Raw genomic sequence first — 71,062 nt, 5'->3', positions numbered from 1 at the left:
TTTCAGACAAAATAATAATGCACCTATATGTTTTATGGCGGCATATTGGTTCAGTGAGGGGCCTGGCGATGTGGCGGGTTCAGCCAGTGCCTGCTGTGTGGTGGGTCTGGGGTTCGAGCCCTGCTTGGGGTGCCTTGCGACTGACTGGCGTCCCGCCCTGGGTGTCTCCTCTCCCCCCCCCCCAGCTCTGCACCCTGTGCTGCCAGGCTAGGCTCCAGCTCGCCGCCACCCCACTCGGGACAAGCGGTTGTTGACCATGGATGGATGGATGGATGGTTTAGCATTGGTGCCTCACAACCCCTGGGTTCTGGTTTTGGATCTAAGTTCAAATCATGCTCTGTTTCAGCAGAGTTTGTATGTTCTCTACGCATTCAGGTGGGATTCCTCCAACAGTCCAGAGATGTAAGGAAGAATGCAATTATAAGCCACTTTTGAACATTCATGTACCATGATAACCAGGTGAGTTGTTGCCGTGAAGTGACATAAACTCTGCAACACTTACGTTTTTATAATAAACCTTGTTTTCACCGATGGAACCGTGAAGGCCCAAAAATATGATAGGTTTTCATGAAAGAGGTTTTTTTCCTTTATTTTTGGGGAGACAACGGCACTAACAGTTATGGAAAATCCCACTGTAATAACAAACCATTAACATACAGCAAAGTGAATGAGAAATAACCATAGAAACTGTTTAGATGCTTATTATCAGTTGTCCTCCCTCCTGCTCAGCCTTGTTTCAGTTTGCATGTCAGTTACTGATGTTGCCATGGATTTCATATGCCTCGATTATATTTCTGCAAGTACTGCTTGATATGTAACATCTTACTTTTTTCTATCAAGACCCCTAACAACTGTGCAAGATACTGTATATTAGAATGTGTTGCAATCTGTTGCAGGGCAGAGTTTATGAGAAAATTTATTTTACTAAATCTAGATACTCACTCACTGAGTCACTTTAGTTAACCACTTATTGTTGTCAGGGACGTGGCAGTCCGGAGCCTATCTTGGAATCACTGGACAGTGGGCTTGGAGGGGGTAGACCTAAAAAAACCAACCCGTGGTCGAAGTTTAGATATTGGAAGAAGTAAATTATTTTGAAGTGTGACAGTGGATCAGTAGCAAGCACAAACAATTGGAGTAACTTTGAAGCTCAGTTTATGGAGAGGCTCAGTCACACTGTGCTGCAGTGTACAGTAGGATGTGTTTTCTGTAAACACTTGCAGACCTCACTAAGATGACCACTGCAATGTAATTAATCTTTCCACTGTCTCACTTCTAACTTCAGCACCTCTGCACAGAAGGGACGTGACCTATCCAATTAGATGGGCTCGAGCCCGTTTGCGCTATGCGACAGGCTCCAGACTGACGTAGGCCCTCATGTGCAGATAAAAGGACGAAAGTGACTCCATTATGGAAAGAAGGCTTAAAATAACCACATAATGGCTTTCTTATCGGCCGCTGGTCACCGCGGTTCTAAGTGGGTGACAGTTGCTGTTATACTCAGCGATGAGATGTTAACATCTTTGATTTTCCTGATACCTGTTATCAAAAAATTGCAATGTCTCCTCTTGCTGTGCATTAAGGGCACTCTTTCTGAAAAGAGCCTGATAAATGTCAGCCACTTGTGGTGTGTTTTCATACTCCCCAGTGATTCTGAGGTTTCAGCTGTGGAAGTGTTATTTTACTCTTAGCATTCAGAATTGGTCAGTCTACTGTAGGCCTACGAGATTCTGTACACCTGCATGCATGTACTGGGAATTTCTAGCTCAGTTTAAGGGGTAGAATGGAGTAAAGATCTACTATGTCATTCTATGGGGAATAGCAGCCAAGGCTCTCAATGGTTGTGAGAAACAGGGAAGTGCAGACGAATTAGTTTGGTGAAGGACCTAATAAGAACCTAATGACTATATTCTAGGGAGTAAAGATTTATTCAATTTATACATACACTCACTGAACACTTTACTAGGAACACTATACTAATACTTGGTTGGGCCTTCCTTTGCTCTCAAAATAACCTCAGTTTGTCATGACATTGATTCCACAAGATGTTGGAAACGTTCCTTTGATATTATGGTCCATGTTGACATGATTGCATCACACAATTTCTGCAGATTTGTCAGCTGCACATTCATGCTACGAATCTCTCGTTCTACAGCATCCCAAAGGTGTTCTACTGGAGACAGATCCGGTAATTGCGAAGGCCACTGAAGAGCACTGAACTCATTGTCATGTTCATGAAACCAGTATGGGGTGAATTTTTTGCTTTGTGTCATCATTATCATGTTGGAAGTAGCCATTAGAAGATGGGTGAATTGTGGCCATAAAGGGATGCACATGGTCAGCAACAATACTTAGTCTGTGGTATTCAAGCGATGACTGACTGGTACAGGCTAACGAGTCCAAAGTGTGCCAAGAAAAACATCCCAGACATCATTATACCACCAGTCTGGACTGTTGGCGCAAGGCAGGTTGGGTCTATGGATTCGGGTTGTTGATGTAAAATTCTGACCCGTGTTGCCACAGCAGAAGCTAAGATTCATCAGTCCAGGTTACCTTTTTCCAGTCTGTAAGTGTCCAGTTTTCATGAGCCTCTGCCCACTGCACCCTCTGCTTTCTATTCTTGGCTGACAGGAGTGGAACCCAACGTGGTCTTCTGCTGTTGTAGCCCATCCGCCTCAAGGTTCTACGTGTTGTGCATTCCGGTTTGCTTTTCTGCTCACCACAGTTGTAAAGAGTGGCTCTCTGAGTTACCGCAGCCTTTCTGTCAGTTCAAACCAGTCTGGCTATTCTCCTCTGACCCCTCTCATCAACAAGGCGTTTCTGTCTGCCAAACTGCTGCTCACTGGATGTTTTTTGCACCGGTCTGAATAAACTCTAGAGACTGTTGTGTGTGAAAATTGTAGGAGATCAGCAGTTACAGAAATACTGAAACCAGCTCGTCTGGCATCAGCAATCATGCCATGGTGAAAATCAGAGATCACATTTTTCCCCCATTCTGGTGTTTTACGGCAACATTAAGTGAAGCTCCTGACTTGTATCTGCATGAATGTATGCACTACGCTACTGCCACATGATTGGCTGATTAGATAATTGCATGAATAAGCAGGTGTACATGTGTTCCTAATAAAGTGCTCAGTGAGTATATGTACTGTATATATTTATAAATGTACTATATACTGTACAATCCTACATAATTCTACGAAAAGTAATACACACTAACACTGAAACATATGAGTACATGTCACTCAATATTTACCTGAAACAGTTTAGTTGTTGAATACAAGTTTTGTTTTACTATGACAGAATTTGTCCTTTTAATGTTCCCTTTTCTGAATTCTGAGATTGAGATACCGTACATTTTTGCTTTTGTGTAATATTTGTACTTCGTTCTCAGCATAGTCTAATTTTTTCTGTTTCATATTAATTGTGCACACATCATTAAGATTTTACAGCCTCAACGTATTTGTTGTTCCAGTTAATGTGAGAGAACTTAATAATGAGAGGCATGCTGAAGAACAGTAACCTAGAATAACCCTTTCTTATGCTGTTTGCAGCAGAGGGGAGGGAGAATTCTGGGTCTTCGTTGGGGAACTTGCAGCTTGGCTGCGACTGGAATGGAAAGTGCAGTTAATTAGCAGCCGTGAGGACAGGGGCTTCAGCAGAGCGCTCACAGCAGGGTTTCCTCTCTCACGGAAACCAGCCAATGGAACCATAAAAGTGGTCTAAAAAGCATCGGACCTGAACGCAACGTTCTGAACCATTTTTATCTTCCTTTATTATAAAAGGAGAACACCTTCTAATATGCTGACTCCTCCACTGTGGGTTAATGTATACATTGAAACTGAAATTAAAATCCCAACATCTGTAACAGAAATCAACTATGTTATATGAAATGAAAGCAGTGCTAAAATGGTGGTGTTACACTTATACCACATATCTTGGGATCACTAAAAAGAACTAATGACATCAACTAATGGAATGGTGTGTTTATTTCAGAGAAATCACATATTGTAATATTTCAAATAACACTGGAACAAAGGTGCTATAGGGAAACCCTGATAGAAACATATATGATTATCTTTTCAAAGGTCATTAACAGTCTTCCTTTGTAATTTGCTCATTTCACCGACACGCGCACAGGTGGAAACCACTTGTCCTAAACGGAGTTGTAGCAAACTGGAGCCTAACACAGGGGGCAAGGCTGGAGGGGGAGGGGACACACCCAGGATGGGACACCAGGCCGTCGCAAGGCACCCCCAGCGGGACTTGAACCCCAGACCTCCCAGAGAGAGGGACCCGGCCAAACCCACTGCACGACCACACCTCCCCTCGTTTCACCTAACAGCCTTAATAATTTTCCAGCATGAAATATGCAAAATCTATTGTAGCTAACACACTACATGAAGAAACATTTGGTGGCCTATGTCATCAAATATCTTATCCTAACCTGAACATGACTAAATTTAATGTCTTCTGTACCATCAAAAATAAAGTCGTTAAGATGGCAAAAACTGTAATGCTCCTCTGATGTTTTTCTTTCTCCTAATGTTGGTCTGTGCCAACAAAATTTTTTCCCCATTACCACTGCAATGTTAATTACACAAGGGGGGTGCAGTGGGTTGGACCGCAGTCCTGCTCTCTGGTAGGTCTGGGGTTCGAATCCTGTTTGGGGTGCCTTGCGATGGACTGGCGTCCCGTCCTTGGTGTGTCCCCTCCCCCTCCGGCCTTACACCCTGTGTTACCGGGTAGGCTCCGGTTCCCCACGACCCCATATGGGACAAGCGGTTCTGAAAACGTGTGTCTGTTAATTACACAATCATACAGCTTTCTTAGTTTTTTTTTGAAGATAGCAGTGCTACACCAAAACTGTGGATATATGTAGTAAAAACCTTAGATTGGCTTACACTGGAGCTTTTCTACTTACATATCAGTAAAACTGCACATGAAGCTTTATTGAAACATAAGGTTCAATAACCTGTGCAAGAATGGGAGGTAATTTTTTCATCTGGAAATTCTATGTCTGAGCAAATTTTCTTCTCTGACTTCTAGCAAACCCAATTATCATTGCTTGACTGAACACTTCTATTCTTATCATGGATTACTTCTCATGTTCAGAACCACTGACAGCCCTTGTCATTGTTATCAGATGTGGTTCACCAATGTACAACAATTTAAATTTATGTTAAAAATTGGCCTGTGACATACCCACTTGACCTCAACAAGTAAAAGAAAAATAGTTTACAAGATTAGAAGATTGATTGCATTGTCTGCGCTGTCTACAAATACCATAATGAGCCTTTCTCCACAGTCTGCCATTCTCTCAGATATATGCTGCACACCAAAGAGAATACATTTCTGTTAGGAAGGTAAAAGGACACAGAGTTTCTAAAATACAGTGTTAAAAAATAAATATTTAGAAGCTTCAACGTATCACAAAATTTAAGTGACGCAAAATGTTACAATACATTGAGTAAAAAATAACCTTCAGTTTACCTTTGTGAGGAGAACATCGACGAACTTCATTAAGTGTGAAATGTCATGAGTTTAGTACAATCATGTTGGATTGTCAATTTTTGATCAAAAGTGCTTTTTTTCATTACTGTATACATTGAACTTAGTTTCTTAACATTTACAAAAGATATTTTGCATATATTTACTTGTGCAGCACATTGTACGTACCTTTCATATTTACTGAGACATTGTTTAAATGAATGTGACAATAAGGCACACAATCTGTACGCTCCCACAAAATGCAGTCAAGTAAACACAATATTCAGTATTCTACAGCTTAGCAATGCACTCTAATTTTAATACGCCCATTATAGCTGCAAGGGCTCAGTTTATGTTATGCCTCAGTTGCACTGTACTGCACAGCACACTGGTGGAGAAATTCAATACTCTTGTAAAAAAATACTGCAGAATCTAAACCATAATGTAAAAGCAGTACATCTTTGAAAATACTGTACACTTTAGAAAAACTTAACAAATTATCCTTTTTCAATAGGGGTTTAGCCATTTTAGTCATTTCCTCAGAAACATAGACCAGAAGATCAACAAGGTGACCTCTGTTAAAGTCACAGAAGGAAGTTCATGTGAGAAGAGAGCTAATTCATCACTTGTGTCCTAATCTCAACCTTGAACCCTGACGCTTCATGCTGCAGCCCTAATGCAAGCAATTAACTAATGAGATGGCAAATTAAAGTAAGGCTCACAAAATGATTTGGCTGCATTTCATGGAGCAAGACCCTCGGCTCATGTGAAGCGCGTGATGAACGCATTGGCTCGTCCTGATGGGATTAATACATCAAGCCTGTCTTTCAGATCTCACCAAGTCTGTTTTATAATTAAACACACATGAAACCCCTCCATCAAAGTCTTGTGAGCAGCGAAAAGTTTGTACCAATACATGCGATGTGTTTTTAAAATGTACTGTATTCTTCAAATGGGATGATGTCACGAGACTCAAAGTGCCATTATTTGACGTCTTTTTTAAGAATAACATGAGCGCTGAAGCAGTCTGATTTCTTGGAATGCCTGTTGCATATTTTAACCAGTATCCTTGTGGGAAGATGGAGAGACCTTTTAAATATTATTGTAATTTAGCACACAACACTGGACAGCTCCTCTGATGCGAGGCCTCGGGATATGTTCTTTGCATAATGAAAATTGATTTTCTTTCTTAAGAGGCCAAATGCATATTTTTATCTTATGATCTATTTTTGCAAAACATAAAACAACAAATTATTCAACTGTTTGTCTGCCAGTGTGAAGGATCATGCAATCAAAGATTATTCAGATGAGGTTGTGATGGGCTATCTAGCCACTAGTTTTGGCAGGGGATTACCATAATTACACATCTCCTTGAACCATATGTGACTGCCAACTATGTAATAGACTTGCTGTGATCTTGACTGGCTCCACTGTTGCCTGGGGTGAGATGCATATGTAGGGTTCATTTATATAATCTTGTTTTTACGATTGCAGGGATCTGGTACCAAAGACACAAGTTCTCCCTTCTATGAAATCCTTTTATTTATCTTCCCTTGTACTAAAGAAGAAATAATTCCACTGTATCTGATATGGGGGGGTGTGGTGATGTGGTGGTTTGGTAGCTTGGCGGGTGCCCGCTGTGTGGCAGGTCTGGGGTTCGAGCCCTGCTTGGGGTGCCTTGCAGCACGACTGGTGTCCTGTCCTGGCTGTTGCCCCTCTCCTCCAGCCATGTGTTTCTGGGATATCTCTGACTTTCTGCAATCTTGCTTGGGACAAGCAGCTGTTGACGTTGGTTGGTTGTATCTCTTAGAAACGCAAAGAAATGTGCTAAATTAAACAGTACACTCACCTTCCACAACTACATTCAACAAAATTATTATATAAATAAATATTTTAAGATTGATTTCTTCTCTTTCACGGTGGTTGCACAATTATTGCTATTACACACACACACATTTTCAGAACCGCTTGTCCCATACAGGGTCACGGGGAACCGGAGCCTACCCGGCAACACAGGGCGTAAGGCCAGAGGGGGAGGGGACACACCCAGGACGGGACGCCAGTCCGTCGCAAGGCACCCCAAGCGGGACTCGAACCCCAGACTCACCGGAGAGCAGGACTGCGGTCCAACCCACTGCGCCACCGCACCCCCGCTATTGCTATTACGTTTTATCTAAATATAAGTCTTTATCCAAATCCAACAACTTTGGCTAAAATAACCAATGATTTAAAATGTTTCTGAATAAGTTTTACTTCTTGCGTATCATGTGACTTTTAACTTGAAGAGTTAAAATTTTGAAGTCACTTGACCTAATGCAACCTACACCCTGACAAGACAACAGTTGTAAGCACATCACTGTTGTAGGGCTATGTTGATATGTTGACATGCTCAATAAAAAGAGCTCTTACCCAGAAATATAGACAAGAAGATCAACAAGGTGACCTTTGATGAACTTATACATGATTTTAACACTCCTGACTGCAATATTTAGCATATCTTTCCGGGCTGATAAAAGCTCAGCTATTGTCTAGGAGGGAAAATATGTGAATGACAAAAAAACACAAGCACAGCTTATAGATACAGCTACGATAAGAAGTACAAACAACAGTCATAACATCAAACTAATATTAACATTTTTAAAAAGTCCTGATGCATGGCTGTGAGGAAGAACTATGGATTGGTCACGGAAGTCTTTGGGGTATATTGATTAGAAAACAGCTTCATTTTACCTCAATCCATAAAGCACCCATGTATTCCATGATATGACATTAAAGACTTGCTTTCGATTTTCCTGCTGAAATGAGGTGTCTAACGACAACATATGAGAACACGGGTACAGGGGTCAAGGGCAGTCATTGAGAGACCTGCAGTCATATGTGGAATCAGCTGAGGATGGCCCAGATGGTGTTTCCTGGGGGTGGCAGCTGCTGTGTGTCTGAGAACAGCACAAGCGCACAGAATGGACCTCGCTGCAGGGAACCATCCCTTCTTTAAGGGTTTGTGAGGGATGTCTCTGAGGAGTGCCTTGGGGTGCTCTGGATCTCCTGCACTCCCTCTGGGGAGAAAGAACTGATTGTGAATACTGGAGAAGGTGGTGTATCAGCGTCACCCTTCCTTTAACAAGAATAGAATAAGACACTGTCTTGTGAAACTGGCAAAATGCCATATTGTAACAGAATGGGAAGAATAACCGGTGGTAAAAAAAGACAACTGAAGAGATGGTAGTTATTGTCTCCTCATTGTCTCCAAATGCCTACACAGGTCATCAGCTTTTCCTGGAAAAGCTATCCTGATATTTATTTGCTTAACTTTCAAAATTATGTTTGTAAAGACTTCAGTACTGTAGCGTCCGGACGGGAGTCCGACACGGACGCGCGTTGCTATTACGTCCAAACACAGACGAAATATATAATGACTTCACGTGCAGTGTGAGGTTAGACGTGTACGGTGAGTATTGTAAGACGCTCGGTGGAAGTGAAACAAGAAACACGAGACCAGGAAACACACACGGTGTTGGAACTACGGTGAACAGTGAAACGCTAATCTGTGAGTCTGACCGCAACCCTGAGACGTGACGAAATACCGGACAGGAACGATGGACCAGGACTGAAGAACAAGAGGCAGGAACTGACGGGACGGGCACTAGGGACTGGAACATGCACACCTAGAAAACAAACTGAGGGAACAAGAGACTACCAATCGCCAACGAAGCACAAGAGAACTGCTGATTAAGAATCCGCGACTAGTTCTGCTCCGCTGGCTCCTTTTATACCTCCATGTCCTACGAGACTGTGAGGTGATAGGTGAGCGTTAGCTAGCGGCACTGAGTGGCGCCGCCTCTGACCAGGAGGGGCAGTGACCCCGTGGGATGTGACAGTACCCCCCCCTCCAGGGGCGGCTCCAGCCGCAGAACGCCGGCGGGTAGGCGGTCGCCCCCGCCGTCGCGGAGCAGGCCGATCTGGATGACACTCATGGAAGTCCTCAATAAGAGCTGGGTCCAAGATGTCCCGTGCTGGTACCCAAGACTGCTCCTCCGGCCCATAGCCCTCCCAGTCGACCAGATAGTACAGCGTACCCCGTCTCCGTTTGGAGTCCAGGAGGGCCCTGACGGAGTAGGCAGGAGAACCATCCACATCCAACGGTGGAGGTGGGGAAACTGCTGGGCTCTGCAGGGCGGAAACACAATGGGGCTTGAGGCGCGAAACATGAAACGTGGGACAGATACGATAATGCGAGGGCAACTGAAGACGGTAAGAAACCGGGTTGATCCTCTTCAGGATCTTGAAGGGGCCGATGAAACGGGGGGCAAGCTTCCTCGAGGGCAGATGCAGTTTGAGATCCTGGGTGGACAACCATACTCTCTGCCCTGGCTGGTACAACACAGTCCTACGCCTTTTATCGGCCTTCTCCTTTTGGTGGGATACCACCTCCTGGAGACGGACATGTGCGGATTCCCACACCGACTCACTCCTCTTGTACCAGTCGTCCACAGCTGGCAACCCACTGGTCTCCATCGTCCACGGGAACAGCGGAGGCTGGTAACCGAGCACACACTGGAAAGGAGTTAAGTTTGTGGACGAATGGACCAGGGAGTTCTGGGCGTACTCTGCCCAGGGGAGGTATCTGCTCCAATCCGCTTGATTCTGAGCACAGTAACTCCGCAGGTAACGTCCAACCTCCTGGTTGAGGCGTTCCACTTGCCCATTAGACTGTGGATGATAACCAGAGGAGAGGCTGACTGAGACTCCTAAGCGGGCAAAGAAGGCCTTCCAGACTCTTGAGGTGAACTGGGGTCCCCTGTCCGAGACGACATCCTCTGGCAGGCCATACAGCCGGAAGACATGTTGGAACAGCAGTTCCGCGGTCTCCAGGGCTGTAGGTAGACCTTTCAGAGGAATCAGTCGACAGGCCTTGGAAAAGCGATCTATGACGACCAATATGGTGGTGTTTCCATCAGAACACGGAAGATCAGTAAGGAAGTCCACCGCTATATGGGACCATGGACGGTTGGGAATCGGGAGTGGCTCTAAAAGCCCTGCTGGCAGCTGCCGTGGGACCTTGGCCTGGGCACATGTGGTGCAGGCAAGGACGAAGTCTCGTACGTCCTGTTTCATGGATGGCCACCAGAAGCGTTCAGCGAGAAGCTTCAAGGTTCGGTTGACCCCTGGGTGTCCTGTACTTGGACCATCATGGGCCCAGTGTAGGAGCTCGGACCGAACAGTGGACGGGACGTATTCTTTGTCTTGGGGCTGCTCGTTGGGACCGGGTTCTTGACGTTGGGCTGCTTGGATATCGTCCAATAAAGCCCAACGGATAGGAGCCACAAACTGCGTCGGGGACAAGATGGTGTCTGGTGGGGAGAGCTGAGGCGATACCTCGAACAAACGGGACAGGGCATCGGCCTTGCCGTTCTTGGAGCCAGGACGATAGGTCACCGTGAAACGGAACCTGGTGAAGAACATGGCCCACCGCGCCTGTCTGGAATTGAGCCTCTTTGCCTTCTGCAGATACTCCAGGTTCCGGTGATCAGTTAACACTAAGAATGGGTGCGTAGCCCCCTCTAACCAATGTCTCCACTCTTCTAAAGCCATCTTTATGGCTAAGAGCTCCCTGTTTCCTACATCATAATTCTGTTCAGTAGGCGACATCTTGTGTGAGAAATACGCACATGGATAGAGCTTCAGGGGACTTCCCTGGCGCTGTGAGAGCACTGCCCCTACCCCGGCCTCAGAAGCATCAACCTCCACAATAAAGGGCAGTTTGGGATCAGGGTGCTTCAGGATTGGGGCAGAAGTAAAACGCTTCTTTAGGTCTTCAAAGGCCTGACTCGCCTCAGGAGTCCAGGTCAGGCGCCTAGGGGCTCCTTTTAACAGAGCAGTCAACGGGGCCGCAACGGAACTGAAGTTCCTTATGAAGCGCCTATAGAAATTCGCAAAACCTAGGAACCGTTGCAGGTCCTTTACTGTCTTTGGCTGGGGCCATGACAGAACTGCCGAGACCTTCTGTGGATCCATCGTGACCCCGTTGGGTGTTAGGATGTACCCCAGGAAATCCACAGAGTGCACATGGAACTGGCACTTCTCCCCTTTCACGTACAGCTTATGTGCTGCCAGCTTTTGCAACACCTCCCTGACATGTCCGATATGCTCCTCACGGGACCGAGAAAAGATCAGGATATCATCCAGATACACTAATACTGAGCGATTAATTAGTTCTCTGAGTACTTCATTAACAAAAGCCTGGAATACGGAAGGTGCATTCGCCAGGCCAAAAGGCATGACCAGGTACTCATAATGGCCGAGGGCGGTGCTAAAAGCGGTCTTCCACTCATCCCCTTCCCTAACGCGAATCAGGTTATATGCGCTCCTAAGGTCCAGTTTAGTAAAGATGGTAGCACCGGAAACCTGTTCGAGGGCCGACGTGATAAGAGGCAAGGGGTGCGGGTACTTCACAGTAATGGCATTTAGCCCCCGATAATCAATACAGGGGCGCAAACCCCCGTCCTTTTTCTCAACAAAGAAAAAGCCAGCGGAAGCTGGAGAGGTAGACGGCCGGATGAATCCGGCTTCTAGTGCCTCCGTTATATAAGCCTCCATTGCCTGATGTTCAGGTTGCGAAAGAGGGTATACCCGCCCCCTAGGGGGTGTAGTGCCCGAAAAAAGATCTATAGCACAATCCCAAGGTCTATGAGGAGGCAGTTCTGCAGCCTTGTGTTTACTAAACACCGCCACTAGATCTGCATACTCCCTTGGAAGCTGCAGGGGAAGATCTGCATTAGGGCTCTCTATGGATGTGGAGTTACAAGACGTCTCCAGGTGTTTGGGACACTGCTGTCCCCAAGACAGCAGTTTCCCCTCACTCCAAGAGATAATAGGGTCATGGGTGCATAACCATGGATATCCCAAAATAACGGGGTTATCAGGGGACTTAATCAGATAGAACCATATCTGTTCCTTATGGAGTGGCCCTACCTGCATAGTAACGGGCTCTGTGCGCTGTTCTACACGCCCCGACCCGATTGGAGCGCCATCAATAGCTTTAATAGCCAGGGGTTTTGGGCATCGGGCACAGGGCAAGCCCCAGGACGCGGCCATATCATGATCCATGAAATTCCCTGCAGCGCCGCTGTCTACCATAGCTTCCGTCTGCTGCTGCTGGAAACCCCAGGATACTGTAACTGGTAATCTCAACAGGGAGGTATGGAGAGATACATCACTCACCAGTAAGTCGGTCCGTTGGGGTCCACGGGGTGGCCGCACTGGACAGGAAACCTGAACGTGATCCGCAGCTCCACAGTAAAAGCACAAGCGTTGCAGAAAACGGCGCCTCCTTTCCTCCTCTGTCAAACGCCCGTTACTGAGTCGTATTATTCCCTGTCTGACGCACTGTTCTTCGAGCCCTGCACAGCTGACAAGGTTGCGTGCTTGAGCCGGCTCACTGTCCACAGGGCTGTAGGGCACCTGCTGCCCTGGCGGCGTCGGGGTCCGGCTGGACCTGGAGTTGCTCCGGTAATCCGGCGAGAACTCCTGAGAGAGTGGTCTTGACAATCGGGGGCTGGATGTCTTCTCCACTGGAGACCTGGAACGCACCTGAAAACTCTTGGTGCTGGGGAAGAACTGTCTCTCTGTCTTTCTGTCTGGGCTAGGGGGTGACTCTGGAGAGTAGGGCCCTGGGAACAGAGAGGCTGGACTGGAGATTGAGTATTCTGTGTAATTCTGGTTCTCACCTCTACTACCTTGCAAAGCCTCCGGGAAGGGAACGGACAGCTGCTCAGTAGCGCTGATCCCATTGGTCTGCACAGGGCTCGTGGGCTCCGCGCGAGAACCCGAGGAAGCATAAAGACGATCAAAAAGACATGTCCGCCAATCATCATGCGTTTGCGAACTGGTCGGATCGGCGCCCCGCCCACCGTGACTGAGGAGTCGTGTCAACTGCTCCAACTGATCTGTGAGGCGGCTGGCGGTGTTTGCGCAAACCAGGAGCCGTTCTTGGTTCGCCTCTGTCAGATCCGCCAGCTCACGCCATTCCGCTGAAGTCATATTAGACGGCGGATTCTTCTGTAGCGTCCGGACGGGAGTCCGACACGGACGCGCGTTGCTATTACGTCCAAACACAGACGAAATATATAATGACTTCACGTGCAGTGTGAGGTTAGACGTGTACGGTGAGTATTGTAAGACGCTCGGTGGAAGTGAAACAAGAAACACGAGACCAGGAAACACACACGGTGTTGGAACTACGGTGAACAGTGAAACGCTAATCTGTGAGTCTGACCGCAACCCTGAGACGTGACGAAATACCGGACAGGAACGATGGACCAGGACTGAAGAACAAGAGGCAGGAACTGACGGGACGGGCACTAGGGACTGGAACATGCACACCTAGAAAACAAACTGAGGGAACAAGAGACTACCAATCGCCAACGAAGCACAAGAGAACTGCTGATTAAGAATCCGCGACTAGTTCTGCTCCGCTGGCTCCTTTTATACCTCCATGTCCTACGAGACTGTGAGGTGATAGGTGAGCGTTAGCTAGCGGCACTGAGTGGCGCCGCCTCTGACCAGGAGGGGCAGTGACCCCGTGGGATGTGACAAGTACATTCACAAAGGTGAAAAGTTTCACAGTTAAGTGGCATAACCTGAAATCATCGCCTCTTCAAGTCTGTCATTAAGGATCAGTTACCATGAAAAGAAGTGAACTGGTTGCTACTCTGTGTACTTATATTTGCAGGTGCAACAAAGAACAAAAAAGGAGGACATGACCAATGACCACAGATCGTTTTAATGTGCCACCTAACAGGGCATTGAACAAAATCTTGACACAAACAAGCGATAGACAGATTAAAATGGTAAGATATAGACAAAGGCTAGAGAAGTGACTTTTTATACTTTTCATCTTCGAGCTGTAGAAGAAGCACTTCGTTACATCTAAATAGTACAGTACAGTTCAGGTCAAAAGGCCGTGACATTACTTGCTGTGTATTATGAGATATGACCATGAAGTGGGCATTGGAGATAAAGCTACTGATGTGCACGAGGGGGGAGGGATTTTAGTGGATTTTTAAAACTGTCTCTCCTAATCATGCAATCCCCTTCTCCATCTTCCCAAGCTCTGAGCATTACATCAATAGGTAAGAGGTCTCCGAGTATTATTTAAATGAGAATAAAGTTTTTACAGAGCAAAAAGTTGCAAAAAAATCAGTAAGAATACCTTGCTCTACAATCAAATGTCAAATCCACGGAGAGCTGATTGTTAAACACGTTAAGGCGCTACTTGGACAAAAAACTCAGATGATGATGATGATTATGATTATTATTATTATGAAAAAACAACAAGAATAATAGTAATAGGCGCCTTTTTATACGTATTTTGTCGGTGAAACGTTTCTGTCAAAAAGAATTGCACCGAGAGGCTTTATATTAACTCATATTAAAGTGATTACGTTGAACTTACTCGTTTTGAATGACTGGAGCACTGAATACGTAACTGTGCACAACAACAGTACAATTATATAATGTTGCTCTGGAGGATATGCCAAAACTGCTCCAAATGGAGAGGGAAAAAAAAAAAAAAAAACCTGTATATCCGCCCACCCAGTCCTGTTTGAAAGTGCGGGAACAAAATCATGTCCCTCTTATTATAGGTTGCGCGCCTCTGCGCGTCTCCGCGGAAGGAGCGCGCAGCGCGCAGGAGCCGCGCAGAAACACAGCGAGGCGAAGACGGAGGAGCCTGCGGCAGCACTGCCTCACCTGAGTCCCGCATCGCAGCGAGCGCAGGACAGACGAGGACGGAAGGGCCGGGGGGACAAAGCAAGGGAAGAGACAAGAGACGAGCACCGGGGGGCTTCTCTCCTTCTCCTGGACCAAAGCGGGAACTTGGCCAGAGCCCGCACGGCAGATCATCATCATCCACCCCTTCCTTCCTTCCCCCCCACCCAGCCAGCCTAGGCTGTGACTTCACCCCGTGTCAGTCCACGTCCACGCTGCGCCAGCTCACACCTCACCCCCCGCGCCAGCAACAGCAGGAGGGAAGCCGAGGTTTCGGGGCTTCGCGCTCCCTCATGGCAGAGGCACGGAGCCGGTCGGTGGAACCCAGCAGCGCTGCAGCGATCCGCGGCTCCTCCGGCTCCGCCGCGGACGAATCCACGACGCGCTCGCAACTCTGAAGTCGAGCCGCGGGACCTGCGTGGCAGTGTGAGCGAGGCGACCTGCGTGGATCCAACTCGGGAAGAGCCGAGGAGTGAATAATAAGACACCGGCGGGGGGGGGAACTCGGACGGCGGAACATTCATTGTGATTGTCATTCATATTTCACAATAAAACAGCGCGCACATCCACATGAGACATCTTTTTAGTTTTTTTCCGTGCGTGGGTATTTCTCTCAGTGATTCCCACGGGAATTTCCCCGTAAAACTGTCCACAGCAGGAAGCACATAATAATTCCGTCGCTGCCGAACGAACGCGCTCGGATCTGTGGACTAAGTGTCGGCTAAATAAAGAATAACGTTAATAGTTGTGTTACTATACTATTGCAGGTACCTCGTGGTAAGAGAGCGACTTTGCACACTAGTCCGGGATCCCTGCTCCTTCCTTGTTCTGGAATATAACCCACTGAGTCACTAACCGGCGGCGTTATAAAACACGGGGAAACTGCAGCGGGCGAAAATTATTAAGTGCAGCAAAGCCTTAAGCCTTAAGCAGGTCGACAGACAGGGAGGGTGTGGGAGTCTTACTCCTCGGGATATTTCCTTCCTTCGCCTGCTGTCAGCATATTATGTCTGCACTTCGAAAGAAATTCGGGGACGATTACCAGGTAGTGACCACCGCGTCCAGCGGCTGCGGGTTCGAGCAGAGGAAGAAGAAGAGGCAGCGCTTCGTGGACAAGAACGGCCGGTGCAACGTGCAGCACGGCAACCTGGGCGGGGAGACGAGCAGGTACCTGTCGGACCTCTTCACCACCCTCGTGGACCTCAAATGGCGCTGGAACCTCTTCATCTTCATCCTCACCTACACGGTGGCGTGGCTCTTCATGGCCTCCATGTGGTGGCTCATCGCCTACATCAGGGGGGACCTCAACAGAGCCCACGACGACAAGTACACGCCGTGCGTGGCCAACGTGTACAACTTCCCATCGGCGTTCCTCTTCTTCATCGAGACCGAGGCCACCATCGGGTACGGGTACAGGTACATCACGGACAAGTGTCCCGAGGGCATCATCCTCTTCCTCTTCCAGTCCATCCTGGGATCTATCGTGGACGCCTTTCTCATCGGCTGCATGTTCATCAAGATGTCCCAGCCCAAGAAGAGGGCCGAGACGCTCATGTTCAGCGAGCACGCGGCCATCTCCATGCGGGACGGCAAGTTGACCCTCATGTTCAGGGTGGGCAACCTGCGCAACAGCCACATGGTGTCCGCGCAGATCCGCTGCAAGCTCCTCAAAGTGAGTGCGCCTCAATAATGACTCATTATTAAAAAAATAAAAAAAAATCATCATCATCATCATAATAGTGACCTTTCCAGCTCACTTTGCTCACAGCTTAGCACTTCGACATTCTTCTTCTTCTTCTTCTTCTTCTTATTATTATTAGTATTATTGTTATTGTTGTTGGCAACCGTGTTCTCTCTATAAATACTTATTATTACAGTTTGCTTAGATCCACTTAAAAGTTTTTACTGAAGTTACTGTTTTATTTCATAAGCCGCCTAAACCTCATGTTGCCGACTGAGAATGAAGTAGGTTTCCCTGTTCCAAGATTCCAAATTTATCCCTCTTTGCAGTTATTACTGTTTTCAAGTGTAAATGCACTTACAATAAATACCCCAGGCATTGAACTTAAAGATGGACAGTTTACAGTACTCCTGTAATTCACTTTTATGCTACTTTCAGCATTTGTGTCTGCAGGTTATTCGAACAACTGGCTTTAAGTTAATGATCCAAAGCAAAACATGGTAATAAAAATAAAACTCATAAATGTACATGTTCAAAACGTCGTTGAGTTTGACAGGTTTGTCTTATTTGATGAGCGAAAAATTTACACCAGGAGTTTGAGAGACTTTCCTTTATTATGTTAAATAAATCAGTAACGTGGCTGTGGAAAAAAACTGTGTGTAGGTGTCGGTATGGCTCAGAGTCATGCCCACACAATTTGTCTTTATGTCTCCTGTTTCCTCATGTCTCTTCCTGTCTCCTTATATCCCCTCCATGTCTCTTCATTGTCCCTGTGTCTCTTCATTCCTCTTCCTGTCTTGTCATCTCAATGTCCTCATGTCTCTTCAATGTCTATCTCTTCTTCTGTCTCCTCAATGTCTCTTCAATGCTCTCATGTCTCTTCATTTCTTCTCCTACTTCTTCACATCTTCTCAATGTCCTCATCATGTCTTCATGTTTCCTCATGACTCTTCACGTCTCCTCATGTCTCTTTAATGTCTCGTCATGCCTTCTAATATTTCCTCATATATGCTTAATGGTTCCTCGTATGTCATCGATGTCTCTTAACGTCACCTCATATCTTCTTCATATCTGTTCAATGCCCTGGCCATTTTCTGCTCAGTCTCGGCAGACGCCCGAAGGCGAGTTCCTCCCACTGGACCAACTGGAGCTGGACGTAGGCTTCAGCACGGGAGCTGACCAGCTCTTCCTCGTATCGCCGCTGACCATATGTCATGTGATTGACAGCAGAAGCCCGTTCTACGAACTCTCTCAGAGATCCATGCAGACTGAGCAGTTTGAAATTGTTGTCATCCTTGAGGGAATAGTGGAAACCACGGGTGAGTCCAGCCACATCATATTGGTGTTGTATCATGACCCAGTACTTGTCTATAAATGTGATATGAGGTATGAAGTAACCGGTACTGCCTGTCAATGCATAATTTAACACCTAAGTACTAAATACAGTTCAGCCACTGCAGTGTGTGTACACATATTTATACGGTGCAAGGAATTAAATGCAAGGTTCTTTTGAACAGACTTGTTACCACTGATTTACATAAATTAAAAAAAGCATTGTGCTTGAATTTCAGTCATCTTGCTGGCCATGTAGTGCATGGATCATTGTTAGAAGACTTGAGAAAATGGCTATTATCTGTCTTTACTCAGAAATTAAACATCTCTGCCACAACCACCATAATTAAACTCCTTGTTAAAGTGTTGTAGTCCAGTTGAAGTTAGGGGAGCCTTGACTTAGTTCAAATAGGAATTTTACTCTTATCGCAGGCTAATTGCAAGGAGTGATATTAAAATGCACTGGAACCATTACGTCAAACAAATAAAGGAGTGTAGAAGGCTTAGGGGGATCTTCTAATTGTAAAAGTTTTAGCTCCTCTCACCCCTTTAAGCTCGACTACTTTTATTATTTCTTCTTCATGTTTTTTTATCAATTTATTGTATTGTCCACTCTTGTCCAGGACAATTTGCATCATGATTGTAACATTTAGTGCAGTACTAATGTGAAACTATAAAACACCATCCGCAGTGTTGCTGTAAACTTCTTAAGTGGCTGAGCTAAGTGCAGACAGCTTTCCATGCATATGAGTATGGTGGGCAGGAAAAACAAGGTGAAAGATTTGAGAATACTGCTGTTATGTTTCTTGGTTGACACTTTTAGTGACTTAGAATTTCACCCATTTATGCAGCTATGATTTATTGAAGCAAATCATTTCAGGGATTTTGCTTAAGGGTGTAACCACAGGGCCTCTCTGTTTGCTTGATCCAGCAACCTCTTTCATCATTTTGACAGTACAATCTGTAGTGTTTTTAGTTGTGGGGAGCCTGCTACACTGTTCCTCCAGTGTGAAAAAGAGTCATAGCCAAAGACATGGGGACTGCCAAGCCCCTGTAGAAAACTGCTTCAAAGCATGTAACAGTAGCACAGAGGTTTGTAGAAAACATATACAGAGGTGAAGTAAGAGGAGTAAGTAAGTAAGTAAGTAAGTAAGTAAGTACGCCATACCTAGATGAACAAATGAAAACTGGATGTTGAAGACGACAAACCAGAATTTTTCTGATTGCTCCTGTTGCGGCTGGACAGGATGAGTTCTTGGTGAGTAGACCAGTGAAAGGTAAAAAACTCAAAAGCGAACCGTAAACTTTAAGCAGTGCCATGTATCATATGTTAAATAATCCAAAGAAAAGTGGTTTAACAGGAGCTTTTACTCTTGCGCTGAGCAATATAACAAACGCTGGCCTGTTCAGACACTGTTATGAGTGATGGTCTAAACCACTTTGGATCCTCAATTTATGAACAGTTTGGACCAGAGGTCTGCTAATAATTTGATTTACAATAAATTTAAAATCACTAAAAATAACAAATAACAATAGATAGTCTCCACAAGCTCCTTAATGACAAATTTATTCCATGAACATGAATAAATTCTGTGGGAGGAAGTTAAAATAAGCTGGTCCCAAATTCATCCTTTATTTCTGTGTGTTTTACTGCCTATAAACACCTAGGTGCAGAAATACAGGTTGCGTTTGCTCTGCAACAAAGAAAAAACAGTTAAATATATATAAACTGTGAAATGACTATCTTCAAAAATTCATACTATAAGAAACAAGTGTACTTATTTGGCAGACGGCTTTCTCCACTGAGATCAACAAAAATGTGCAGAAGACAAAAAGCAGGCTCTCAAGATGGAAAGTAATGTTCGACAGACATACACCATGAAAGTGTATCAGATCTCTACAAAGACCTCAAATAAGCATTTAATGTTAACAGGTAGAGTATCAGATGCAATCCCTGTTTAAGGAGCCTTTGTGAGCCAATGTGCTTTACAGGTGAAAATGAATAACATGTTTATATTTGAGGGTCTTTTGCGGCAATGTTTAGATTAGAGCCCTTCTATAAGCGCTGTTACATATAATGGCTCAGACTTGGACTTAAAGTTCAGTTGCCTGTGACTCAAACTTGACTTGCTCAGTGAACTAGAGGAAAAGTGACTTGTACTCAGTGTGGACTCGTAAGGAGTCGTCTACAACACTCGTGAGCTTGTTATGCAGCATTCAGGTGTGCAACAAGGCTGGAACAGCTGTATCCTTGATAAGGAGATAGAGATGTTAAGGGATCACTGGTGTTTAACTGGGTTACAGAGATGCCCTCGAGCGACTGAGCATAAGATGAAAGTGAAAAAATCCCTGCGGTGCTGCCAACGTTATACCTGCTTTCCCTAATGTGTCATTTTGAAAAATCAGGTGATCAATCGTTGTTCTCCACAGGCTATTGTATTACACCCACAATTATACATACCACAGAGTGTCTGCGGAATCATTCTCACAAATACATTAGACAAAACAAGATAGCAGTACTTGTGGTATTTTTGTAGGTTTTTCCAGTTATTTTAGGGAGACCACTAGAGACTGACTCTTTACATACAAGTCATAGAGAATCTTGGCTAATGCAACATCGAAACATGAATACACAGAATTATATTTATTAAACTGTGATTTTTGTCTTCTTGGTTTAGCCTGCTTTCATGTTTTCTGGTTGTAACCCTACTGCAATGACAAAGTCTTTGTATATTCAGTTAATAGCCCAGGATGCCTACACAGAAATATAGACTGGGCCTGTTTTCTTGGGCACAGAAATAAAATGGGACTAATGAAAGGAGTTAGGTGCAGCTTTCAGAGAACATCCCATAGGCCTTGTTAGCATAGAACACTTTAGTTATTTTTTATTTAAAATCATGAAAGCATTATTCATGCACGATAATGACTTGTGTTACTTTAGGGACGTTCTTTAATTATTTTTAAATATTTTTAAAATAAGCTTGTCATAATTTTAATGAGAAAAATGAATTGGAAGTATGTCATGAATGAAGAAAGGACATCAAAATATTATCTCTTTTTTCCACCACAATAAAGGGTAAATTATAGTGGCACAGATTTCTGTGCGAAAGCAGAAGATTGAGACATTTTCTGGAGGTGCTGAGCAAATGACGGAGGAATATTTTTCCGTTGAAAGAAAATAATTGTTTTGGCCATGAAGAGCTGCATGTGGCTAGGATGGTCACTGTCGTGGGAAGATGAAGAAATATTATTATGTAAGAAGTGTGAAATTAAAGTGAAGCATTTTGTAGTTCAGAGCAAAACTCTCAGCTTCATACTGTGAACTCTAGAGCGGAACACCACTCCATGCCTATCAGACCTCACCTCACAACCGCTCCATCAGCAACACCTCTGAAAATGGCCTCAGCAGCATTTCTTCCAAAATAGACTTGTTCTGAATACCTGATTTCATTATAACCAGCACTCCAGGCTACAATATGCTATTGGTGCAAAAAAACCTTTTAGGAACTCGGATGATTACTGTATGCATGAAGTTAAGGCATCATGTTAGAGATGTTATGCAAGGCGTTAGTTAAGATTTGCACTAATAAAATTTAAATGGCATGACATTTTCTCAACTCTGAGAAAGAAAATTCTGTCAAATGTTGTAAGCACAGACGTAGACCACAGAGCATCAAGGTGTAGGGGTGAACCCATCAGTAGTTGGAATTAAACCCTAGGTAGTTTTAGCTATTACCTAATTACCCATATATTTAGTGGTAATTATATGTACTTAATATTGCTTCAAGGATCACTTGCTGAGTGATCTTATTGTATACTATAGAAAAAAATTGCATTTGCAATACATGTAGCTTATTGTGTATAATCCAAGGTTATGGAAATTAGTGAATTTAAAAGTCTATAAGGAATTTTTGGTGTTCAGTACTAGCATTAGACTCAGTAATGGTTTTATTTCTTCTGGTTAAAAGGTCAACCAGATACATCCTGTATGAGACTGACCTTGAGCCAGTTCTGTGTTAAAAGTCTTCTACAATGTTGTAGTGACAGTGCTGTACTGTTGCTATGGACCTACTATCATTAAGCAGCATGTTTTAATTAGAATTTTCAATTTCAATAAAATCAGCACGTCATGACCACATTAAGAAGCAATTGTCCTTTCACTTTTCTGCATTGTATTCACACAACCTGTTCCACTATCAACAAGCAGATTGATCTTCTCATAAAGTCTTACAGTAGTTATAATTTTTCAAGCTGCCCAGATAGAATAAGCTCTACTTAGGACCAAGCTACTTAAGCAGATCAACTTACAGTGCACTACACTACTTTGATCGTAGACACAACAATTAGCCTGTTACTGGAAGGTTGCAGAATCCCAACGATTATTATTAAAACATTTGCTTCATTCAATATTTGCTTGCATGGCTTATAGGTTCTGATTTTTGCCATTTTGTAGATTAATATTTACACTAAGTGAAGTTTTAAGAGTACAGTAGCACCAGTGTCCATTCCCAGAGTTTGATCCAGCGGGAATTTGCATAACCCAGTGTATGCCTTTGATATGCTGAAAGGCAGTTTACTGAAAGTTTCCTCTAATGTTCTTGAAAGGACTGACAGATTATGAGCAAAACTTTTCATGTGTTGCTGTGAAAGTTGCAATTCATAATTTATGCCACACTGTTTACTGCTGTGCCGTAATATGGTTGTATATTTTAATTAACTTCTATATGCATTAAGAAGAAAAATGTATTTTATGCGTTCTTTTGAAACATTGCCCAGTTTTTGCTGAATACTGGCTGTGTTGTATATTTTGTGAGATCAACATTGTCAGCTGCTCTAAGTGCTGATTGACTGGCTCAAAATGAGCAGTCAGCAGTGCTGAAAAACTCTAACACTTGGTGTGTCTACGCAGCCTTATTCAGCAGTCCCTCTCAGCTGCGATGCTCACTGGGCGCTGCCACGGCATTAAATATGAGTCGCTGAAAATGATATGAGCCGTTGCAAATTACGTGACTTCTGCAGCAACCATTAGAAGCTATTTTAGGCAAATTTTAAGTTCACCCAAGTGAATGTTACTGCGGCCTTTTTCAGATCCTTAAGACCTAAATATTGTTCTCTTTTTCTGAGTATGTAAGGACATGTCTGCATATCTTCTAAAAAATTATTGCTCATAAATTGTAAATTTGGAAACTGCCAATTATTTTATAATGGTTTGCAGTAATGTTTGAAGGATGGTCTGCAAATACCATATACTAAAAAAATGCATAATAAAGTCCAACTGCACATGATCTATTAATGGCAGCATATTGCCATGTTTCTTACCTACCGAAAGTGCTAAATAATGCATTGCATATTCACTTGCTGTAATTTGATATCATCCCGCACTTATGGGATCTTTAAATGGAAACAATCCACTTTTAATGATGTCAACGACTGGGACATTTTCTCGTTAGTCTTATTAGGTTTTTTTTTTCTCTGAGTTTTTCTGAAGTTCTCTGTTCCCTTAACTGCCCCCAAGGCCTGCCGTTATGTTTGGTCTTCATTATGCAAATTTTTTTTAAAGTATATGCCATTTGCTGAACACTGCAGAAACCACCCTTTGAAAGGAACCTTGTGTTTAGGGAATTATAACCTGAGTGCCAAAAAGCACAGAAGAAAAATTCACTCTTAGCTGCTCTGCATAAAGAAGGCAGCGTCTGTATCCACACAGTTTTCTCGTCTGAATGAGACTAATTATGATTTTGAGGTAGGTCACAGTAAACACACACAACAACTGAAAGAGCAGCTTGTAGAAAGAACAGCTGCACCACAAGTGAAAATAATCTTTTTTTCCCCCAAATTTCCTATTAGAATACTTTGCAGCAGTTCTTTTTTCAACACGCACTTGAAACTGAGCTGTTTCTGTGCTTTGGTCTAATTCATAGTTAAATGCACTATTGACATCCCACATTTTCTGTAGTTTGATTCAAAGCCATTCTGACATCTCAGGGCTTTTCAGAAAGCACAGTAATGTCAAATCTTGACAAATGCATTGTGAGCGGGCAACGTTCTTTTACGAGGGCTATTTGAATAGATGTGTGTGGCCTTAAAATGTATTAAATATGTGTTCAGGGTTATCGACATCTTGCCAGTATACACATTTTTGCCACAGTCCTAAGGGTTATTTACTTCTTTTATGATCATTAATGATTTAAAGTAATAAATATCAAGCCCAGAGCATTATAGCTAAAACTAATTAATCATTAATTTTCCCCGCAACCAAAGCAGTTTCTATATTATCTCAGGTCTGTAGAGTCCTACTAATCTGCCGTGATTCCTTCTCATTATGAGGCTGGAGGGTGGAAGAATAGGCTGTGGGGGTTGGGGGTCGTGGTGGGCATAATTCATTCTGCATTATGTGCACATCCTTGCATTCTGTACTGTCCGCTTTCCTGGTACTCTAAGGTTTAAGAGGTTAATGTGAGATCAGCAGGGCTAGGTGATGGGGAGGACAGCCTTACCTTTCGGAAAATGCAAGTGCTGCCAGTGGAAGGTGGCACAGCCTCGGCTAACTCGCTGGAGAGTGCCGGTGCCCCAAACTCCTGTTAGATTTCTGCTGGAACATCCTGGAAGCCTCTGGAATCTTGGACCCTAAATCTGCATGGCTCATGGCAGGCTGGTGAGAGGCTGGTTCAGCAGCATTCAGGTTTAAAGATTTTTTTTAAGCTCTTATTTAATATTCAACACCAGAGTAAAAAAGCATTTGATTCCTTAGCAGACTCTTTACCCCATGGTGACATAGTGACATACCTTTTACAGCCTCGGCTCTTGCAGGCGCATGTCCTGCAGCTCCTTGTACTAATCATGCTGGGCACTCTGATCTTACCAATTATTTATCAGCCTTGGTTTAAGGGTTGACTAAACTACTTCATTGAAAGAAGGGGTGTTGTGTTTGGTTGGAGCATAGTAGAACACGTGCCCATGAAAAATGGGATTGCTGAGCATTACTTTCAGTTTTATCATCTTTCTTTGTACCACTGAGTGTTTTATGAATGAATCAGGATAAGTATTTTGCTGATTTCTCAAAAATCAGGGCATTTCTTGGGGGTCAAGTAACTTAATAGTTAAAAATCCATCCATTCATCATTAACCCATATTAACTTCAAAATCCAGCTCTGTAGATAGGAGGGTAAATGCTTCCCACAATATATAACCCCTTCCTGCAACATTTAAAGGGCACTTCTCCTTTTCAACCTCAAGACTCATTATTACACTTACCAAAGGATGTGTCAGCTTCAGACCATTTTTATCTCTGCTGCTTGGTGTGGAATAATAATCATCAACAACCCTTCCCACACTCCTCATTGTGAAAAATCATTTACCATCCTGTATAAACCTATCCTGCTGCTTCCCCTGGCCAAAGAAGTCCTTGCAGTAGAAATCTTGGAACAGTTTTTTGACATTATTTTAGTACTTAAATGTAGAGAAACGTTTCTTATTATTTGGCTTTAAAGTCCATGAAGTAAAATTAGATCAGTGTAAAATGATGTCCAACACAATCCACATCACAGGCTGGAAAAAATTATTGCAGCTGGGAAATCGTCAACAGAGCTGTCTGTGCATTTTCTTTTTTTTATATATGATACTGTGGTAAACTAACTGCCTTTATATTAGGCTTTTCTTTATGAGGGTAACACTCTGGCCCTTTTGGTGAAACCAATAACAACCAATAATAAAACACCTTCCTTTGTTAGGACAAGATTTTGGAAGTTGTACCTGATTAAAAGAATTTTCTTCTAACCCTGACAAAAGAACATTACAATAACTTTGCTAACTTGTCAGAAACTTTTCTGTATCTTCACTGGACAAGAAAGGCCTACCTCTGGATGCGTTTCCTCAGTGTTAAAATGACATCTTTGTTACTCTCTCAATATGTACAGTAGTGGGTCTGGGGTTCAAGTCCCGCTTGGGGTGCCTTGCGACGGACTGGCGTCCCGTCCTGGGTGTGTTCCCTCCCCCTCTGGCCTTACGCCCCTGTGTTCCCGGGTAGGCTCCGGTTCCCCGTGACCCCGTATGGGACAAGCGGTTCTGAAAATGTGTGTGTGTGTGTATGTACAGTAATTTCTCCACATAGAGCTACAGCCAGACTTTTAACATCATGTTGCACTTACACAACGAAAGGCTCAGTATGGAGATGTACCTTTACTCTCTGTCATAGAGCCTAATGTAAGTATCACAAGTCCTTAAACTATGAACGTATAACCTTTAAAAAATAAGCTCATACACTGAATTCCCTGTGCTAAGCAAATATTGTAAGTCCAGCTGCGTCAAAATTAACGTAAAATAAAAATGAAAGGGAAATAAAGACATTCGCCATCATCCTAGCCTTGTTACAACGGTTGGGATTTTCTATCCCTACACTGTGTTTCTTTTGGGCTGTTTTGGGTTTATTTTCCGAATACAGTATGTCTGAAAGGTGGTGGTGGTGGGGGGCGTAGTGAGTTTGGCCTTGCTCCTTGTGTTGCCAGGTGGGCTCTGGCTCTCCGCGACCCTGCTCGGGACAAGTGGGTGTAGACGTTGGTTGGTGTTGGTAGTAATGGTAAAAAAATGTAAAATAATATTTCACCTTTTACCTACAAAATAATTTTTAAAAAGTTGAGAAAATTAAGAATTCTCTAGTGTTCTTTTTTACACGTTATTTGCAAACCGTAGAGAGGATCAACCTGAGAACATACCTCCGGTGTTTTGTAAACCAAAGATTTATTGTGTCTCTGTCTTTTTTATAACTGTAAGATATTTTCTAACACCTAGTGATTTTTTTATTGCTAACAGCTTTAGTATAACTACTGTTGTGTCCAGGATATACCCTAGCTCATATCCTGTGCTCTACAACAACTATGCATTCTGATGAACAAGAGGTGACTTATTATGAACAAAAAGATGGATATTACTTTATATTATTTGCATAACTATCAAAATAAACATTTTATGTATCAGCAACATGAAGAGAGAAATGCAAGGGAATACGAATAGTTGTTTGAGGTTATACCAAAGTCACTATTGTTTTACATTAAGAGAAGAACTGGTTGTGAAAAAGAACTAACAGATATTGGATCCAACATGTAAAAAAAGGACTAGTACATTGTTTTAAATTGTTATATCGTGAATGACCAACAGTCATTATCTTAGGTTGTGATTAATGAATTTTCTCAGTGCAATACATTGATATACCATATGCCATTCCTATTATTTTTTAACATTAAAAAAACAAAAATGTCTTTTAAAACTTCTAACAAAGTCACAAGAAAATGAGGCAAGCATGAAAATGGTTAATAACGCAGCCCATCATGCCAAGGTCTTTCACAGAATGAATGTGATGGGGTGTAATTTACACCCACTCTGACAGAATGGCGAAACTCTTGGTGCTGGGAAGAAAATGATGTACGATATCATTTTTATTTCAGCAAGACTATATTTGGAACCCCTTTTTCACCCACATTCATTTTTTTTTCACAGCGCATCAAATATGAACATTTTGAATACTTAGGCGAATGTACACAAAACTGTGTGAAGATGATTTGATCTCTTGCACAAAATAGATTATGAACTACAACGCAGTGTTCTTGGTATGTGAAGTACAGTTGAAATGTCTAAACATGAAAAGGTAACTTTGCAGAAGGAGGATGCCCTGCTGGAGAAGGTTGTCCACAGAGTGTATTCTGGATTAATGTGCATATTGCGCATTCGTTTGAGAGAAATGCCTGACAGAGGAGCAATACTGTGCTGCGTGACAGGTACTTACAGTTGTCTTTTGCCGTCTGTCAAAGATAACTGTCAGAGGCGGGAATTTTATTACTGCTATTTGCAACACGCAGGTGCCCTGCTTTTAGAATTATGGTCACTGGCGATATTGGCTCACCTTGTCTTGGTGTCCCTGCATGAATGGGACTCACGTTTAAACATCATGCTCCTTGGACATTCAATCAGTCCTCAGTGTGATGGGTCTGTCTGTGACGCTCATGCATAAACAAATGATCAGGATGCATTTTTTGTAGTCTTTTCACATGTAAAATGAATGCTTTCTATAGCAACAATACAGAAATCAAGCCTCACTCGGTCTTGGGGCTCTGTGCCATCGGCTCGGTGCCATTTTTATCTTACTTTCTGCTCCAGCTCCATTTCAAGTGCTGCTCTCTTTGCCCTGGGTGTGATGCTGTTTTTTTCCCTTTTTGCCAGTGACCAGTTATGTTATGTTCGTACATTAAAATATCTGATGTCAAATTTTAGACCAGTTGAAATATTTCTTTCTCTTTGAATTAGACATTTGCACCCGCATTCTGTCTTTACAGCGATATTAATAGCTGTGCTTTTGGATTCCTGAAGTCCCATCCCCCTCAGCGGTACATTATTACATCATTTTTCTCGAGCGAAGTGACTCCTCTCTGCGCCTCGCATCCCTTCCTGCTCTCTGTGTTTACTCTAGTCATTTGAGCTAAGCCTCTGGATGTAGCCTTTGCTAATTTATTGAGTGCGAAAAATCTATTTTTTTCCTTTCTTTCCTTTTCTTGTGCACAGAGATTCTCTGCCTAAGGAGAATAATGCATGGAAAAAATCAGGTCACAAAGAGTGAAACTGCATTTTTCTATGCCCAACACTTGATGATGGTCACCATAGAAACAGATTATCCCTCTTGGAGATATGAATTGTGCCCATAATTGTCAAATATACAGAAAAGTAGCTGTCTTTATTCTGTATTTCTTTACATTTCTGCAGGAATACTTCATTGCATTCTGTAGCACAATATGTTATGTTTAATAAATATCAAGCGACTGTGCATGGTAAGTACTTTATTCCAGAATTACAATTCTGCCATTATTTTATCTGATCTGCTTTCATTAGAAAGAGTTTTCCACTAACTTTGGATTTACTTCCATGTCTTGGTCATTTTTTTTGCATAAGACCATTAAAAGCCAGTGCTGATTTTAAATATTTTATGTTGCTGATGCAGGAATTTTTTTTTTTTGCTGCTTTCCAGAAAAAGTCTGTGTTTTTGTTAAGGCAGATTTGAAAACTAAAAATAGGCGTGCTTTATATAACGCGTGATTTTTTTTTATCACATCCGTATGCTTGGCATTTAACTGTAGTGGTTATCATTATGGGAGTTATAATATTTGTCTTAGGTAATCATTGTGTTCGCTGGGATTTTTTTCTGTTTTAGCGTGGAAATATTATAATTAATAACCTTTACAAAGAACCCTTTTACTGTCTCTCCCTAGAGCTGTCACTTTGACTTCTTTCCCACAAACAATGTACATTGTGTTCAGTGTGCAGTGAATGAATGGGCTCTCCTAAACTGTGATCCCAGATGTGCAACAACTTGTGCGGAGACTGTGTTCTCACTAGGTGTAGGGAGTAGTCATGTACCTCATTGCACCTCAAGCAAAACAGACAGAGATCTCTCAATACAACACATTTTCTAATCACAAATGGTGTTTATATTGCCCACATAAAAAAAATATCTCTTAATGAAATTTAGAACAAAATAAAGTTGTGCTATGAGGTCATTGCAGTTCTGATTCAAATTATGGAAGTTAGTGGAAAAAATGACTGCCTATAGCTCTGAGCGTTCAACAAGCAGACACTTGAACAAAATACTTAAGACACTAGGAGAAGTAGGGTGAAAACATAGTTAACAAACTCCAAACCATGGAGTGTTTTGATGTCTGTGACAGTGCTCACAATATTTTTTTTCCTTTCCTGTATTGTCGGTGTGTGGTTGTGTGTGTGTGTGTGTGAGACATTTGCTGATCACTCTCTGTGAACCTGAGATGAAGCCACAGAGGAAAATGACTAGTAGTGCATGATGAAAGTAAAGTTTAAAAAAAAAAGAATAAGCATAAGAATAAACTTGAGAGTAAAACGGGCACTTTTGATAGGTGAGCTAAATATTGGTAGGCAGTATCTATATTTGACAGACACAAGGCACAGTCATAGAATTTCTGTTTTTGGGAATAAACAGCTTAATGTCACAAACAAATAACCAGACTATGGAAAGCTATAATACGTAAATCAGAATTTTTCATGGTTATTGCTTTTTATTTTTTTTACTTTGCAAAAATTATAATATGCCTAGAATAGATCCTAGTTCATATTAAACATTTTCTATATGTATTATACAATAGAAAATACATAGTGAGGTTAGGAACTCAAAACTTTGCATATAGCTTTCCTTAGGGCATATGAAGACACATAAGGCTGCCCCCACTGTGCAAAGCTGCTTTATAAGCATCATGGTTTTACTGTACATGTAGCTGCGTGTTACGAGGACATCTTAAAGTTTGTTTTTTTTGTGGATTTCATGATACATATTTTCATAAACAAGACCATGTCATTGAATTTTGAAATCTTAGATGTCATTAACCCACTAAATATTTAAAACTAAGTAAAAGGAAAACAAAACAGAAATCATTCCCATTAATATGGTTTATAATTATTGTTGTTGTTGTTGAAAACATTAATAACAGAAGAATCATCTTTGTAATCAGGACCTGTACAAAATGCATTTATATTTAAACTTATTCATTTAGCAGACACTTTTCTCCAAAGCGACGCACATCTCATGGAAAATACAATGTGTGCATTACCTTAGGAGAAAGAGACCTAGTTGCAGATGTGTAAATCTTAAGTACAGCTAGTTTGTTTCTTTCACCATATGCACCAATGTTCATCACACGAGTAGCTGCTTGAAACTTTACCAGAATATCGCTGATTCCTGATCACCTTCCTACTTTTTTTTCTTGAGATACGTACAGTATGAACATTTACATTACATTACAGGAGCAGCAGTGTAAAGGAATGATCCGGGCATGATCTTAAAGTTATAGTGCATGAACATTTATACCTTACATGAACTTAAGAGATCATGGGTGAAGTGAGTCTGGAAGAGATGAGTTTTAAGACCCTTTTCAAATGTGTACAGAGATTAGGCAGATGTTTGCGGCCAAGATATTAGAAGGTCAAGATATCTTCTGTTTTGGGAAATCTTGCATTTTTCACATCTCACAGATGTATTGCAGATGTATTGTATCTCTGTTGTTCTGTAAAGTAGCACTTTCTGCTTCACTGGACCTGTCGGATGAGTGTATCTGGCAAGCTATCTGATATTTTTTTATGCATACACTTCATGCATATGCCTGTTGAAAAGAAAAATGTTGAAAACAGTTGTTTCCACATCTGTCCTTGCTTCTGGTTCTTTTCCTTCTTTCCCAGCTTTTGGAACAGCTCAACATTTTTTGATGAATCTCTTAATTTTAAACTTGGAGACTAGAATCTTAAAAAACTTGGTGCAACATTTGAATGAAGAAGATGTCAATTTTAAAGCTGCCTTTAGGAATTTTTGCACAATAATTCAGTGTTGGTATTTAATACCAGTTTTATAAGTAAATTTCAGTTTGAACAACATTTTTAATGGAAATACCTGTGTGTGCAAATCTTTTAAAGCAAACAGAATCAGCATGTGCATGCATGACAAAAACAAAGTTTGCTGTGTGTAATCAGTAAATGTTATACCCGTTTAATGTAGTTGGATGAGCATTACTGACAGTGTTGGTACTGAATATGCTGAAAGGCCAAAACTTCAAAGCATTAACCATCGAGAAGTGAAAAAAGCAGCCATTATAAATTTACCAGTGCCTCTTTATCCTGATTTTAATAATGTTGACGTATCAGTATGATTTTGATTATTTTTTGCAAATACACTAAATAATATGTGTTGTTACCGTCTGTCTTGCCTCTGTGTGCAAAGATTTGCCATTAACTGACAAAAATGGTATCATAACAACCTTGATTTTTGCAGATTTAAATGTGTTGGGAAGATCTGGTTTCCATAGAAACAGAGTTTTACTCAGGTATGACTTTTTATCATCATGTATGGCACTGCTACAACACTCACCCTGTACGTACCGGAGAGAGAGAAAAAGTATTGTGGTCATTTCATCTGATATCCTTCATCGTATCAGCAACATTTTGATTACATTGTACAGAGATATATGGTCTTGTGTTTGCTTTGCTTCTACTAAACACGGTTCATTTCTGTTGAACAGGTTGCATTCTGACATATGCAGGTACAAATAGCCACAGTACAACCCTCATGTTTGTCTCCTAATGGGTTTATTTGGTCACTTGCCCCCACATGTGCTCTCCTACAAAGACAACATATTCCCATTGGCTGAGAGCACAGCAAACTAATAAAGCAAAAATAACAGGCAGAATACCCCAACGTCACTCGGAGCTCAGTCTCTCACATCTGCCACTTTGTTAAAAGCTGCTCTCAGCATCGAATTCCAAAGTTAGTTTGACAGCTCAACACATTTTTCACTTTAGAATTTGGCACTGATTATTCTTTTGAACTATGAATACTCATTAAACCAAAGAGACTGGCTTTTTTTCCTTGCATTTTACTGGGCGTTATGAAACAATGGACTTGTATCTCTATTATTAAGAGTTCAGAACAATTACACACATAAGTAAAATTTTAATAACTCAGTAATGAAATGCCTATCCTTTATAGTAACGAAGCCACTTTATACTAAAAAGATGGAAAGGATCTGACCTTAAAATAGAAGCATTTTTGGAACTGGAGAGAAAGCACTGGACAGTCTACCTTGCTATTGTTCTTTTCTGTTAAGTAACAGGCATAACATAACAGGCATCATTATTAAAAGGACTTACAGTCAAAAAGACTACTTCGGAATAACACAAAAAGAGGTCTCAAAATAAGTTCATACTGGGCCATGAGTATGCAGGTTTTAGTTTCAATCCATGTTTGCAATTATGTAATGAGCAGTTATTTAGCACAATTAAAAATAAATATTAGTTCTAAAAGTGGTTTAGGGGAAAATGCACAGGTTCATATAATGCAGACAATTACGGCTAATTGGTGCAATTAAGTCAGGCAAATGGGCTGGAATAAAAATACTACAACAGCGTACAAACAGTCCTCCTGAGAGTGTGTTCACGGCATCTACTGTATAACATCTGATTGTTTAGCTGGGATTTACTCTCAGAGAAGAGTACACATCCATTTTTCTGTCTCTCCCTACAGAGCAAAGCATTCCTCTAAGCCATTTTTCTTCCGTTTCAGTTTTAACATCTCATACCTACCCATCATGTGCAGGTTCAGAAAGGAATTTCACAGTTGCACAGTTCACAAAAAAAAAAACACCAAAGCATGAAATACAGCTTTAGCTCCTACCACAATACTGTTATATACACGTGTTGAATACGCTTTTTCAACCATTACATGTCTGTTACACACTGGCCTGTAATACTTGACTGTTTGTCAATAATGAGCATTGATTTGACACTAGACAATGTATATGACGGTGATTGCCCTTAACATCAGGGTTAAGAACGAAAACACTGGCCGTACCCACACTTGTTCATTAACTGTGAAACTGGGGGACATGCTATGTCATGTGAGGTCCTCTGACTCACAGTGTTTTAGTTGGAAAGTTGGGAGACAGCAAAATATTGTTATTGCATTGCAAGTTTGTTGAAATAACACACTGCACATTAAAAATACGCAACTGAGTTGCAAAATAAAATTTCAGAATATATGTAACATGCAGGATGGGGGGTGCAATGGTGCAGTGGGTTTGGCCAGGTCCTGCTCTGTGGTGGGTCTGGGGTTCGAGTCCTGCTTGGGGTGCCTTGCGGCGGACTGGCGTCCCGTCCTGGGTGTGTCCCCTCCCCCTCCGGCCTTACGCCCTGAGTTGCCGGGTTAGGCTCCGGCTCCCCGCAGACTTGTCTGGGACAAGCGGTTCAGAAAATGTGTGTGAGTTGCAAAAAAGAAAATTTTAGAATATATGTAACATGCAGGATGGGGGGTGCAATGGTGCAGCAGGTTTAGCCAGGTCCTGTTCTGTGGTGGGTCTGGGGTTTGAATCCTACTTGGGGTGCCTTGCAATCGACTGGTGTCTTGTCCTTGTTGTGTCCCCTCCCCCGTCAGCCTTGTGCCCTGTGTTTCCAGGTTAGGCTCCGGTTCACCGCGACCCCGCTCAGGGTAAGCGGTTTTAGACGGTTTGTGTGTGTGTAACATGCAGGAGTTCAGTCACATCCCCGTCCTGGATTACTGGAGTATTTCATGGACTGATGAACGATAGCAGTCGTTGCATTTCAGAGCTTTAACTGCTGTTGATGTGGTTGCTGTTAAAAGCTTCTTTTTGCATTTGTTGCTCTACTTGCTTTATGTTTTCAATAAAACATTCTGAGTCTCCCCCATACAGCCTCAGACCTGGTCACTTCCCAAACCCAGTATACACAGTATACAACAGAATTTTAAAAAAATGTTTAATAATTTCTTACCTTTGTCCATGAGCTCATATGATGCAATCTATGAAGTTAGGTATAAATTATAATATATTTATTATATATTATATTATATTATATATATAGAGGGCGCGCGGGGGCGTAGCGGGTTTGGCGGGGTCCCGCTCTCTGGTGGGTCTGGGATGCCTTGTGACGGACTGGCATCCCGTCCTGGGTGTGTCCCCTCCCCTTCCAGCCTTACGCCCTGTGTTGCCGGGTTAGGCTCCGGCTCACCGCGACCCTGCTCGGGACAAGCGGCTTCTGACTGTGTGTGTGTATATTATATATACAGCATATATAATTATATCTATCTTTTTCTAGGTCTTTTCCAATTAATGACTGTTGATAATTATTCATCATGTGTGAGCTGCCCCTCCTATTTCACAGTCCAGCAGGTGATAAAGGTTATAAGTGAAAGTCAGCCTTCAGATTATTTGCATGTATGTTATACATTCAGTGTAACCAAGTGAAGCTGGCATTGTTTAAGGGCTTAAGAAGCTTACAGATTCCTTGGTATATACAAATTGGCCCAGAGATGGATTGTGCATGGCATTAAACAGGATGACAAATTGTGGAAGATGAAACAAGTCAACGGAAGTCTGTTGTTACTGTTGGAACTGGACAGACACTGTATATATAAAGTGATGCTGTGTTGTTGTGCTCTGCTTTTAATGTGATTTAAGGCTGCCTACTAAACCTACTTTGAAATCTCGGCGCTGTAAGTGCAGTGCCTTCGGAAGCTCTTTGACATCTGTTTCGTCCCATGAAAACAGATGTCACATCACATCCGTTTAAATCTTTTTGCGTTTCCAACTGTGCCAATGAGGATACTGACCTCCTGCAAGCTCAACTGAACACAGCAGAATTCAAAAATGTTTCTGAAACATTTATAAAGACACTTTCATGGAAGACTAAACTATTCTGGGTGTTTTTTAGCATAGTTGAAAGTCTGAAGATTCTTTATGGATATTATGGGTCTTGGCATATCTTGTACAGACAGGAATAGCACCAAGTATCATAAAACAAGAAACAAGGTCTAGGTGGAATTTAATGTCTTAGAGTCAAGGTCATTTTTTTATTGTTATTAAAAACATAAAACATTCACATAAATATGGAATGCTGTCTGATGTACAGGTGTCACATCCAGGGTGTACCCTACATCACGCCCTCTGCACTGAGAGCCAGCATTGGTTATTGAGAATGTATGGGTGGATGGATCAATATATTCCCTGTAATCATAGGAAGGGTATAAAATATGAAATCTTTGGAAGGATATACATTGCATCAGCATTAAAGTACAATTTGTTAGTTATTTTTTATGTGGTTATTCTGGGTTTTATAAGGAGTCATTTAGCAGCACAGTAAATGTGAGTGAGCGTGCCGATATCTAGTCTCTGCTCCAGAGTGTATAAAGGGATGTGAGAAAAGTGAGTTTTGACTGTTTCATTGAAGTATCTGAGACTGTTATCATAAACTTGGCACTTGGCATTTTTACATGTCCTTGAGGTATGAAATGCTTACACTGAATGATTACCTTATTTGTATATTTTCCTCAAGAAAGTCTAAGATCCAGGTAAATTTGTCTCTGTGTGTGTGTGTCTATACTCATTCAGCAATCTAGTTCTGGTAATTTGGTGGTGTAGCACCTCAACAGATAGTGCTCTTTCTTACGTTACAGCTCCTGGTTATAGGTTCAACCATGTAAATCCCCTATGTCCTCAACCACGAAACCTCGGAAACTGTTTTTTCACTTGCTACTTTATGTGTGTTTCCTCTGGTAATTATCTGGCGGTTTCTTTCCTGATTTCCAAGTCATAGTTTTGAAATGGCCTTAAACATCTTCATTATGCACAGTTAGTTCTCTGTGCAGCTGCTCAATGCTTCCTAAGGACAGCGTCCGGACCACAGAAAACCTTAACCGAACAGGTTCCCAAAAATGAATGGATGGTCAATCCACTGGTGGAAAACATTACAGAGTGGTAAACAAATTGTCTGTTTTTTTCACTATAAGCTAAAACCTCATAAATGGGCGTTTCAAACAAAAAAGAAAAGAATCTGTTCTTCCTGGTTTCTCTTACATGCCGACAGAAGAATGCAAAGTTCATTATGTAAGTGGCTCACTGCCTTTAGCACCCAGTTCAGCAGGAATGCAATTAAGGAAAATGAGGGCTGAGCATATTTCTTTAGTGCTCTGAGGAAAAAGACACAAATGCTTTTTTGGTGTTGGGCTATGGTTATAACAAATGTTTTACGAATAAATAACTGCGTTTAATAAGATTTTTGTAATGGGTGAAATGGGCGGCCAGTGCAGAGAATTACCAATTCACTTCAGCTGAGGTCCTGACCTTGGCGCACTGCTTTAATGATTGACAATTAAGCCCATAACATTGTTGTGGTCATTAAGACTATAGGACTTCCCTTCACACCGCAATTTCACAGAGCACAAAAATCATTAATCATTTCCATTATCCTTGAATAGATTCATGATTAAGGTCATTTCAAGACCTGGAGTCTGCTGTATTTTCCACATGCCGCAAAGATATAGCTGCAGTGGTAATATTTTCAGTTGTATAACATGTAATTTGAATAGAAGGCTGCTTGTTGAATGATGTGACTGCACATTCATTAAGCTGTTAAAACAACAAATAATTCTGTGTCTTGTTCTGTCTTTTATGTGTGTCATGAATATTCATTGCAGAATGTTAAAAAGTACTAGTTTTTATCCATTTTTATAAATTTAAAATGTGTCGATTTTTCAAATATATTGAATTTAATTGAATACAAATTTTAAAATTGAATTGTATGATGATATAAATATTAAATGTCCTGTATATTACATTTATAACATTTAAATGTTAAATGAATGATTTATTTAAGTAATTTTTCCTGAGTACAGGAACTGACTTCATTCCTAAAATATTTATTGAAGGTTTCCAGTTAAATGAATGAAACAATTAATGTATGCTGACTGAATAAATGGACAAATTAATAGGTACATAAATAAATAAATTGAATAAATGGGTTCTGGATTCATTTGCAGAACAACCTGTGGAGTTATTGAAAATGCTGAAAGTGTGGTAGACCTGCTGTTTATTTACTCTAACTGAACTGTGAGAGGGGGGCGCGGTGGGTTGGACCGGGCCCTGCTCTCCGATGGGTCTGGAGTTTGAGTCCCGCTTGGGGTGCCTTGCGGCGTCCCGTCCTGGGTGTGTCCCCTCCCCCTCCGGCCTTAAGCCCTGTGTTGCCGGGTAGGCTCCGGTTCCCCATGACCCCGTCTGGGACAGGCGGTTCAGAAAATGTGTGTGTGTGTGTGTGTGTGTGTGTGTGTGTGTGTGTGAACTGTGAGAGATATAGCTTCACAAACACAGACATAATCAATAATCTGTTTAACTGGGCAGTCCTTAACAGCTTTAAACACTGTTTACAAATATCTTTATTCCATAAGGGCTTTTAGATGCTCTGTCCAGTTGAAGGTTGGTGACATGTATAGGGATAACAAAGTAAGAGAAATTATTGTAACAATTTGTACGAAATAAATGTTAGTATGTGTATATTTATATCTTTCAGTGTCAGAGTAATAAACAGATGATGGCAAAGATGGCAAGGTTAGCTGTTAACCATCTGTAAGAATAGTTTTCATAAGCTAAATTACTTTAACATTACCCTGAAAAGATGTAAAAATCTAGCTGTTGATATGTAAATTTTTTATGCCAGAGAGTGAATCAGTGTAGGATTATCAATCCTACATTTAACATTGACATTAAAAACTTATAGTAAACATTTGGTTTTAACTGTGTTTCTTAAATCATTAAATGCAAAACATTCTATTGAAAAGTGGTTATTTTACTTTAAATTTATTTTTTAATGGTTATAAGAAGGGATATTTGAAAACCATACTGTGGACTTTAAATGCGGTGCAGTGATGAATGTTGAACGGTATGGCAGTTCAGCAGATGATGGCACATTTTTCCAGATTTTTACAGCTGGCACCTCATATAATTCTTCACGACTATGTAAATGGGTAATAATGACTGTGTAATTAGTGGAGAACCGGCGCGTGCCACTACTCTCAAAGTCTTTGCTTTGCTGCTTGGACTGAAGATCCTACACCTTCATATGTATGTTTTCACGGACTTGGTGGGCACAGACTCTACACATCTAAAACAGTCTCTTTGTCTTTCTTTTTGTTGCAGGGATGACATGCCAGGCACGAACTTCATACACTGAGGATGAAGTCCTCTGGGGACACCGCTTCTTCCCTGTCATTTCCCTAGAGGAGGGTTTCTTCAAGGTGGACTATTCCCAGTTTCACGCCACATTCGAAGTGCCCACGCCACCCTACAGCGTGAAGGAGCAAGAGGAGGCCCTCCTCATCTCCTCCCCGCTCGCAGCACCACCGCCAGGCAACAGTGGTGACAAGAGCTCCACGCCAGACGGTCCGGAGGTGCTGGAGGATGCCGAAGTAACCGCCAAACTACCCCCCAAGCTACAGAAGATAACAGGACGTGAAGGGCTGCCACGCAAGCTACTGCGCATGAGCTCCACAGCCTCAGAAATGACCTACAGCCTGGGGGATTTGCCCATCAAGCTGCAACGCATCAGCTCCGTACCTGGCGTCTCCGAGGACCGGCCAGCCGCTACCAAGGGAACCAGGCCTGGCGGTGCCGAGCCCATCAGCAAGTCGGCGGTTGATCTGCCCCCTAAGCTGCAGAAGCTTGCCGGTGGTGTCGGGGGCCGCATGGATGGACACCTTCCCCCAAAACTTCGAAAAATGAATTCAGACAGGTTTACGTAAAGAAAAATCCGTTTCTCCTTTTCCAGCTGCCTAAATTGTGAGGCTTTCCCAAAGGACTGAATTCTTATATCCAAGAGAATTTTATTCCCCTCACTATCTCACTATATATAGAAATGAGGAGCAGGGGGCTGATAGAGTATATATCAATGTATATACATTATGTATAGAGATGTATACATATATGATATGTATATATTTATTTGTGGGTGTATATATACTGTACATGCTATGATGAGGGCTCCCAAATCCCTTTTAGGTTGCTGTATAAATAGCAGGACATACTGGCATGCACATCTAAGCGCATGTAATGCAATATTTCTTTTTCTGGCATGGCATTTATAGGTACAGTAATCCTTTCACAGGAAGAATCTGAATAATAAAATGAGCAGTGAAGCTGAAGAGTTGTGAAGTATGTCATAACATTTTCAGGCTGCTGTAATCCTGTAGCAAAAAGTTCCAATACTTTGTTCGTATCAGTTAAAAAATCTGATGTATGTTTTATTTTTAAACTCACGTACTAATGCATGTCACTCTTGATGAACTCTCATGACAGAAGCACCGGAGTAAGGGGTTTAAGCCTTAATGATATTTATTTCCCCTTTTTGTTCAAAACATGTATTTAGATAATGTCAGGATGATATCTGAATGAAATACATGAAATACAATGTATAGTGCTATAATATAGGCAAAGAAAATATGACTGGATTATGTCCTGAATTTTAAACATTCGTAGTTTACCATTTAAAGTGCAAAGTATATTTAAAACACACCGGCTGATGCATTGTAATTGTAGTCCAACGCTAATCTTTTATTAACATAAATCAAGAGTTGGCTTTCTAATCTAATTGACTCTTTTCTATTTTTTCTATTACTTAAGCAATAATGATGTAATGACAATGTTGTTGCTCCCATTACTTAATACTCATTTGTAGTTCTTTCCTTTTGAGAAAATTACGCAGTTTGAATTTTGTTTTGCTCAGATTTATATTTGATTCAAAAGAATTGACTTATTTTTAAATTTGCTGAATGGTTAATTACTACCTGAATATTGATTTATTGGGTATATAAAAAAGTTTATGAAAATATTTTAAAAGGATGATACATGAATATATATTATGATATATGAATTATTCATATACTGTTCATACTACTACTAATAATAATATTAAACACATAAAGAAATAAAGATAATGTGACATACAGAATGAAAGACATATAGGAATGTTTTTCCTAAAGACAAGTCAATGGTTAAACAATTTGAGACAAGTGCCCAGTTTGTAGTTCTGATACAGATCATCAACAGTTATGCAGCAAGTTCATGTCATTGTCCAATTGCGCTTTTAATATTATGTTCAGAAATCTCTGAAGCAAGATGATGAAATGTGTGCATTAGAGTCCATGGATCTTTTTCTCCTGTGAAGATATAAAGGAGAGTAAACCCAGAAAAAGCACCTGGGATCTGAGATAGAGCTACTGTTTCTTCATCACCGTGGTGAAGTGCTGGCTTATTACCACTGGCAGCAACCTTGCGCTTTGGCAAGAGTGGGAGGGAGGTCGCTTGGCCCTTTTGAAGGATCCACAAGTCCCAGCATACCATCATGCACAGCTGTAAGACTTTTCCAACGACTGTGGACTAACAGAGTAAGGATTACACACCATGTCTCTTGTTGTACAGCAACCTGTTGTAAGCGTTATTACGCTACGTCCCTAATAAGCATCGGAGCCTTTCTTTGTGTCCCAGTGGCTGGCCATGTTTTCATTCAGCTTCCCCCTGGGTTTGTTCAGCCTGGGTTTGTTTGTTGATTTGTTTTTATTATTTTTATTGACTACACAGCAGGTCTGTGTTTTCAAAAACTCCTAATTAGAAAAATGCCATCCTAGAAATGGAATACAACTACCAAAACTCAAGTAGTTCTTCAAGCACGAATATATCTGTATTGTACATCCAGGTATGAAATGGCCTTGTATGTACCAGTACTGTATAATCTAATTCTATATTAAATTTTGACAGTTTCATTGAGTTTAGTTTTTTACAAACTAAACTTTTACTCAATCACTTCTGCATTTGAATGTTGTCTTTTTTCCCAGCAGCCCTTAATATCAAAATTTTGTGACTAGTGTATTGTAAATTCAGAATTACATGTTCATATTAATGTGTTAGAATTCCTTGCAACATTTTGAAACCTCTCATATTAAATATCATATAAGCCGTATGTGGTGTTTCCATAGGACATGGAGGCATTGGATGATTTGTGTATAAGGAAAATGATGGACTGAAATATTCTCTTGATGATATACGCTGTGAAAATGAATGACAGTTTATGCCGATGGAGTTCTTCTCTGAATAATGTCTGAAATATGCAAGTGTATGGTCATATTGCTTCTGAAACATCAGCAAACTATACAAACTTAAGAACAATTTGATAATTTTGCGTAATAGCCTTTAGGACCATTTACTTTATTGAAGCTCTGCCATTTTTACTTGTTTCATTCAACAAGTAGAACAACATTCCCTCAACTTTATGCTTCCTAGCTGTTGATATAGGTTGTTCTCTGCAGACTGGTTGAGGGGTTTATGTGCAGTGGAGGCTGGTGGAGATGCCTGAGGTCAGAGAATTCTTGCTGATGGAATACCAGTTGTGTTCACCAGAACTGTGGCTGCCATTTCCTAGGAGAACCGTTTATAATCATGCATGGTCTCTTTCATCAGCTTCTCCCAGTTCTTTGACTTATCCTGTGGTCTCCAAACATTTTCCTGAGGTGAAAACCTTTCCACACTAATGCCTTGCTAGATTAATCAAACCATGTTTTACTGTTCAGTGGCAGTAAATCCTGGCTGCAGTACTTCAGTATACATTACTATAGACTAATTGTGCAGGTGTAGCAGGAAACTTCAGTGCAGGTCACTGCGAAGGTGCTCTTTGCTGCTTTGTCTCCATGGTGACCAGGCATGTTTCGTTTTGTGATATATATGTATTTTTTCACATCGCAATTTTGGGATTTTTTTAATATTTTATGTTCGCCTCTGGAAATGATGGTTTTCCTTATGCTTGGAGCCCAGCTTCTGCAAGACTTTCTCTAACCCCACACACACACTTGCTGAAGCCACTTGTCCTGAGCAGGTTGCAGCAAGCCAGAGCCTAACGTGGCAACACAGAGCATAAGGGTGGAGAGGGAAGAGACACAACCAGGATGGGATGCCAGTCCATCACAAGGCACTCCAAGTTGGACTCGAACCCCAGACCCACCAGAGAGCAGGAGCCAGCCAAATCCACTGTGCCACCACACGCTCCCCTTTCTCTAACCCCAGCTGCAAAAATATTTTGTATCTCAGCTGCCGGACACAAGCATAGAACGCATCCTGAGGTGTTGTGGATGCTATCTGCAAACTCTGGGATTTCTTACAAAAAACCTTTATTTAAAATTGCCTGCACAGTGCAATATAAGATGGATATTTCTCACTATTTCATCTCATTCATTTGTTAGTTTATTGTTTATTTAACTCACACATTCACAACTTTCACACATTTTTCCCAAAAATTCTTTTTAACAAACTACAGCACTTTAATACATCCTTAAAATGCTGCATGTACACTTCAAAAATTACTCAACCTGTAATATAAAGACAGCTGCACAGAAACTGATCCCAAAAAGTTGCATGTAAGGGAAATGAAACTATACTATGTCATTCAGAGGTAAAAAAGGTTAACAGGAACATTTGTTCTGTATATGAGACACCAGGGTTGTAAAATTGTAAAAGATGTAGATTAATGATATTATTTTATTGCTCTGCAAACAAAGGGCTCCATTACCTTATTCATATCATTGTCTTGGAATTTATTTGGAGCTGAGCTGGACATGCCAAAATGAAAACAATACATTTTAATTGTGTGCCTCTTAGTGAAAGGATATTTGGTTTCACATAATTAAGACTTGACTGATCAGAATTTTTCTCAGCAATGGAAGAAGAAAAAAAATCCCTTCAGTCTTTATAATCTTCTGTTTTATATAATACATTTAATTTTTCAGTTAGATGGCTTGGGATACTTTGCCCTTCAAGCAGTGTCACTGTGCTTCTGGGACAGGTGTAAACAGCTAAAAAGTGACATAAACATATTTTGTGAACGATACCAGTGGCATTAAGTGGAAAAGGAATCTTCAGACACCCTTATGTTGCTTCCAAAGAAATTGTCTCCCTCATGGGCCTTCTGAGGCAGCCAATCTAACCAAAGAAACTGACGTGTGAGGGCCCCTGCTGCATTTTCCCAGTGTTTTATCGCTGTAATCAATAGAGCAGCAAGTTGGCGGACGGCATTGGTTACATCATAATCCTTATGTGACTCCCAGCAGCCCTCGACACTGCGACGGGGGCTCTTAATGAAACTCCTTTACCAGCTTGAAGCTGCAGTGGTTCAAGTGGAAGAAAGTGTATCTGATTATGAGACCTTGATGTGAACAGTTTCATTAGGAATAGTCACGGATGTGACATACGGTGAAATTCTTTCATAACTGGCCTCCAACTGATCAAATACAACATTGTCATTAAAAAGCAACACATCTATATGGAGAGAAATCACAGCAAAGTGATCACACATCAGCATACCTCTATTAACTACATTTACATTTTGCTGAGCAGCAAAATGCTCCATACTTCGTATTCTCTGGGACCACCTGAATGTTACGGAGGCTCTGTTGCGAGGACATGACAGTCATTATGTGATGATTAGACAAATGAAATGCATTTAGAAGCAGAAAATTGTGCAGTTGAATTACATGGGGCTGGGTGCTAGTACATGCTGCATTTGTATCATGTACCAGGTTTGCAGAATCCAAACAGGAAAAAGCAAACACCTTCCCATCACCCCATTATTTGCTGAATACCAATAAATTTATTTCTGCAAGCAATTTGCAATTATAATTCCGTGCAATTCCATCCAACACAAATATAATCTGTTTTTAAACCCAACTGACAATAGAGCTGCGCTTAATACTCTGTGCTAAATTTAACCCGTTCCCCTGTTGGATTCTGACTACACTTTCTGTGTACGCGGTTCACCAGACATCTTTGAACACTCAATCACAGCATAACACAGCACTTTTTATTCAGCCCTAAACAGCTTTTGCAATGTTCAGAGAAATGGATCGCTAATTCATAGAATATGATATTGTTCACAGCTAATACTTCAGATATGCAAATGAAAATAAGAACATTATTTCCACTAATTTTATTATTTTTTATATCATATTCAAATGCTATATGAAATCACTGCCAAACTGCAAGAAATGCGAAACCTGGAATGTGTAAATTTTAGTTGGAATGTGTAAATTCTGTTTTAGTCAAAGTAATAGAGTGCCTTGATGTCTGTTATTTTTTTGTTTTTTGGTATTTTTTCAGGATTTCATTTCAGGGCATTGACAAGTATGTTTTGAAAGCTAGAAACAAGTTGCCTAGTGACTTTGCTGACATCAGGGATATTTTAACAGGTGCTTAGCCTGTCAAGTTTCGTATCAGATTAAACAAAGGCTAATCTCTAATTTATGTGGAATCTAAATTCCAAGCAAATGACACCAGATTTAAACCTCTTGTAAAAAAACAGTCATTTAGCAATATAATTTGAAGAACTGTCTGTCGAAAGTAGATGTTATAAATGTAAAATGTATTGAAAATGATTATTTATTCTACAGAAATGACAGAAAACTATTGAAATCAGCTGTGGCAAGCTCCTCTTGTGTTTTTATAAATTAGCATTTTCTGTTTTACAGCACTTTATTACAATACGACCAACACAGCAGCTGTACTTGCTGTACATTTATAAAAAACGGCCAAAGATTTTTAAGGGCCATCGTAAATCAAAACTCAGTAAGAATGCTAGGTGTCCGAAGCGAACGTATGTCTGGTGGTTGTTGCAGGTGATGTTAATGTTTTCATCAGTACTGTCCTTCAGTCAGCACAAGTCAGTACAATAATTCAAAGGCTCTGCACTGGTAATGGTGAAAATTTCAGGCAGGGATGAAAAAATGTTAACATTCTAACATCGACATTGATTTGCTTCCTAAGGCAGATATTTTCTATGAAAGAAGCAGAGTTCAGAACAAGGCAGAGTTAATAGTTTTGCAAAAGCTTCTTCCCAAAAATATCCAGCGCATTGAGCTTGCCGGTGTAATCGTCAGAGAGAACTATGTTCTGGAGTCAGTAACCTTCTCCACTCAATTACCCAGCAGTCTTCTTTGGGAGAGTGGGTCTGAGTGGGTAGGACTGGGGTTGGGGGAGCTGGGTGGGTGGCAGGCACACATTCTCTGAAGCACCCGCTGCAGGTTCTGCTGGCCCACGCCATGTACCATTTTCCAGCCCCTCTAAATCTCTGAGCTCATGCTGGTGCATCTGTGCCAGTGGGGCTGTGTCGAAAGTGCGGAGCAGACGCCAGGCGGTGGTCCCCTCCTTCCACTTCCACAAAAACCAGGAAGAGGTGGGGCACACACAGGGACAGGGTACAGTGGGATTGTGGAACAATGTGTGCAATCTGCACCTCTGCAAGTCTCAGTTCGCTGCATACAAATCACTAAACTTCAGCATAATTTTAGTGCCATGATTTCCAAGAGTCTTAAAATTGTTATTCAGGTATAAAAAGCAACATAAGGACATGTCAGTGTAATGTCGTCATTAGCAAAGGAATGCAGCTCATACTAAAGACCTGATGCCACTCTCCCTGTCCATCTGGTTATCAGCTGAGGGGAAATAGACTCTTTGCACAGCGTCTCGTAATTGTGGTGCTTCAAGCAGAGTCTTGGAAAAAAATAAACTGCTCGTATAATCCATGCCAACTAGGAATCACAGTTTTTGTATGGGGGGATGGGGTGCAATAGGCACTGCTCGTAGCAGTCCCTGTCTTTCGAAAACAAGCTTATTTTAAAAATGAGCACAGAGGTGTCTGAAATACATGTTTTAAACATGTCCAATATATTCAGATCACAGTGGCATTTATTGATAATTGTAGGATGAACCCCTTCAGTAACTTCCTAGAACAAGCGAATTTACAGTATGGTGTTACTGATTAAAAAGATTGAATTTCAAGGTGTATATTAGCCCAGGTCATGCAGCATATGCACTCTTAACTATTCCTCTTTTCAGAAGGTCTTCCAGTGACAAAGACTGTAAATGTAACACTGCTTACCCTTATTTAGCTAAGGAGTGCAGGAGCAGGATAAAGGAGCCAGCTGTGATTCACAGAGGGTGGGAGGAGGCACAGTAACTACAGTAAGCAGAGATGGGGGGGGGCTAACTTGCTGTGAGCCATGTCAGCACCTGTGCTGTGTGGCCCACGACAACAGCAACATTGCAATGGGCAAAAATACCAAAAACATGTGAGGTGCAGCTAAAAATCAAAGGATTTAAGTGGAAAACCATAAAAAAAAATTGAGTGCACACATGGTCACGGATCACATCCTTTTCCCCACTCACAGTGGCACAGCTGACCCTTGTAGTCAACAATCCCTCATTAGCAAGAGAGGAGCCAGCTGTCACTAATTGGGAGAGGCTTTCAGGCCGCAGGTCATGGGCGTAGCTGAGCTGCGCACGGCCTGGGCACCCTCTGCTCTGTCACTGGCTCTTTGTTGATTTTGGCCTAATTGACACGGATGACGTTGAGAAAAAGTCAATTTACATATATGTGGACATGATCATGGCCACATTAGCCCTGTGTTCTTAATGAAGATCTTATTGTCTGTAAAGTTTTGTGGCTATGAGTGGAACAATGCAAGGCTTATGGAGGGTTATTGCGTGTTAAGAAGATATTCAGAAAACAACAGCAAATGCAAAAACAGCAACAACAATATAGATAGATAGATAGATAGATAGATAGATAGATAGATAGATAGATAACATGACATGGTCATGCTGCGAATAGCGGTGGTACTTTACATCTTCTGGACCTGAAGTTCAGACATGGACATATTCTTTCCATAGTCTTGCGTTGTGAGTTTTCTGCAGGAATACCCTGGACAATCAGTACTGTATTACTCTGCTCATTGAAAATTACATAGTGACAGGGCTGCAGGACATATCCTATTGACTGACAGAATTTAAATGTTTCAGACTAGCTGAAGTCTTTTTTGCAAACTATTCCATGTCTTTGTGTAATAATTAGCATTTAATCATGTATTCTAAATACTTGATTAGGGCTTTTCCGATTCTTGTTACCTAGCAACAGTGAACTGCAACAGAATCAAATTATGTTCTTCATAAGATAAAGAAATTATATATTTCATTTTTAATTTAACAATAAAAGCTTCACTGCTTGAAATATGAAAGGGTCTCTGCCATGTCCTGGAACATTTCATTGTGAACATATAAGATACAAATATAGCTCTGTATTTCAGCACATTTGGTGATTAATTCAAAAGAACAAGTGTTTTAAATATATTTTACTGTGATCTCAACCAAAGGATCTTTCTAAAAAACAAGGACATTAACATACTGAATGTTGCTGCAGACTGTACCTTTGCTATTTTTTTCTATAACAAAAATCATATTGATATTCAGTGCTTTAACCCTTCCTGAATCTGGGCCTTGGCGTGGCTGAAGGGCTTGTGTGATCTAGGGGTCTCCAGAGCTATATTGTCGAGAATAGTATGCTCCTGGTAGGGTCTCCCAAGGTGAACAGGTCTGGAGTGAAGATCCAGACTAACACGATGCAAAAAAACCCCTATGGAAAATGGGAACAAAAGAACCTTTACCCTGCCCGGAATAGGGTCACTGGGACCTACCCCTGGAGCCAGGCCTGGGGGGTAGTGTTCCTAAGTGAGCTTCTGGTGGCTGGGCAGCCCACATAACCCGGCTGGGCTCAGCCCGAAAAGGCATCGTAGGGGGGCCATGTGGGCCCACCGCCCGCAAGGTCCAACATGGGGGTTGGGTGCAATGTGTACCAGGCGGCGGGAGGAGGCGGGGTGGTGCGTGGTGTCAAGGCCCCCGCGACAGAAACTGGCTCTTGGCATGTGGAATGTTACCTCACTGGGGGTGAAGGAGCCGGAACTGGTGCGGGAGGTTGAGAAATACCAACTAGATATAGTTGGGCTCACCTCCACTCACAGTGTTGGCTCTGGAACCAAACTCCTCGATAGGGGGTTGTCTCTCTCCTACTCAGGAGTTGCATGGGGTGAAAGGTGCTGGGCTGGTGTGGGGATACTCACAAGCCCCTGGCTGGCTGCCATACAGTTGGAGTTTATCACGGTGGACGAGAGGGTCGCCTCAATGTGACTTAGGGTCGCAAAGAGGAAAACTTTGACTGTTGTGTGTGCTTATGCACCAAACAGCAGTTCAGAGTATTCGACTTTCTTGGTGAAGGTGGGTGGGGTTCTGGACAGGGCCCCACCTACAGACTCCATAGTCCTGCTGGGGGACTTCAACGCTCACGTTGGCAATGACTAGGAAATCTGGCGGGGGGTGATTGGGAAGAATGGCTTGCCCGATCTGAACCCAAATGATGAAATGTTATTGGACTTCTGTGCTAGTCATGGTTTGTCCATAACAAACACCATATTCGAACACAAGGATGCTCATAAGTGTACTTGGTACCAGAGCTCCTTGGGCCAAAGGTCAATGATTGACTTTGTACTCGTTTCATCTGACTTGAGGCCACATGCTCTGGACACTCGGGTGAAGAGAGGTGCTAAGTTGTCAACCGATCACCATCTGGTGGTGAGTTGGATCAGATGGCGGGGAAAACTAATGGACAGACCCGGTAGGCCCAGATGTTTAATGAGGGTGCGCTGGGAACAACTGTAGGAGGACCTTGTCCGGAATGACTTTAACTTGCACCTCCAGGAGAGTTTCTCCCATGTCCCGGAGGAGGTATGGGACATGGAGTCTGAATGGACCCTGTTCAAAACCTCCATTGTGGAAGCAGCCAGGCACAGCTGTGGCCAAAAGCTTGTTGGTGCCAGCCAGGGCAGCAACCGGAGAAGCCGCTGGTGGACACCGGTGGTGAGGGAAGCTGTCAAGCTGAAGAAGGAGGCCTTTAGTGCTTGGTTGGCTCTGAGGACTCCTGACTTAGCAGACAGGTACCGGCAGGCGAAAAAGGCAGCAGCGGCTGTGGTTGCGGAAGCAAAGTCCGGGGCGTGGGAGGAGTTTGACGAGGCTATGGAAAACGACTATCGGTCGGCTTCAAAGAGGTTGTGGAGAACCATCTGGCAGCTCAGAAGGGGTCGGAGGAGCTTCGCTCAGGCTGTGCTCAGCAAGAGTGGAGAAACTCTGACCTCTGATGAGGACATTGTCGGGAGGTGGAAGGAGCACTTTGAAGAACTCTTAAACCTGAGTGATATGCCTCCCTTACAGGATTCGGAGCGGGAGGCTTTTGGGCCATTTCCCTGGTGAAAGTTATTGAAGTAGTTGGTAAGCTCCACGGTGACAAAGCACCAGGGGTGGATGAGATCCGTCCGGAACTGCTTAAGGCCCTGGATGTTGCAGGGCTGTCATGGCTGACATGCCTCTGCAATGTTGTATGGACCTCGGGGACAGTGCCTTTGGATTGGTAAACTGGGGTGGTGGTCCCTATCTTTAAGAAAGGGGACTGGAGAGTGTGTGCCAACTATCGGAGTATTACACTTCTCAGCCTCCCTGGGAAAGTCTATGCCGGGGTGCTGGAAAGGAGGCTCCGGCCGATGGTTGAACCTCGGATTGAAGAGTAACAATGCGGATTCCGCCCTGGCCATGGAACAGTGGACCAGCTTTTTACCCTCTCACAGATAATTGAAGGGGAAGGGGCATGGGAGTTCGCTAAGCCAGTCTACATGTGTTTTGTGGACTTGGAGAAGGCTTATGACTGTGTTCCCCGGGAAATTCTGTGGGAGGTGCTTAGGGAGTATGGGGTACCGGGGCCACTACTGCGGGCCGTTTGGTCTCTGTACATACGGAGCAAAAGCTGTGTCCGCATACTCGGCATTAAGTCAAGCCTGTTCAGTGTGGGTGTTGGACTCTGCCAAGGTTGTGCCTTATCTCCACTCCTGTTTGTGGTCTTCATGGACAGGATATCAAGATGCAGTCGAGGCCAGGAAGGCACTCTGTGTGGGAGTCGGAAGGTGATGTCTCTGCTTTTTGCGGATGATGTTGTCCTTTTGGCACCGTCACATGGTTCCCTCCAACACTAACTGGAACAGTTTGCAGCCGAGTGTGAAGCGGTTGGGATGAGGATCAGCACCTCGAAGTCTGAGTCCATGGTTCTCTCACGGAAAAGGATGGCATGCCCCCTCCAGGTAAGGGGAGAGAATTTGCCCCAGGTGGAGGAGTTTAAGTATCTTGGGGTCCTGTTCACGAGTGAGGGGAGAAGGGAGCGTGAGATTGGCTGCAGACTGGGAGCAGCAGCAGCAGTAATGTGGTCGCTGTACTGGACTGTAGTGGTGAAAGGGGAGCCAAGCCATAAGGTGAAGCTTTCCATTTACTGGTCTATCTACGTCCCTACCCTCACCTACGGTCATGAACTTTGGGTAATGAGCGAAAGAATAAGATTTTGGATACAAGCGGATGAAATGAGTTTCGTCCGCAGGGTATTGGGACTCACTCTCCATGATAGGGTGAGGAGTTCTGGACACCTCCCTTTTGGGGGTATACCAGGCATGGCGAACTGGGACGAGGCCCCGAGGTCGGCCCAGGACCCGCTGGAGGGCTTATATCTCACAGTTGGCCTGGGAACGGCTGGGGGATCCCCCAGGCTGAGCTGGAGGAAGTTGCGGGGGACAGGGACAGCTGGGCCTCTCTTTTCTCCCTACTGCCACCCTACTAGGACAAGCGGGATAGAAAATGGATGGATGGATGCTTTAACTCTCAGATTTCTGTCATCTGATACATTACAAAGAATATGTTGCACTGTGTGGTTTATAGGGGGGTGCGGTGGCACAGTGGGTTGGACCGCAGTCCTGCTCTCCGGTGGGTCTGGGGTTCAAGTCCTGCTTGGGGTGCCTTGTGATGGACTGGCGTCCTCTCCTGGATGTGTCCCCTCCCCCTCCGGCCTTACACCCTGTGTTACTGGGTTGGCTCCGTGTGTGTGGTTGGTTGGTTTATTTGTTTGTAGACAATTTGTTCAAATGCAATATTTACTGGGTAAATTTGTGTACTGAACCTACTGAAAACAACAGTACAGCTAGAAGTGGAACGGGTAATGTTTTAGTCACAGATCCAACTCTTTGACCTTCCACACAATTTTCCTCCAATATACTTCGGATGTCATTGTAAGAGAAATTTCACATTTCACCCATTTTCGCATTTCGAATTTCTCTCACATCACATATAGGTAAATGTTTTTAACTTGATTTAACAAGAGCTATTGCATTTTAGATTACAAAAAATGATCTTCAGAACAGATGGCAAAATCTTCAAGATATTATCTGTTCATTAATATAACTGGAACTTTGCCATGATAAAAGTGCATTCAAGATTATCTAGCAGATTTTTTTAATGATTTATTGTATTAACCAATGAGCTGTTCTAATCTGTTGACAAACATGATTGAAACTAAGCTTTTTTATTAGAAGCACTCTCACCAGATATTTTGTTTTGAAAATCATTTTACATGAATTACCAACCAACATCAACAACTGCTTGTCCTGAGCAGTGCTGCGGCAAGCCGAAGCCTATCCCAGAAACAAAGGGCGCAAGGCTGGAGGGGATACACCCTGGATATGACACCAGTCCATCGCAAGGCACCCTAAGCAGCACCTGAACCCCTGACCCACCACACAGCGGGCACCAGCCAAACCCGCTGCGCCACCACACCCCCTTACATGAATTAAAAAAGTGAAAAATTATGATTTAGTTAGAAGTTCTGTGTTCCATATGGAAGCTGTAATTTGATGTTCTACCAGATTAACCTTGTGGGTTTAAACTCTTAATCCTAAGTCTATAAAGTCAAGGCATTTAACTGTTATTTTTATCACCACCAAAAATGAACAAAGTACACCGTGAATAAACATTACTTCACTATAGGAGTCAGCTTTGTGAACCTTTATCAGTGGGAGGCTAATTAAACTAAATGTTTCAGTACAAGCTGGTCCACCTGAAGAATTAATGCATGTGTGTTTTCCATAACTCCTCCACTGTCTATTAGCCCTTTGAGAGAGACAACAGATAAATGCAAAAATGCGTAGTTGCACCTCTAGCACTGCACTGCCAGAAGACCACTACATCGGAAAGCACTTGGGACAGCGGTACTGAGATGTAGTGCCATCGTCTTGCAGTCCCAGCAGGTTTCAGTCCTTGCTCCTGCTGTTGTACACTTGAACAAGGGACTTACACTGAATTGCTCTAGTAAAAATTACCCAGCTGTATGAATGGGTAAATACTGTAAGTAGCCTAATGTAGGATTATGAGATGTGTTGGACAAAAGCATCAGCAAAGCGATAGTGAATAATTTAAAGTGAAAATGAACTGAGCAATCAAACAATATTGGGCTATACTTTAGCCAGCTATTAAAAGCTACGAGTGTTGAAGAATGTAACGTAGACTTCAAGGAAAAATGAGAGGACAAATTAGATGTAGCGTAGCTACGCTAAATGTAGTGTAGATGTCAAGGAAAGATGAGAGGACAAACGAGCATATACACTTACCATACCATGATTTTTAAACTCACTCAGTTTCTCATACATCATTTACGTGCTCAAATTTACAGCACACAGACATGACAAACTTCAAATAGTATAATGAGCTGCCTCTCCTCTCCTCTCTGATAGCACCTCCAGTGCACTCAACCACAAGTAAGATGTAACTGTCAACAGCTTTTTTTGGACATTCCTGTTTACTGTGTAAAAAGCAGATTTGAGGTAGACAGTTTAGAGGTGTTTCTAATTGATACAGATTTATGCTATGGACCAGATGTTCCTATGGTACACGGAACTGCAAGCAGATCCATTGGCCTTCAGAAGAACCTTACTTGTATTACTGTTGCAAGTCTGCATGTGACTGAGTGAACGCTGAAGCAGAGATGTCTTAGGCAGTTATTCGACAGCTGAGTTGTCCTGACCTGTTTCCTGTCCCATTCCTTTTCTCCATCACTGAAAACTCAGATCTTTTTATGGGACTGGAGTTCCTTAAGCAACTGAAAACCCTTCAAAAGATGTACTAGATGAATGCCAGCTCATCTAAATATTCATAAACACCATAAACAGCACATAAAAACTAATTTACCTTATCTCTAGGGCACCTCTGTATAAGCCACAGGATGTCGGCCTTGTGCAACTTGACTGGCGTCTTAGAGAAATTATATATATTGAGGCCATGTTCTCTTTTTTCTGAGGCTGTACTGCCTGCTAACACCCACTTGCTAAGTGGAGGACTGAATAACACTCGTCTGTGTCAAAGGAATCCTTCCATCCTTAGGAGGCAGCAAGCATTCTAGTGGTTGATAGATTTCAGTCAGTGACAGTCTGCATGGATCCTTTATTCTTCTTTACCAGTTCAAACCAGAAAAACCCAGGGTACTGACATCTGTCAGGCAGAATTCTGGGTTCCAGACAGGGGGGTAGATTTGGTGATGAGGGTGTTCTGCATCTCACTCTCTATGCCTTTGGTCAGATATGAAGCAGAACTCTGTCCATGAGTGAGAGTCTGCCAGAAGTCCAGTGTCACCCCCTGGAGTGATGGCAAGAGTTCACTCAGGTGTTAAGTGCAGTAAGATAATCCAGGCCTTTGTCAGCACTGACAGTTGTACAGTTTTAAGTTTTTGTTAAAATGTAATTGATCCTTTGCTGGGTCATAATTTTAACACATTCATGTGAAGCACCGATATCCAACCCTAATCCTTGTGGACCACTGAGTATGCTGCTTTTCTCCTTTTAAGCTGAGCTTCAAACTGCTGGCAGCAAGTTGTTAACTGAATTAGTTTCACAATAAAAATAATGTTCAATACACAATGGAATCTTATTAAAATTGAAGATGTGCTTGAAAAGGGAATGGTTGCGATTCTGTGCTAATTGATCTCAATGTGTTCATGACCGCAATGTATTCCTTTGTGTTCTGTGTCTCATATGAAGAAGATCTGATGAAACACAAAGTGTCAAGATTTAATGTTACATTTTAAATTGAACAAAACACTTGTAGCTATTGCTTCTTCGTTAAATTACAACAGGCCAGAACTGAGACAGAACAAAATAGAGACAGAAGCAGTATACCGAGAAACTGCAGATACGCACAGATACATGATCCAATGTAAGAACCAAAGTTTACAGTATTTAGCAGGTGAGGTCATGCAGCAGCTGACATAAGATGCACTGGAGTGAGGTAAATTCTGTGAATGAAGCTGAAGTTCTGTTCCTGGATGATGAGCGAGGTGCAGACAGGGGAGAGTACAGAAAACGGTTCAACATCCCTGAAAAACAAGTCCAGGTCAAACTCCCATGTCTCCCTCATTGAACAGGCGACACTGTATGAAGTGCGAGATCATACCCATGGGACTACTTGATTCCAAATTTTTTCACTCACTCACACACACACACACAAGCTGAAACCACTTGTCCTAAGTGGGGTTGCGTCAAACCGGAGCCTAACCCGGCAACACATGGCACAAGGTTAAAGGGGGAGGGAACACACCCATAACGGGACGCCAGTCCAACACAAGGCACCCCAAGCAGGACTCAAAACCCAGACCCGCCAGAGAGCGGGACCCGGCCAAACCCACTGCGTCACCACACCCCCCAGATTTTTTCTGACAATAGAATTTTTTTACCGAGTGCCTCTTATATCTTCGTTTGTCCTTGAGGTCAAAGGCTCTACTAACATTTTGGTAGATGATATGGGTCTAAGAGTTTGTGTTCCATCTTATTGAAACATATGAGCATACATTTAAACAAGGCCTATTCAGGGTTGCCCTACTCTGCTGACTCATTTCATGCTCAGCATAGCTGCTCTTGCCTTGCAGTATCCCCCACAATTTTTAAATCCCCTCCATGAATCATTGACACTCCCATAAAACAGCACGATGCCTGATAAAATAAAAACCCTCCCACCACGTGCCCCCTGCCGTGTGCTAACTGCCAGCGTTGCCACATCAATCCACATCATGCTCACTGATGAAGCAGCTTGGATCATCCCTTATCTGTGGGCTGCAACGGCCTTCTAATTAGATGTTTGGCTGGCTAAACCCTTGCCCTATCTTTCGCTTTTTCTCACCAGGTCACCAGCTACCCCTTACTCCTTTGCCTTGGCTTGAAGAGCACTCTTCCCTGTAGGATATCAGCATCTGTCCCGACCGTTCTGTAGCCCTGGCACTTTGACCAGTTCCATCTCACCGTGACCATTAGAAACATTCCTCGTCTCTGTATCTTTCTACACCAACATACAGAGGCACCTGGGGGTCTACCCTTTCCTCAACAAAGGAACAGGGTACTGCCAAAACTGTTTCCACACACAACAAGGTTTTAGAAGAGAGGCGACGCCATCTGCTCCCTCGGCTTTTTCTAATTCTCGTTTCTGCCTTCACTTTTCACCGGTACTTATCTCCCCCCAGCTAACCAGCTTGTCACTGTAGGCTTAACCAGGGTGCCTTGTTAAGCAGCACTTCCCTCCCACACTCTCGTGCTGCTCCCCCACGTGAAAATGTGTTTGCTTGTCAACCTCTGAAAATATATCAGCCATTGTAGGAAAACAGTGTTTCTTCGCTTGCCTTTTGGCCCTTGGTATTTTAAGTACAGTATTGTACACAAATAGGACATGCATTATTGATGTAAGATGATATTATAGTTATAAACCACCTAACATGATTGTAAGATTTCTGACTGCTGATCAAATGACCTTACTTCAGATAATAAATAGGCATTATAAAGAGCAGTCGTACTCATGAGCACACTGATGTTGATTACATTTTCATTAGTTTTACTAACGCACTGCATTTTTCTATTCAGCAATGTTTTGAAACATACAGGAAATGTGGGATTTTATATTTTAATAACACAGTATACCACCAAAGTACATATTTTAAATCATATAACTATTTTTTTATGTACTGTAAACACACTTTGAAAAATGCAGGCACATACATAATAATTCCAAATTTACAAATAAGCTATTTTTCATTCCTTAAAATGTTACAGCAGGTACAGCTGTGAAAATTAGTATGCTTGTGTCACCAAAAATTAACTTAAATTGAAAGAAAATATTTAACTGGTAAAATAGTTACACAGTTTGTACTATATTTACATTTAAACATTCACCGAGTTACCATGACAACATTAGAAATCCCTGTGGAGACATCTGAGGACAGACACCACTCAAGCCCTGCTCATTTAAAAGAATCTTGGCTAATTCTGCCTTCAGCACAGGTCTAAAACCAACATATGAGAGTAAAATATTTAGTTCTGCTTAAAATATGCTGTTATTGAGTGTTATGTCCAAACAAGAATTTCAGTGCACAGCACTGGAAAGCAGCATACATAATGCATAATTTTGCAGAATTGTGAATAAAATCCTTCTTATCCTGTGCTTTCATTGAATCATAGGAATAAATGGATTGAAATTTAATTTCTTGCACTTGTAAAATATTTTTTGACAGCGTATTTATTACCCTTAAGAGCTATAAATGCCTTTATTGCATAGTAAATTTACACTGCATTTGTGAATTTTGGCTGTATTTGTGTTATTTCGTGTTATTTTGCAAATCTAAAGACTATCAAAAATGTTCTAAAGAAATATCAGTGAAACTCACAATCCAGGATTTATGTTCAATTCACACACACACACACACACACATTTTCCGAACCGCTTGTCCCATACGGGGTCACAGGGAACCGGAGCCCACCCGGCAACACAGGGCGTAAGGCCGGAGGGGGAGGGGACACACCCAGGACGGGACACCAGTCCGTCGCAAGGCACCCCAAGCGGGACTCGAACCCCAGACCCCCCGGACAGCGGTCCACCCCACCGCGTCACCGCACCCCCCATGTTCAAGTCAAATCAATTCAATTGAATTTATTTTTATAGCGCACTCTTCTCACATAGCGACACATGGATAATGTTCTGTTTATATGGTAGACAGGGTCACGTTTTGTAAGGAATGTATAATCAACGCCGGGGAGCGCTGGTGCAATGGGTGGGACCAGGTCCTGCTCTCCGGTGGGTCTAGGGTTCAAGCCCCGCTTGGGGTGCCTTGCGACGGACTGGCGTCCCATCCTGGGTGTGTACCCTCCCCCTCCAGCCTTATGCCCTGTGTTGCCGGGTAGGCTCTGGTTCCCCGTGACCCCGTATGGGACAAGTGGTTCTGAAAGTGTGTGTATATAATAAACTTCTAATGATGAGGTTGGATTGATTTACATATTTTTTACATCAGCTTATTATATTGCCACAACCCTGATCAGGGCAAGCATAAATCCATCCACCCATTTATTTTACTGAAAATAAACGTATGGATACAACTATGTTAGTATGTGTGTGGTGGTTGCAGAAAAAAATACAAATTAAGTTAACCACTAATATACACTATGTGGTTGACATAAACTTTATTAATTGAGCAGATAATTGAATGAATACACATTTCCTGAAGACTGGATGATTAAAGTTACAAAACAAAGTAACACAAAGAAAAGTACCCAGATTTGACTTAGAAAACATTTATTTCTTTATTTGTATAAACAACAAAATTTCTTTCAGCTTCACTTTTACGAGTCAAAAAAACACTTTAGAGACTGAAAACCATCTTTGGTTAATAACATAAAACAATACTGGAAGAGAAACATTACCCAAAGAAATAATTATTTGTTTTACATGGAGATATCAAAGTGCGGTTTAGTGTGCATTTATTAAAGTGCAGCAGAAAAGAAAGCATGAGGATGAATCTCTGATGAACCCTGGATAAGGCATCCTGAAATGCTTATGCTGTGAGTCATGTTGAGTAAATGTTTTCAAAATTCATAACCTCCCAGTGTCTACAGGCATTAAAATTAAGTGTATGCTCTGACAGACTGAACAGTGTGAATGCTACGTAGGCAAAAGTGAAGACGAAGGAGAGTAGAAGAACTGAATTGATTTTTATAATATTTCATGGTGGGATGTACATTATAGAAACCTTTTAAGAGACATCTCGAACCCTAACCCTAGCTCCAGCCCTAACACTATCTCCAGCCATAGCACGGCCCAGCCTTAACCCTAGCTCCCAGCTGAACTCTAGCTGCTGCGCAAACCACAGTGCCGACCCCACAAAAAGCTGAAACCCATAGCCTGGCTCCAGCACTTACCCAAGCTCGAACCCTAACCCGAGCTCCAGCCATAGGCCAAACTGGAGCCTTAACCCTATCTCCAGCCCTAACCCTAGCTCCCAGCTGAACTCTAGCTGCTGCGCAAACCACAGCGCCGGCCACACAAAAAGCTGGTTAGGGTTCGAGCTTGAGTAAGTGCTGGAGCCAGGCTAAGGGTTTCAGCTTTTGGGGGGCCGGCGCTGTGGTTTGCGCAGCAGCTAGAGTTCAGCTGGGAGCTAGGGTTAGGGCCAGAGGTAGGGTTAAGGCTGGGTCCTGGGCTATGGCTGGAGATACGGTTATGGCTGGAGCTAGGGTTAGGGTTCGAGCTAGGGTAAGTGCTGGAGCCAGGCTAAGGGTTTCAGCTTTTTGTGGGGCCGGCGCTGTGGTGTGCGCAGCAGCTAGACTTCTGCTGGGAGCTAGGGTTAGGGCCAGAGGTAGGGTTAAGGCTCCAGCTTGGCCTGTGGCTGGAGATAGGGTAATGCTAGAGCTAGGGTTAAGGTTCGAGCTAGGGTTAGTGCTGGAGCCAGGCTAAGGGTTTCAGCTTTTTGTGGGGCTGGCGCTGTGGTATGCGCAGCAGCTAGAGTTCAGCTGGGAGCTTGGGTAAGGGCCGGAGGTAGGGTTAAGGCTCCAGCTTGGCCTATGGCTGAAGATAGGGTTATGGCTGGAGCTAGGGTTAGGGTTCGAGCTAGGGTAAGTGCTGAAGCCAGGCTAAGGGTTTCAGCTTCTTGTGGGGCCTGCACTGTGGTTTGTGCAGCAGCTCGAGTTCAGCTGGGAGCTAGGGTTTTGTGCCAGAGGTAGGGTTAAGGCTGGGGCCTGGGCTATTGCTGGAGTTACGGATTTGGCTGGATCTAGGGTTAGGGTTCCAGCTAGGGTAAGTGCTGGATCCACACTAAGGGTTTCAGCTTTTTCTGGTGCCGGTGTTGTGGTTTGCGCAGAAGCTAGAGTTCAGCTGGGAGCTTGGGTTAGGGTGGGAGGTAGGGCTAAGGCTGGGGCCTGGGCTATGGCTGGAGATACGGATATGGCTGGGGCTAGGGTTAGGGTTCGAGCTAGGTTTAGTGCTGGAGCCAGCCTAAGGGTTTCAACTTTTTGTGGCGCCGGTGCTGTGGTTTGCGCAGCAGCTAGAGTTCAGCTGGTAGCGAGGGTTAGGGCTAGAGATAGGGTGAAGGCTCCAGCTTGGCCTATGGCTGGAGATAGGGTTAAGGCTGGAGCTAGGGTAAGTGCTGGAGCCAGGCTAAGGGTTTCAGCTTTTTCTGGTGCCTGTGTTGTGGTTTGCGCAGCAGCTAGAGTTCAGCTTGGAGCGAGGGTTAGGGCCAGAGGTAGGGTTAAGGCTGGGTCCTGGGCGATGGCTGGAGATAGGGTTATGGCTGGAGCTAGGGTTAGGGTTCGAGCTAGGGTTAGTGCTGGAGTGGTTACATAAGGTGGTAGTGCTTAAATAGGGTATTGTAAGTGCTGGAGCCAGGCTAAGGGTTTCAGCTTTTTGTGGGGCCGGCGCTGTGGTTTGCTCAGCAGCTAGAGCTAGAGTTCAGCTGGGAGCTAGGGTTATGGCTGGAAGGAGGATTTTGGCTGGGGCCAGGACTTTGGATGGAGATCACATTAAGGCTGGAGCTAGGGTAAGTTCTAGAGCCAGGCTAAGGGTTTCAGCTTTTTGTGGGGCCGGCGCTGTGGTTTGCGCAGCAGCAAGAGTAATGCAGGGAGCTAGGGATCGGGCTGGAGGTAGGGTTAAGGCTGGGGCCTGGCCGATGGCTGGAGATAGGGTTAAGGCTGGAGCTAGGGTTCGGGTACGAGCTAGGGTAAGTGCTGGAGCCTTAACCCTACCTCTGGCCCTAACCCTAGCTCCCAGCTGAACTCGAGCTGCTGCGCAAACCACAGTACCGGCCCCACAAAAAGCTGAAACCCATAGCCTGGCTCCAGCACTTACCCTAGCTCGAACCCCAACCCTAGCTCCAGCCATAACCCTATCTTCAGCCATAGGCCAAGCTGGAGCCTTAACCCTACCTCCGGCCCTTACCCAAGCTCCCAGCTCAACTCTAGCTGCTGCGCAAACCACAGTGCCGGCCCCACAAAAAGCTGAAACCCTTAGCCTGTCTCCAGCACTTACCCTAACTCGAATCTTAACCCTAGCTGGAGCCTTAACCCTATCTCTAGCCCAAACTCTAGCTCCCAGCTGAACTCTACCTGCTGCGCAAACCACAGCACCGGCGCCACAAAAAGCTGAAACCCTTAGCCTGGCTCCAGCACTAACCCTAACTCGAATCTTAACCCTAGCTGGAGCCTTAACCCTATCTCTAGCCCAAACTCTAGCTCCCAGCTGAACTCTACCTGCTGCGCAAACCACAGCACCGGCGCCACAAAAAGCTGAAACCCTTAGCCTGGCTCCAGCACTTACCCTAGCTCGAACCCTAACTATCGCCTTAACCCTATCTCCAGCCATAGCCCAGGCCCCACCCTTAACCCTACCTCCAGCCCGATCCCTAGCTCCCAGCTGAACTCTAGCTGCTGCGCAAACCACAGCGTTTGCCCCACAAAAAGCTGAAACCCTTAGGCTGGCTGCAGCACTCACCCTAGCTCGAACCCTAACTATAGCCTTAACCCTAGCTCCAGCCATAGCCCAGGCCCCAGCCTTAACCCTACCTCCAGCCCGATCCCTAGCTCCCAGCTGAACTCTAGTTGCTGTGCAAACCACAGCGCCGGCCCCACAAAAAGCTGAAACCCTTAGCCTGTCTCCAGCACTTACAATAGCCTATGCCTTCCTGGTTAACAATAAAATTTTTCTGTGCGATGAAATATTGTACACAGAATAGTTTTCCCGACATATAAATTTTTCTGTTTTAAGCTTCCTGGTTCTTGAGGGAGTGGAATTGGTGCCATGTCAGCTCGGCGGGTTTGGCTGGTGCCTGCTGTGTGGCGGGTTGGGGGTGCGAGCCCTGCTTGGGGTCCCTGGTGATGGCCTGGCATTCTGTCCAAGGTGTGCTCCCTTGGCCCCTTGCCCTGTGCTGCTGGGTGAGGCTCCGGCTCCCCATGACCCTGCTCAGCACAAGTGGTTGTTGATGATGGATGGAGTCCTTTGTGGATATTTCTTTTTATGCTTTTCCCGCAGACACAGAAAAATAAATATTTCTCAGTCTTCTCAGTTGTATTTTAAAAGGGTGGAATGCATGGAAGCTTCCAGACAGGGCTTGCTGAAGGAGAGCTACACTCAGCAGGCGAGTACAATTCCCGAGGAGCATACTCAGCTATAAACCAAACTGACATCAGTGAAAAACAGTTGTGCAACTAACTGGAAAATAGTTGCACTTGCGGAAAAATGTTTATTGGACTATTGTGCATTTGCATGGATTTTTCAGTGCTAAAGTTACCATCATCTGGGGTCAGGCTTGCAGTCTTCCTATACCTCTCATCCTAAATATAGCATTCGAGATATGTACAGGTAACAGTCTATTTCTAAATCCTAAGTAGTAAATTCAGTATGATATATGGAAATATTCTTAACTATCAGAATTTTTTTCTCTTTAATATTGTGAAGTACATGGCATCTCTGTCTGTTTTTCCAAATATGCAGGTAAATAACTGAAATGATTTCAGCTGCATTTTGAAGTTAATTTGGAACCATGTGCTGCCAAAACTGCGTGTTTTAAAATCTTCATTTGCTTGCCCTAGCGTTAAAAATAGACTGTGAAAAAATCTGATAATATTTGTAAAACACGAGAATGAGAAACTCTGTGGCTGGGCAATTAGAACTGGCTGGAGATGTTTTGGTTGCATTGTTTGCCAGGGAGAAATTATTCAGTGTGACTTTGCATAAAATACGTGAGCCATCTGTTACCCTTTATTCTCGCACTCCAAACTTGCAGTCATATTTAATTTATCCCTGTGAATCACAACGCACACGCTACTGGCCATATTTAAACTGGGGAACAGCACAACAGTGCAGCCCTTCCTCTGAACATAAATCAACAGATTATTTCTGTAAACGTGTACTATTTCACAGCCCTGTCCTATTAGCTCACTTCAGCATCAACTGCCCGAGCTCTGTCCCCTTGCTCACCTCCAGGGTCCTCTTTAGCATGCTGCCCCTGGTAGTAAGCAAGTAACAAAAAAAGGAGAGACTCAGAACAGTTTATTTTAGCACACCGCCTTCTCTATATGGTTGGACCAAAACTCTTAACGTACGATTAGGAAAGATACGGCAAAATATAAGGAGATGTGAATCATCTAGGATTAGATGCACAGATGGACACGTGAGCAAATGATGCTCTGAAATTTTAAGAGGGAGGGATAAAAGTCAGAAGGGTACAGAGGAGAGGAAACGGAACACTAAAGGAGGGTCAAAGAGAGAGTAAAAACACAAATTGTCCAAAGGTCCCAGAGAACGTGAAATCTGTAGGATCTTCACTGCAGAAAAGTGTTCATGTGTGTTACTTATACCTATAGCATTGAGCGTTTAACCATCCAGTCCTCGGTGGCTGATACAACAGATAATTTCAGTCAGGACTACGAGGTGTTTGGAGTTCTCTCAACAGGCCTTTCTCCGGCCCATATTCTTCTCTCCAAGACGTTTGCATAACTTTTTATTTTTTCACTTGATATTTGCTGCAGCAATTCAGGTTAAGTACTCTGGCCTCTGCACCACCTGCGATCCTCTGCTTCTTAATTAAGTTTGCAGACCAGTTCTGAGTCCTGAGAACTGAGTCCTACTTGCTTTTGCAAGGCATTCTATAAGCTCTTTTTGTTCATGTACAGCACTGTTCCTTTCCCTTTACTTTCAGCGAGGCACTTTGGTGGTCGGATTTAAGAGATGGAACCTATGGCAGCATCTGCAAAAATGTTGATGGACTGAGTATTCCTGGGTAATTCGTTTATTATTGACAATTAAAAAAGCAGTCAATAAATAATCCATTGCTGTAGTTTGTAATGAATACAGCATCAAATGTAACTTTCATAGTCACTGACTTGATTTCATTAGCGCAGAGTTAATGACCCATTCATGTGTGCTAATAGTGTTCAAGGTTTCTCTTCTGCAGGGCAACTGCTATAATATAATTAAGCAAATTCCATTAGTGAGGTGGTTGAATTATCATTAGTTCTTATAGAAAAGATCTTTTCGTTTGGAACCTGAACAAAAAAAAAAATCATCTAAAATTCATTAAAATTTCAAAGTAAACTATGCTTTTATACATGACAATTGTGATGCAAACATATTTATTAGTAATATTCGTAACACAAATTATTTCTGGCTTTGTCTTTTAATAATATTATATTTTTATTCATTTATTATGAAGAACCTCTCATCTGTTGCAGGGCTGTAGTGGTCGAACCTGTGCCCAAGAAGCATAGAGCATGACACAGGATACACACTTTTTTTTCCATCGCTGCAAAATGTCATACATGGCAACACAGGATCAGGGATGCGGTGAATGCAGGTGGGGAGTTTATTTACAGTGACAACTGAACACAAACTAGGGTAGAAACTGGAATAAATATACACTGGGACCCCAATATATACATACACACAGGCACAGAGGAGGATACATGTGAGGCTGACTTGATCAGAACAAGCCTGCCGGGTATGTGCACAGTCAGCAAGAATCCGCGAAGGCAGATGGAATCGGATCAGCACCCCCTTTCAAAGAGTTCCCTGACTGCATGACGGAGTGTTGGTGTGTGTGGTCTGGTTGGGACTTGGTGGAGAAGTCTTTCTTTGTCGCTGGAACTTGCCTCCCGGGGTTTGTGGCAGAAACCCCATACTTGCAACAGAGAAAACTGTGTCTTTTCGAAGTCTCTTGTATTTTCAGTTTGTCTTATTTATATCTTATTGTGTTTTTAAGAAAGGAGCTTTAACCTCTTCATAGACAGCTTGTGCCTGAAACTGTTAAGGTCTCAATTTGAAGAAGTGCTTAATCAGTGTGTTCTGTATGGCTGTTTTGGATTAAAACACATAACTATGAAAAGACTTTTTTCTTCAGCAGGTGTGGGGCACAGGGGGTGTTCAGTGTGGTTTCTGAATGCCCCTTTTTACTGATTTTAAACAGAGTTTTTGAACTTGGGAATGCTGTTCCAGCAGTTACTTGAAGCGAGTATGGTGATTGCGAGCTAAACAACAGCACAGCAAACACAACACTAAAAAAATGTACTCGTTTCCTTTCGATTAGTGCTTGTTCTGATCAGGGTTGCAGCAGTCCAGAGCATAGCTCGGAATCACTGGATCTTGCTTGAGCAGGGTGCCAGTCCATGCCAGGCTATTCTTCCATACAGACACACTGCCATTCACACACTAAGAGCAATTCAGTGCCACCAGGCCACCCGAAATGCATGTCTTTGGAGTGTGGGAGGAAATCAGAGCATCGGCAGGAAACCACACAAACTGAGATGGATTTGAACCTACCCCCAGGTAGCCCAATTTCCATGAGGCTACAGCAGAACCTGCTGCGTCACCATGCAACCTCTTACCTTTTTTTAAATGTTTTAATTCTGATTTTGTCAAGTTTTTATTATATCAGTTTGTCTGACCGACTGAAAGCTGCACTGGATGAAATAACCAAATGTGGACAGTGGACTTTCTTTTATTAATCGTTTTTATTGTCTGATCTTTTCATGATTCTTTCTCTCAGTGTAGTGTTTTGTACCTGTGTGCAAGGTACTTGAAAGACACACAGCAACTGTGTTGCGCTGGGACCAAACTGTTCTTTTAATACAACCTGTCACTGGCCGAAACAACACCGAACAGTAGCATCTGGCGTATCTCAGCCCATTAGGGAAGTAAAATGATCATGTAATGGGCAAAAATGCCACTGGACTTTATAATAAGTCCATTGTACAAAACAGCATATATATTTTCTATTTAATCTGTAGCAGCAGTTTTTTGCTCTATAGGATTCCATATAAGGTCTGAGTATATACAGTACATCATGCTATGATAGAATCCTTATTCTGCTCTGCAAAGAAATGATAGAACTGAGAAAAAGAGCTTGACCCACCATTTAAGAGCCCTGGTCCAGTGTGAGTCTGACTGTGATTTAGAACTAAAACACTAGATTTATCAATTTGATCAAACTGGGAAGCTTACTAATAGAGAGAGACGTTAAAAACAAACAGTTTTCTTTAGAGTTTTCCAACTTGGACGTTGATAGTCATCATAAAAATTATTGCATAAAAACAGTACACATTCTTGTGTTCAGAGTAAAATAAATGTAAATTTTTAATTGAACTAAACACTTGATTAAATTTACAGGGGTTTCTTCCAAAGATTAGTATGGGTTCGTGAATCCCCCAAAATAGATTACTCATACAGTCACATTAGTCACTAAGAATATCTCTGGGATAATGAAATATGAAAACAATTTGCACACACATTGCTGTAAATTACACACAAATTCTAAAAGGCGATGTCCACATTTCTTTTATAGTTCTTCCATTAAGAACAAGTTTGGTGATTGTTAAAAAACAAACTGCTTAATATTATTTACCGTTAAGGCAAAAAGAAGTGAAAAAAATTGCATGAACAATCAAAGAAATCAAAGGGCTACAGGAAAGTTTGTGTGTCAGACACAACATGAGGTCAGCCTCCATTTGATTCACATTGCTTTCACAGCAGATGTGGAACATTTCCCTACGCTGTGGCAAATCCCTTCCCTGCTAAAGATTATAAAAGGAAAAAATATTAAAGCGAATTCAGAACTGCCAAGAATACAGCTTCCGTTACAGACTTTAGGTATTGGGGGATTTATTTAAAAAATATGTTTCTTTTTCTCTATGGCACATTTCACCTGGGTTAGATTATACTGTATCATCAGCTGTGAGTGGAGGATTTGTGCATCAGGCCGCGACATCTATGATGCTGTTGTTTCCTAGTGTTTCACTGCTGCCTTTTCACACTTTCAAAGAGAACGAGAACACTTTGAGGTAATTGCAGCATGAAAATAAATTTTGTGATGCATCATAGACTAATTCACAGAACTTCCAGCAACAGAAACAGCACTGTGCAAATAAGCATTAAACGTTACATATAGACTGTAGTTTACGGATGCAAAGAATTGTCCCAAATGTAAGGAAAAATCCCAAACCCTGAGAAAAAGATACACAAATGCACACACACATACACACACAAAGACACTGTCTAAAGCCCTCATCCCAAGCAGGGTTGCGGAGAACTGGAGCCTAACCTGGCAACATAGGGCAGAAGGGTGGAGGGGACACACCCAGGACGGGACGCCAGTCCATCACAAGGCCCCCCAAGCGGGACTGGAACCCCAGACCCACCAGAGAGCAGGCACAGGCAAAACCCGCTGTGCCACTGCACCCCCTTACCCATGAATGCATTTATTATTAATAACCCCTTGTTCAGTTCAGAGTCTCGTGGTCCAGAGCCTATTCCAGAAGCACTGGGTGTGAGGAAGGGTACTCTCTGGACACGATGCCAGACCATCAAAGGGCCATCACACACCCATTCACTCACAGACACACACTGGGCAGTTTAGAGTCACCAATTCACCTGAAACACACATCACTGAACTGTGGGAGGACGACAGAGCACTTGGAAGAAAATCATGACAACAACATACAAAGTCCATAGAGACCAAGCTGTGTTCAAACCCAGATCTGAACCCATGGCTCAGATGCTGTGAGGCACCAGTACAAGCCGTTTTATCGCCATATTGCTCACAAGAAAAAGAGATGAATGAAAGTACAAAAGCAAATACCTACAGGCTGTGTGCAACAAGGTGCAGCAGAGCAGGTGCAGCAGAGCCTCTTTAATGAGTTGTTTGTAATGAGGAAGGGTATTTGATATAATGCACGTATAAAACAATCTGCTGAAGGGAGGGGATGTGAAGCACCAAAGTGAATGTTGGAAAATGTGATGGCATCCCATAAAGCTGTTTGGGTGTGGCTACTCTCTGCACTTGCAAATTACCAATGGCCCATGGTGGAAGCGTTTTAAGGAAAAAAGCACAATTTATCATCCGTGGAAAGGATCCGTTTGCAGCGGCACTCACACGTTTCATAAATGTCTACACATCTGAATTATTCTGCTGCATCTCCCCAAAGAGAAAAACTATAAAAGCTTTATAATTGACCATCTTAAGAATAAGTTGACTTTTGCTGTTTGGCATGAAATTATATATTTATTTGCTTAATTTCGGAGATGTTATTATCTGTGCGCAAGTGGTACGGTGGAAAATGAGTGGCAGCACTGTCAAATGCGGCAGAGATTTGAAGTGGAGTCATACTGCTGTAGAAGGCTGAACTGAATCCAAGCAAACTAGTCCAGGGAGCCTGCAAAGGAGAGACAGTGACCTCCATTTCCCGCTATAGTAGATGATGGAAAATTCCTACCATTAATAAACCACTGAGAATTTCATTTTTTTCCAGCATACATGGCACTATTTTCCAAATTCTATAACAATAAAGATCCTGTACAATGAAAAATCGTGAATAGTTATGAAAGTATATATCTGAGCATATTGACAAATATCTACTCTGTGATGCACCGCAGATCATCGTAACCCTGTTCAGCACACGCAGTTATTGAAATTGGTTGGATAGATGTTCACAGTTTTTTAAATTTTTTGGTGTAATATTACATAATAGCTATAAATACAAACAACTGTATGTGCAATGTTCTGTGCAGGAAAGGGGGTGTGGTGGTGCAGTAGCACAGTGGGTTGGACTGGGTCCTCCTCTTTGGTGGGTCTGGGGTTCAAGTCCTGCTTGGGGTGCCTTGCAGTGGACTGGTGTCCTGTCCTGGGTATGTCCCCTTCCCCCTCTGGCCTTATGCCCTGAGTTGCCGGGTAGGCTGCGGTTCCCTCCATCCCTGTATAGGACAAGCAGTTCAGAAAATGTGTGTTCTGTGCAGCCTTGTGGTGCGGTTGAAGTTTTATGGTCATAAAATAGACTATACTGGCTAAAATTTTTTCAGAATTAAAGAAACTTACTAACATTTTTTGAGATTATTAGCTTCTGACACACTGTCTTGAACCAGCCTTTACAAATTTACATTACATTTACTCATTGAGCTGATACTTTTCTCCAGAGTTACTTACGATTAATCACTCTTTTACACATCCGAGTGTTTTTTACTGGAGCAATTTAGGGTAAGTACCTTCCTCAACAATACTACAGCAGAAGCTGAGACTCAAACCTTTGACCTTTTTGTCTAAAGACAGCAGTTCTAACCACTCTGTGGTGGGCTCCCCTGGAGTTGCAACAGTAACTGATGGGTTACTGCTCACTTCCCATTCGAAAATATTGACATAGATGTCAGATGATGTATTAAAATCAATGACAGCTGAATGCGGAACTAAAGAAGCTCATTAGGTGGATGAATTGAACAATGAGACGTGATTGTGTCTTAGCGCCCTTAAAGTGTTAGTCCTCTTAAGTGTGACTGTTGTGTGGAGCCTAATCAGGGACCATGGAAAAAAGTATATTCAAATCCAAGTTCCCAACAGTAACAGATAAAAAGTTATTTAAAAAAAATTCAATTTTTAAGCATTCCCAGAGGTGTGGCCTACTGTTTGAAATCATATCGCCAGCGAAATGACATTTGCTTAACAGTGTATCAGACCACTACAGATGCTGATAACTGCTACCAATCGGTGTTCCATTTGTCTCCAGCAGGCCTCTGATTTATTGCATATGAAATATTCACTACACTTGATGTGTAACAAAATGTGTAATGTGCCAGCGGTGTGAATTAGTTATAAAGTACTGTTGCCCAGTTGTCTGAGAGTTACAGTCGATGCTTGGAGCATCAGTGGATCAAGGCCGTAAAGGCGGTGTTTGCTGGACTTCAGTTTGTTTGGCTTTGAGCGCCGCTGTCACATCAAGAATAGGCCTAGGAAAAATAGTCCTCACCCCCCACCTGCCTCAAGGCATTCCACAGATAATGTGATCATCAAGGGCAAACACATTACAGCTCAACATCACATTTCTCACTTTTAATTGCATAGCATCGCCCGGTCAGAAACCCACAGGAAATCTTAGTGCCCTGTAATAGACTGATCCACGCCATTATTGTTTCTTTTATTGATTTGTTTTATACAATCAACACATCACAAGCAAGACTATTGGAAATGTTTTTTAAAAGAGGGTACAGATGTCCTTGGTGTGAGGTTATTAGGATTCCACGCCGAAAGCGCCAAGGGAATGCCATTAAGAAATTACCAATTTTAGCTGCATCATAAATCCTTTAAGAAACCCAACATGGAAATAGCAGGGCAGATTATCAAAGGAGCCCATGAGATGTGGAAGTACAGTACATTCGAGTGCCGTTGCTAGGAAACGCTGCTGCTGGCTGAGTGAAGGAGAGATGCGCTGCCTCTCAGCACAATGGAAGAGACAGCCTGGAATCCAGGAAAAGGGTGTTTAACCTGAAAGGCAAAGGCAGTTATGCTGATCAATATTGTTTCCTTTGTCACCCAAAGAAAATGTTTGCAGAAAACTTATTTTGGCATTTTCATAGGAAGCTCATCTCCTTTTCAGGCCGAATGGTATGAATTTAAACACATCCACTTGTAGACTTGATTTCAGATCAAAGTCTTGAACCTGTCACAGTGAAAAGTTTACAGAGATATTTTTTGCAAGCACAAGTTACAGAACTGATTTAGAATTTACTATATACCATACACAGGTCTTAAATCACTCTCCCATGAATTTTGCAGCAGCATTGCTGATAAATTTAAATTGACAAGGAGAAATGAGATAATTTCGACAAAATTATGGTGAAGTTCAACCAATTAAGTGCAGTGATTTTTGATTTGGCTATAAATGAATTCCACAAAGCTCCAGTTTTCTAAAATAAATTTTTATTATCCATCGGACCATTTCAATTAAAGTTTAACTGGATAAAATTGTTGACTTAATGATAATTTTGACCTAACAGAAATTTAATCCACAACAATATATTGTTGGAGTGGTGAGTGCATTGGAGGGGTAAATACTCACTTACAGTTAATGGAGTGTGGCTTAATGAAACATACTGTGTCATTCACACAGTGCAAAAGATGTCTTACCTTGGTGAGAGAATGGTGAAGTCACCCCCTATCCATGTGCGTGGGGGCTTCATCCTCATCTTTGTATGGTGCCCTTACTCCCACCTAGCTCCGTATATAACTGCTTTGTCATGCAGTTTTAATTATCTAACCATTCAGACAGGTATCAAGAGGCAAGAGAAGAGTGTATCAGCACTGTAATTAAGTCCCTTTTTTAATATTGTACAGTACAGATCACTGGGGCAGCAAGTAATACTTTGGTTACACATACAGACTTGTAGATTGCAGCTTCTTGCCTGAAGTCCCAGAAAGGTTTTTTTTTGTTGTACCCTTCAGACAGATTCCCTAAATTGCTGCAAAAATATTCATCTAAATAAATGTCTTCAAATGGAGTGCAACACACTTGTTGACAGCTTTCAATTGCTTCTATTGTCATTCTCAGATTTCTTTTTTAATGAA

At 42.5% G+C, this 71,062-nt stretch overlaps 1 protein-coding gene across 1 annotated transcript; it reads left to right on the top strand.

Moving 5' to 3' along the window:
* The first annotated feature begins 15,162 nt into the window (after positions 1 to 15,162).
* kcnj3a (potassium inwardly rectifying channel subfamily J member 3a) lies at positions 15,163 to 39,410 on the top strand. The gene is made up of 3 exons (XM_018741531.2): positions 15,163 to 16,930; positions 18,042 to 18,258; positions 38,809 to 39,410. Exons 1-3 carry the CDS (start codon positions 16,265 to 16,267, stop codon positions 39,408 to 39,410), a joined length of 1,485 nt encoding a protein of 494 aa, XP_018597047.2. The 5' UTR covers positions 15,163 to 16,264.
* The last annotated feature ends 31,652 nt before the right edge of the window (positions 39,411 to 71,062 follow it).

This window comes from Scleropages formosus, chromosome 12 (genome assembly GCF_900964775.1).
Source record: "Scleropages formosus chromosome 12, fSclFor1.1, whole genome shotgun sequence".
NCBI lineage: Eukaryota > Metazoa > Chordata > Actinopteri > Osteoglossiformes > Osteoglossidae > Scleropages > Scleropages formosus.
Note: the sequence above shows the minus strand (reverse complement) of the source record. Positions and strands in the feature narration are given on the sequence as shown.

Bases quoted from the DNA above. Each gene is read 5' to 3' on its own strand.
- kcnj3a (XM_018741531.2), top strand. From the start codon at position 16,265: ATGTCTGCACTTCGAAAGAAATTCGGGGACGATTACCAGGTAGTGACC. The intron at 16,931-18,041 runs GTGAGTGCGCCT...TTTTCTGCTCAG, and splicing joins TCCGCTGCAAGCTCCTCAAA to TCTCGGCAGACGCCCGAAGG. The intron at 18,259-38,808 runs GTGAGTCCAGCC...TTTTTGTTGCAG, and splicing joins GGGAATAGTGGAAACCACGG to GGATGACATGCCAGGCACGA.